The 52,119-nt window shown below is 40.9% G+C and overlaps 1 protein-coding gene and 1 pseudogene across 2 annotated transcripts; both read left to right on the top strand.

Moving 5' to 3' along the window:
- Positions 1–21,418: 21,418 nt before the first annotated feature.
- On the top strand, positions 21,419–23,532 carry LOC308218678 (claudin-8-like; the record flags this gene model as incomplete). Its single annotated transcript, XM_080612972.1, has 1 exon — positions 21,419–23,532. Exon 1 carries the CDS (start codon positions 22,858–22,860, stop codon positions 23,530–23,532), a length of 675 nt encoding a protein of 224 aa, XP_080469098.1. The 5' UTR covers positions 21,419–22,857.
- Positions 23,533–36,277: 12,745 nt separating this feature from the next.
- On the top strand, positions 36,278–36,934 carry LOC308218794 (claudin-8 pseudogene; annotated as a pseudogene). Its single transcript has one exon. The product of its transcript is annotated as a claudin-8 pseudogene (transcript).
- Positions 36,935–52,119: the final 15,185 nt, after the last annotated feature.

The raw sequence follows: 52,119 nt of genomic DNA, 5'->3' as shown, positions 1-52,119 counted from the left end.
TTTAGGGAAGTGGCCACCCAGCCCCTACAAAAGTGGTGCAGATGTATTCCAGGAAATAAACTTATTAAAGCTGGGGTGTAACTTCTCCTGTTTACAGCCATCAGATGTTAATACACTACCCTCCCCCCCAATAAATATTTCAAACCCTAAGTCATTACTAGATAGATATGTAGTTAACAGAAATAGTGTATGGTAGTTGTCTTGTGTGAAATAGCATTTGTACATCAGAAGTGGTTTGTTATGTACATCTAAACTTGATTTAACTGCTTTCCAGTGCAGATACAGTGCAGGAAATCTTTGTGATATGCAGTCCCATCTGAAAACTGCATGGATTTGTAGGTACTTTTCGTATAACTTTTTGTTCTTCTCTGCAAATAGTGCTCAGCAAAAATGTTCAGTATCTGCATCTTTCAGTATCTGGAAGATGTCCCAAAGTTCTTCCAGTTCAGTGAGTTAAAATCTAAACTGTGAAAGTCACAAAGTGAGATTTAGAAAGTCAGCAGTTATAAAAATGCGAAGGGTGCAAATCCTTTGTATGAGTTCTTAGGCAACTTCCTTCTCTAGTCATGTGTCTAGATGCTGTGTTGCTATTTATCCTTTTAGAAGAAACTTTGGAAGATGAGAAAACCTTCGAGAATCAGATTTAAGTATGTTTTAAACAGAAATAAATTAATTCACCAGAAATGATAGAACTACAAAGTTAAAATCTACAAAAGCTGGTATAACTGGGGCATGATAACATTCAGTAGATCATGAAGAATTATGCTTTAGAATATTCTTGTACACACTTTAAGTACGGGGAAAAGCGGATTTTTGCACAGTAAATTCTCTCAAACCTGGGAATGTTATAGCCTTGCAAAGCTAAAGTAGATTTGCCTGCATCACATAAAAACTCTTAAATTAATCCTTAGCCTAAATCTAAGCTTCTCTGTGGATAGCTAATGTAGGTTTTATGTAGTTCGCTCTGTAATCAATACAGCAAACAGTTCATCAAGAAATCTCCAGTTAAGTGTTGTGCTGGACGGTTTCATTAGGATGTAAGTTGTTTTGTGGGACTCATGAGATGCCAAATTTGGTCTGTATAGTACTGCCATTGACTTTTAAGGTATATTCTTAGAAAACAGACATACGGTATATATATGTATGTGTATGTATGTACGTCAATTAAAAATATATTTTCAGAAGTCAGTTTCTTTACTGTTTCTTCATGAAGACCTGTAGACCAGATGACATATTATGAGAATTGCCTCTGTACTCTCTTCGTCTCTCCTATGACACTCCTGGAGCACAGTTCCCAATGGACTTCTGCATAGCTGAGGCCTCAGTAGAGATACCATAGAGATAAATTATCACTTTCTTCTCAGATCTTACAGACAGTAATCTGGTGAATGCACACCAGGACATCTCCTCTTATAGAAACACCACCACATTACTGTCTAGTGAATGGTCTGTGATCTTTTCTGGCTGTGTTTCCCACGTAGCCAGCAACTCCCCATTTTTTACTGGGCGTTTCATTTCTCCTCCAATTCATGCACATGCCAACATGATGGGTTTTAGGCACGCAAACCAGTGCAGATCCTGATGATGCATATGAAGGAAGCACTTTGTTTTGCTTCTGTGATTTTCAAACTCCCTTTATAAAGAGTGTAATTCAAGGGGAAGAATCCCCACAATAACCTGGCAAATCTCCTTATGCATGTAATTTGGCAGGGAGGGTGGAGGGTGGGCTGGGGGTAGGGGGAAAGATCTGATTTCTCTAGAACAGGAACTGAAACTAATACTGATTTCTAATACTAATTAGAAATACTGAAACTAATACTGATTTCTCAACCTTACATATTATCTGTTTTTCAGGGTACATGCACTTTGGGAAGAGTTTTTGGAAAGCCATTAGTTTCATTGTAGCAATAATAGTTCAGTTATCTGTTCATGCTCAATCAGAAAGCTTCAGTTATTTTAGTAAATCTATGGAAATCTGCTTTCTCAACAACATCTGCAGTGCAGTTACATTTTATTAATGCTTTGAGACAGAAGAACTGTACTGCCATATTGAAAGTGAGTTAAATGTTATGTGAGTAATAGGTCTTGTTTTCTATAACTGTAATAGAAATAGAGCTTTTTCATTATTACTGATTAAATATCACAAAGTTGCATAATTATTTTTGTCTCCTCTGGATACTTAAGCATTATGTTAGCTTGGGTGCTGTGGGCAGAAATAAAATAAAGTGTGTTACTATTGGTGAATAATCCCTGGAAACACATTAAATGAATTGAATTTCACATTTAGTAAAACTCTTTGCTTTCTCTTTTGAAGAACTAGAGGCCTTTTGAGAGCCCTGGTGTGCTAAACCATGTGGATTCCAGCTAGGGCTGCATCCAGAGAGTGGCTATGCTGAGTGGGGAGAACAGGCAGCACAGGCAGCACAAGGCTGCTCAAGGAAACCCGCCCTTGCATGAGAGCTGCCCTTTTCCTGCCCATCAGCCCAGATCAGGCCAGCTGTTGGCAGTAAAAATAACCATTTGAACACTACAGATTCTTCTGTATGTCACCATAAACCTCTAGCAGATGCTGTCCCAGGTCTCTCTTCTCACCTTGCAGGACAGAGTTTATGGAGGTGCAGTGAAATTAAATATATAGACCAAACACTATGCTCACCTGTTCTTAATTTTCTGTTTGCTCTCTTTAAGAAGGGCCTGTGTGGATAGGTGCTGTGGTTACTAATGAAAATGCAAGTTTAATCAGAGTTATGACACAGTGGAGATGACACAGTTTTTGTCTAGTCCAAATATCTCTCACACTTTTTTGACTCATTATACTTCCTTATGCTTTCAGAAGAAGAAATAATGTCTATGTCTCAAAGCCCAAAGGCACAGTAAATGTGGGACAGTGTCCAGGGTTGCAATTGCCACATAGGCATTGCCCAAAGTGATCCTCTTTCCTCCGTCTGTGTCACCCAACAAGCAGCCATTGCATTGCTGGGTGCCCCCCGCATCAGCCAAGGGAGTTGTACCTGTCCCTATCAGCTGACCTGGAACCTGTAAGCCCTGCATCTATATCCTAGTGACACTCCCTTCTATGAAGTCTTACTAGTTCGCTCCTGGCTTTGCTACAGAAAGCTAAACTTCTTGTCCAGCTCCTTAGCTCCTTCATTCTCCTTCTTTCTTTCTTTATTTTCATTTATTTTTTCTTTTTTATGCTAACAAATCATCACCAGTTGACTTGCAGTGCGCTCCTGAATTCTGTTAGAATGAAATGACAAACTTTTTCTAAGAAATAACCCCTTTATCATTCTGATTAAAACTTTCACCTAACTGGAAATCACAGGAGCTGCAGAGGAATATGAAGATCTAATCCTTTTTCATTTAAGCTCTCAGGATGAAAGCTCAACAGAATAATAATAATGATGATGAAAACTTCTGAGGTGCTTGGAGTAGCTTATATTTTTCCTCCATCTTCGCACATTCATTGTTTGGTTTGCTTGTTGGCTCCCTCTGGGCCATGTACTTCACATTAAGTGAGCATTATCCTGGACCATGCTTACTTTGGGATTTATGTGAGAGCAAATTGTGCAAAATTATGGTGTTGCATTATCAACAGGCCATATGGGCATCAGGCTTGAGAAAGAGAAGCTTAGCAAGAACACAGGAAAACAATCTTCCAGATCCTTCCTTCCTTCTCCTAATACATAATCCGCAGTGCAGGAAAGAGATAAAATATTTAAATACCATGGTGGAGGACTGTAAGGGATGGCATGCTTTTAAACTTACCTGAGAGTGTGCCGTGTCCAGTCATCACCTCTGCTGGTCTTGCTCAGCACTCGGTTAAAGCAAGAATATTTTTGAAGTGTTTTGAAGTCCCTGAAATAAGCAGTGAAAAGCACTTTTTTGTGTTTTCTGTCAAGTTTACGCACTTTCTCCTACCTCCTACTGCAATGGTTTTATTCCCGTTTCACAGGATGTAATGGGAGCCTTCAACAGCAGAAGTGGTGGAAACAAATGTCCTTTTGATGCATGTGAGCCCTCCAAAGGGCATCTGACAGGTCTTGCTGTGGTGCACCCCTGATCCTCAGCCACACGTGTGTGCTGGCAGCCACTTGATCAGACTTGCTGCCAAGGTGTTTGCATGGAAGGGAGGAGATGCTTTGTTCAACCAAATCATGTTTGCTGTGACACTTCCAACCCTGCAGGAACATCTTACTATATAGTCAGAGATGGCAGTCCTAGGCACACAGAGCTATCACGGCATCAGAGGTGGCTGGTTTTTGACGGATGAATGTAAACAGCTTTTTAAGCTCCTTGGACCTATTTTACTTTGCAAAAAGTCTTCATACACCTGAAATGTTCTCTACACAATTGCAAAGTTTATCCACTCAGCGTGCAATACTGGAGATTTCACAGTAGATGTAATTTGATGTCTACTACAGAAGCTGATTCCTTAAATTCTTTTCTTTAAAACAGAATTTAAAAATCAATGGAAAGATAAAGCTTAAGGAATAGTTTTTAAAGAATTACTCCACAGTGCCAGACTAGATTATCAGGTGATAATATAAAGTAGCACATTTTTGGTGCCAACAGTTTAAACAAAAAGCAGACTGCTGAGCTGGTAGATGGTTACTGACTCACTGTGGTGCCAAATAAATACTGTCAAGAGCAGTCTTTTGTGACAGTAAAGGGATTATTTTTTCATTTTAGTTTATTCAGCTAGTTCAGGTCAGTGCCTGGTTCACTCACAATGGGGCAGCCAGTTGGTACTGGAAGAAGCAGAAAAGCTTGTTTTCCACTGTAAGTAACGGGAAGAATCTGGGCCCTAGAATTTACTGGCTACTGGCTTTAAAATCCTCAGAGTGCTAGGACTACAGATCACAAGTTCAGATATGCTTTTTATGTACTTCAGAAAACTGATGCATTACTTTTACTTGCAATTTGCCCAAAATTGGATAAAAAGAGGTAGTAGATTAAAATACATGAACCCAGACTTTACAATGGTTTTACTGAACTAACACAAGGAAACAGTTAATTCAAATAAGAATGAACCACTCTCAATGGAGTAAGAAGGCTGTGATATATGTATTCAAATATGTATATTTGAATAACTGCAAATATACAATGTTTTGCCAAATGGGAATGCTAAATTCAAATTGAAATGCTAAATATCGACTTTGGCATAAAACTTTGTTTTATTTGCAGATTACAGCACCTTTTCCCAGTTATTTAACATTTTATTCTTGCATTTCTTATGAAAACAGCTCTTTGGAAGTGCCCAGACCAACATAAAGAGTTCTGAAGATCAGGGATTCGTTCTGCAGTTACAGAATTTATTTAGCTGTAAAGCTGCACACATGAGGACAGGGAGAACTTTGCTGTTGAAATTTGATGAATCACTGCTAGAAACATCACTGCCTTGGGATGTGGCTTCACATCCAAGAAGGCTAAAAAACCATATCTACTTACATACTTCCCTTTACAAGCACATACACAAGGGTGATTCCTTTAATTGATAACTCCCGCTAAGGTTGCTTTTACAAGGTCCCTGACCATCACCTGTTGCAGCACTGAACAGCCATGGGTAAGGAGGGAGGTCTGTGCACAGATAATTAAAAGGAAACAGAAGACACATATTAATGGTCAGCTTTCACAGTGGAAGAAAGTCATGAGTGGAGTCCTGTAGGGATTTGTGTGGGGTGCTCATGCTGTTCAATGATCCTAAACAAGAGAAAATGAAGTGACAATATTCCCAGATCATACCAAGTTGCTCAGACCAGTGAATGCAAGACTGATTGTGAGAACTGCAGAAGGATGTTATAAGAGTGAATGATGGGATGACAAAGTGGTCAGTGAAATTCATTGTAGGGAACCATGAAGTGCTGTACATGGGAAAAAGCAATCCTAATTTCGTGTCTAAAATAATGGCCTTTAAGGTGATTGCTACCTCAAGAATGAGCTTTTTTAGGTTCCTAACAGTTTGTTGCATGAAAGCATCATCACAGTTCTTGTTATTGATCACACTAACACATTGGAAGTTAGAGATTATTAGGAAAGGCATAAAAATCAAAACAAAGCAGCATGTCGCCATCACAGAAACTCATGCTGTGCCTGCATCCTAAATGTGTATTCACATCTGGCCCTCTCAGTTTGGAGGGGATGCATCTAACAGAGAGACAATAGCAAGAAGGACAACGAGGATAATCAGATGTATGGAATAGTTTCTGTATGAGCAATGATTCTCCAGGTCAAGAAAGGACAACAGAAGGATATGGGAGAAATGCTCTAGTGACAAGGAGAGGGTGAACAGGAAGGGAATGGCTGTTCACAGACTCTTTCAATAAAAGAGCTAAGAAGGGTCAAATGAGACAGCCATCCCTGGAGCTCACTGCAGAAGACAGTTCTTCACAGAAGGTGCAGTTCAGATGTGGGACTGTGAACTGCACAGCGTTATAGCTGGTTACATTGGCTCAAAATGTTACTGCACAAACGATAGGGAGCAAAATCCATGGAAGGCTATTAAATACAAGAATACTGAAAAAGACTCTATACTGAAAGTTACATGAGGGGACTTTGGGGAATATTCTGGGGAAGGATACCACTTGGCACGTCATTACACAACTACATCACTTGGCCATTAGCTGCTTTGGAAACAGGGAAGTTGACTAGGTGGACCTGTGATCTGATGGATTATGCCTGTTATGATGTATGCAGAAAAATGTATCTGAAGAGGACCTTTCCAAGACAGACAGAAGAGAAATACTTCCCTAACAAGATACTTTCCTTTCTCCATCTTCTCCCGCAGGAACACTGGCATGGAACTGCAGTGAAAATCAGTGTTAAACTTTGAAGTTCACAGCCGACTGTTCTTGTGTGTGGAGCAGCTGGTGGCACGAAAAGAAAATGAAATCAACTCACAATGAAAGCGATGAGATATTAAAAGCACTTGGGCGAAAATTGTGAGTTCCGCTGCTGCCCACGTCTCAGCTGGAAGCTGGGAAGTTGGTCTTCCTCATCAGCAGCTCCCACATAAACAATATTGCAATGGGCCTCAAACCACAAAGATGTCGCTTTACAGTTGAGGGATGGCTCCATACTCCCACTCTCCTTGCGTATGATTGAGGCTGTAATAATCCCATGTCACACACCCCTCGCACTGCATCGGCATTCCCTTCTTCTCTTTGGTACTTCCTTTCAGCCAGATTGATACTTCTTCATTAAGTTTTCTCTTTACCTTTGTATTACAAATACTGATCTCTCCACCTCAGCTATTACTTGCAATTTTGGTCAATATGTTAGTTTATCCTGAAAATGCAGAGGAGAAAGTATGGCTTGCCTGGATGAGTTCACATTGGGGAAAAGGTGCAGAACCATTTAAAACACCACTTGACACCTTGTTTAGACAGTTTAAGACCTTCTGTCTGGTCTCATTTCTCATCTTTCTGCTGTCCTTTTTATAGGGGAGGACAATAACATTACAAATCTACCTGAGAAATCTGGTGTTAGGACTAATGTTTCTGCAGGTGTTTGAAGATGATATATAGCTGGTAGGTATTAAGAGACAGATGGACCAAATCCAAAAATCTCAGGTCAAGACTAATTCATATTGTCAGAATTTTGGAACATTTGAGGGCACCACCCTCCTCCTCCTCCCCCTCTGTGGGACTCTGTTTTTTGCTACTTTCTTCATTATTCTTCTCTTCCCCTGAAAATTAATCCCCCTCCTCCCTTTCTGCAAACCCTTGCCTCCTTCTTGCCTATGTCCTGGCCTCCCCTCACTGCCAAATTTTCTTTGCTCTCCTAAGGAATACCTGCATTTCTAATGTTTCTCAAGTGAAATGGCTTTTCTTTCTTTTTGCTCTTTTCTGGTGCAGATACAGAATCTGCGTTGTACATGGCTCCCCCACCACACTGTGTCCCTGGAGGTCTGGGCAATTTTGGGTGACTTACCATCCTTAGGGAGGACTTCAGGCCTCCCTGTATTTCCAGTATATGGGCAACGCATTTCTTTGCTTTTGACTTCCTGGGTGAGTGGAATGAATAGGTTTTGATTTGGCAGCACCATGCAGTCTGGAGAAATACACAGTGACTAACTCTTACCTGATATTTTGAATGGCTTCATTGTTTCCTTTATTGATATTTTAATATATGTGCTTTATATTCCACCATGCTGACTGGAGCTGACCATGGCCCCTTATATCCCTGGGCTGATTAAATTGCTCTCTATACCTCCGCTACATAGCTCTTTATTCATTGCAAACTCACATTAGCTGCTAAAGTCAGGCCTCTTTGGTAATTGCTATTTGTTATGAAAGAAACTTTCATTTCAATTCTGTGCTAATTACTATGTTTAAGCTGGATCTTTCCATAATTCTGAGAAGCAATTGCCCATCTTTTATGAAAGCAACTGTAATTCCTCCCACCTCCACTGTCATTCTTCCCCTCTCTTGCACAGTAAACTGGGACACAGCGCAATCTCACATCAGCCTTTCCTCTTTTAACCATGGCTTGGCAATAGCCCATAGTTCTGTTATGTCTGCTTACTCTCCAGTGCCAGTTGTCTACACAAAAGCCAAAAAGTAAAAATAAAAAGGGTAAGAAATGGATTGCACTTCCGCAGGGAGATGTGGAGGTTTTATTTTGCTTTTCCTCTCTAATGTTGCTGCTTTGTAACAAATCTGTGGTAAGGAACATCTTGTCTGCAGAACTGTGTTTCAGGTTAGAGAGGAGAGTAACATACTGCTTTGTACCTTTGGTTTCACAGTTCTGGGACATGTTAACAAGCAGTGGAATTATTTGTTTGGCTGATTTGGTCCCTGAGATCGCAGCAGGGTTTACCAATCTTTTTGACTCACTTTATGTTAGACAATGGGTGATAATCAACCAGTGAACACATTCAGCACACTTTTCCTGCTTTCATGTGGACTCCAGGTCACCACTAGAACAGTCATTAGGCTTGGACTTGTTTTAACTTCCCAGTGTACACACACCTTTATTCCATCCTGCAGCGGCTCCTAGCAGGACAGCCTCTCCTGGCAGATTTTCTAAGCAGCATTTGACACATGACGGTCCATGTAGCCTGGGTCTGTGCACTGCCGTGTCTTTCTCTGGAGGAAGGCATTTGTCATAGCATATTGTTGTCTTCTCATGGCTTCAACCTTTATAGCCTAAACCAGAACCTGCTGCCATGTGGAGTGCTGATATTCTGTTTTGCTATGACCTTTGCTGGGTGCTCACTGCCTTTGTCTGGGCTTTGGTTAAAAGCCCTTTGAGGAGAAAGGTTCTCCCGGAAGATGGGGAGGGGAGTCGCTCTGCTGTCTCCAGTGCTGCTGGTCCTGCAGGTATAGGAAGGATGAAGCTGCAGAAGGGGACATCCCACTTCTCCCCCTGCCCCAATGGCCGGTGTGAGCTTCATTCACCAATGACCTTCAGCCTGGTGGTGTCAGGGCAACAGGCAGGGACACAGTTTTCAAAGGGGCTGTTCTTTCCTGCCATCCCACTGTCTAGCTGCAGACTTTTATGCAAAGTGAGTGTGAAATGATGACAGGACAGAACTGACACGTAGTTGGCACAGTTAGCTATGAGTGCTCAAAATGCAAAGCACTGGAAGACAAATCCTGAAATAATGAATAGTTTGTTGCTGGCATCAATTAATAAAAACAGACTTTTATTAAAAGAAATCACAGTGCTGACCAGAACATCAGTGACCATGTACCTAATTTTCCATCATATTGTGCTAACCTCACATCAATAAAAATACAGTAATTTCACTGAAGAAAATCTAGTAATAGCTGGCATCATGCAGTGCCATAGTGACACATCAACCTTCCATGAGGGTATGTGTTAAAAATTGTAACATACATAGATGGGAATTACCCTCAGATTCTTGAGCTACCTTTCACTGAAAGATCGTTCAGTCCTGTTATACCCCAGGGCTGAAATCTAGGGACTCCTCAGTACTCAGTGCTCAGTGCTTTGTGAGTGATCCTGTCCAACCCTTGGCTGGGCTTAAAAGCTTTTCTCAAATCAAGGCTATTTGAACTACAGAGTATAATAAATGATTGTTAAAATGCGTATAGCAAGTACAACAGCCATAAGTGGTGACATTGTAGGTGCTGGCGGCAGAAGTTCCCAGTGCATCTCTTTCATGGCCCAGACGGGAATTTCTCTTTCTGTGTACTGAACCTCTACGCAAAACAAACTAGGGAGAGGGTGATGCTGTTCAAAGCAGCAGAGAGAGGATAAACAGTACGTTGGGAAATTAGGAGGACAGCCAACGTTGTAATCAGGAGACAGCTGGATTCCCAAGAGCTAAGAGCCTATAAGCCAGTTCTCCGAGGAACCAAGCCAGGAGAAGCCAAAACAAATAAACAAAGCAGCATGCCTCTTCTGAGACAGACTTTGTGAGCCTTCTTTTCTTGGGAAGGATGGCTTAGAGAAAGCTTTCCTAAAACAACAGCCTTTACACTCATGGCTTCAGCCTGCTGTGCACTTGGGAGTGACAGGACAACAATGCACCCAGGACTGCAGAGAGCAACACAAAGAAATTTGAGGCCATTTTATAGGGAGTAGAGAGCAAGGTCATCAGCGAGCAAAGAGAAGTACTCCTGGAGGTAGGCTTACCACCAAGGGCTGGCTTCAGGAAGAGCAATGACGTGGGGTTGACTCATTTTGTCTTTTCCCTACTAGGTCGTGGTGCAAGATTTCACCATATTCATGAGGGATTGGGGTTGCACTCCTGCTGTGAACTGATATGTGACTATGTTTTAAGAACAGATCAGTACAAATAGCCATGTTATTAAATCTAAAGAGATATTAAGTCCTACAAAACACATTTGACAAGATTAAGATTGGCTTATTAAAACAGACTATTCATGCAGTTTCACTATTTCTGTAACTTTTATATTCATTTTTCACACAAGAAAGGAAAACCGAGGCAACTGTTAACTGAGCTTGCCAAGACATTACATATGTTTTTAAAAGCAACCGTAAAAGTCTTAAGAATATGACACACTGTCTCACCTTGTGTGTGTTCAATGCTTATGCCTACATTAGCTGTACGTTTGTGCTTCTCTCCAGGAGTGCAACACTTCAGCAGTTCAAAAAGACCCTAGAACAACAATGGCAGTTTTCATAGCACTTAAGAACATTCGGTGATATTATCACCTAAACTCAGGTGTTTCACTTTGATCCAGGACATAATCAGATATCCTATGGCCATTTCTGTCTCCTTTAAAACTTGGGTTATAACTGCAGCACTGCAAACTCAGCAAGGCTCAATTTGTGGAGCTTTCAGCTTATTAAACACTGCAGTCTGCATTGGTTGGAAGCAAACATCCTGTGTGGGTTTGTTTGGGTGTTTGACAAAAGGAAAAATAATAAATATCAGGCTGCATTCATTAGAGCAGATTTATTTTCTCTCTCTGAGCTATGCCTGACCCCAGTGTCTTCATTTGCTGTCTGGGTTTAGAAAACTTAGGCAGTGTGGTGTGAGGGTGGCTGAGTGGGAGGAGGTCTCTGGTATTATGAAATCAGTAAACCTGAGGCCAAATTCCTGGAAACATAAGCCTGAAGACTCACCACTTGCTGTAAATATTTTGAACAGCTTTTTCAGATGATTCTGTACAATAATTGCCATCTCAAATATAAATGTGACTAAAGCACTAGGACACATCCTGTTTTCTTAGCTAACAAAAGTAACAGCAGTGATGGCCTGCCAGTGGCTTGGGCTTCAGCATGAGCTCCCAAACTGAATCTGAGGTCCCTGCTGAGCCTACACATCCCAAACTAAAGTCCGGGCTTGATTTTCTGTGTTTAATGTGCAGCCAGGGTGAACATAGCCTGGCTTTCCCTACGTGCTCTACAATTGCATCTTTGTGGCAGTGGAGCCATACTCTGAGTCCAGCTTTTTTTGTACAGCATGACACAGTCAGAGCAAATATATAGTTGCTAAAGAAAAGGTTTTTTTATTCTTATATTTATTTATCCCACTCCCTCCTCTGAAACACGGAGCTCCTCTTCCACCAGACGAAACTCATGTGGCAACAGAAAATATGAAATCTTGATTGTCTGATGAGGAATTTGTGACTGAGTGCACATTCTGTGGTGTTTCAGGGTAATATAAATAAATATTCATCTACAATCTTAAATGAGAATTTGTAACAAAAGGAAAAAAAAAAGGCATGTTTGAGGTCTGTAATGATAGTGTTCCTTTACAGCTGCTTTTGTGAGGGGGCATAGCTTAGCAACACTAGAGCTGATGTTGACTTTCTAGTTGGTGTTGAAATTATAAAGTAACTGTTTTCTCCAAAGAGCTCCAGAGCTGTTTATGGGAGTTAGAGGCACACTCCTGAGACAGCAGGCTGGAATCTGATGTGTTGCATTATTGCAAATCAGTGTAACTTCACTGCTCCCAGCTTGCCTTCATCCGGTGGAAAATATCATTATAAGGAAAAAATTATGTGACTTGTCTTTAATTTTTAGGAAAATGAATTCCTGCAAAAATGCCCATATCTTCCCTCCCCTCTCACATATAACATTAGATCCTATGTGCTTATTTACCCATAGAAATACTTCAGGGTTTTCCTACTCCTAATGGGAAAATTCTGCAGAAAGATAATCCTTAAATGTGAAAAAGCCAGAGGCTGGTACAAGCTAAATAGAAGATTAAGATCAAATACAAAAACATGGTGCAAAAAGATAAGAGATAACATAGCCTGAGAATAAAATATTTTTATAAGAATTATTTGAGACACTGCAGAGAAGGAATTAAAACTAAAGAAGTGTGATTTTATCACACTGAATTCTTCCCCATATTTCCCATTCCCCTTCATCCATCTATACACATTTGTTTGTTTAGACTCCTTATAGCTACACATGGTGCCCGTCGCTTAGTAAGTACAGTGCTACAGAAGGTGCCATTGCAAAAAATTCTGACCTAGCTTGTTTTTCACAAGAAAAAAAGAGTTAAAAATGTACACTCTTTTCCTATAGGGGGCAAATTCTGATTTAACAACACAGGTTTCATAAATTTATTGTAGAAATACAAACCCAAGAGAAATGAGAATTTGCCATTAGAGCCACTGGGACCAGGCTGCTTTTTAAGATGGTTTTTAACCGTTACGTATTTCAGCTTTAATTTCTGGACAGAAGCCAAGACTATTGATTTTGCCTAAGGTTTTTGGTCAAAAGGGACTTTTTTTATTTTTTTTTAACTGCTCAGAAAAGTGATTTTAAGGGTAGTACTTTTTAGAAATAATTTGAATGGAATTTGTTAGTCAGAGTTGTCAGAAAGAAGTAATCTTACTGTTATTTGATAGTAAATTGCCGCAGGATTTGGGATGTAACATTGCAAGGCATAGGAATTGTTACTTATAAGACACTAATCTGACGGTCCAGTTTAAGAGCAAATCACAATTTTTGCAGCTGAAGTATAACATCTTGCAAGAGCCTAGCAATAGCTCTAATACAAGATTAATTTTGGTCTAATTGGTTGCATATATATTGTACAAACGGGTGTAGTTATTACAGGTTTTAATCCAATCAACTAGAATAAATTCAAAAAACTTGATGCAAAAATCTTGTTTAATGTAGCAGGCATAAATCCAGAGGGTAGTTCAGTGGGTGTAGGTGGGCCTTTGATGTATTTGCTCACATTTTAAGCTAATATTTCCCAAAGACACAGTGTCTGAACATGGTAACTGAGCTCCCAGTGGTTTTTTTTACTGGGTTAATTATTTATGCTGGCAAAGCAGTTCATTGCCATAGCCAGACCTGTTTGCCCTGGAGCACACCTGCATGCCACACACACTGGCACAGGGCAGCTCCTGGCTGTGGGTTAAGGACATCAGTGGGGAAGCCTGCAGGTACTGCCCACAGTGTTTTGCTGCCTGGCTGTGCACGGAAAGAGCACTGGAGACTTTTGTCTGGAGGACATATTTTGGCAGATCTGACAGTGGCCATCAGTGGTATGGTGGGAATGGACAAATCTGTGGTGACTCCAGCAGTGCTGCTGGGCTCCTTGCCCGTACCTGAAGGCAGCAGGAGTAGGCAGCCTCACTATGAAGGGATTTTCTCACAGCTTTGCTCTTTATCTCACCCTGTTCCTTCCTTGGTAGGAGAGTCTCAGCTCTGTCCTCACAGGCTCAAGCGAACCCCTTCTTTCTTGGTATGCAAAGCTGAGACTGCAGCAGGACACCAGGAACTGCTGTAAGTGACTGTGTGAGCTCTTCTAGGCTCTTGTAGAGCACAGGCAAAAAGTTAGCTTAAATCACTGCTGCGGGAATGCTCTTCAATGTGCTATCTTTGGGACTGTAAGAGGATGCTATTCTCTCTTAAACAAAAGTGAAGACTTGCCTGTTCTCAAGGTTGACTTATTTAAATGATCCAACATACAACCTTGCATTGTCTGAAAATGCTGGGTGCAACAGTCAGAATAGAGGAGACAGATATTCCAAATCTGGAGACAGAGCCACCTGATCAGGGAATGGGTGAGATGTGAAGCTCTTCAGTATCGAGCAGTCAGTATACGTACGTGGGATATGAAGGCAACATCTGTTTATTGAAGCACAAGTAAAGTGAAGTTTGGGTATGTACCTGCAGTTTCCTTAGAAAGAGAAAAGGGTTTGGGCAGGTAAGAATGGAAATCCAAGGAGCTGCATCTCCCAAGGAGCGAGGGCTTGTAAGCAGTCCCCAAGAGGGGAACTCCCTGAAAGCCAATGATTTCCCACTGTGGTTCAAGTGAAAAAACCAACAACCCAGCACACCTCAGCCTCCCCAAATTGCTTCTTTTCCTTCTCTTCTCTTAGTTTTCAGGTGTTCTGCTCGCCCTAAACTACTTTTTCTTTCTTTTTTTTTTTTTTTTTTCCTTTTATGCCTTTTGCTGGACGAACAACTTTGTTTTGAGTACAGTGATCACATTGGTTAAAACACCTTTCAGAAAATTTCCTGTATGTTTTGTTAAATACTATGAATAGTATTGAAATGTAAAGACAGTTCTTCCTTTTTCTTGCCTCCATTCATCTGTTTCATCTACAGTTTGTTTCATTTAGTCATGTGGGTGTTCCACGGTAAATTTGTAAAGATTTCTTGTACAGCGCCCTAACTACTTTAATAGCATATTGATCTTTGGCTAACATTGCAGCTGGAACACTTTCCCTTAATCTTGAAAAGTTTTGGCATGGTAAGTGTGCTGGTGTTTCTGTTACTCCATGAATGGATCTCCTACAGGGTTTGGGAGGGGTCCACCATGGAAAAACCTGGTCTGTGAGAATATTGTCTACCCTTGGCCCATGTTACCAATGGAAGCAGCGGTGGAAAGCAACAAACAAGGAGAATTTGAAATAAAGGAAAACATTTTAACCCAGAATTAAACTAGGAGAGATGGATTCCTAATCAGGTTGGCAAAAAAGTAAAGGAGAAAACATTGAAATCCCCCTTTATTTGTTATTTTAATCCTTCCTTCAGTTTTTTAAGGCTTCCTAGTTATATATACCTGCTTTGGATGCCTTTTTCTAGAGCACCACTGACAATTGCAACATTTACAAGGAGAAAGCTTTGTCCCCTTTGAACCATGAAAGTGCCTTTGAGGGGGTTGAATCCACATATAAGGAGTATGAGTCTAAATTTATTCCCCTAGGCCAGCACTCAACCCCAGCTGTGCTCTCACAGAAGTACCTAAACCTGGATTCCTGAGATGGACTGTTTCCTGACCGTGTTGTGTCCATGTAAAAGAAATCAAATAGTTGCTGCCCTTCTATTTTTTCAGGTGATGAGCTCCTGTGTGTGGAAGCAGCAGCTCCTTCCTTCCTGTCTCTGGAACATGAAACCCTGGCCAGGGTAGGCAGTGAGTAAAGAAGTTTACAAGCAGCAGTTGCCTCCACCATCTCTCTCACCCCAGAGTTCAAGGAGATTTATAAGATGTGGCTAGTGAAGGACTGCAGCTAGCACACCCTTCATAGCAGCAGACTCCGTGCTCTGCAATTTTATTGCAGGCTCAAGGGGCTTTCTTTGTAAAACAGCTTGCATTTTTATGTCATCTCTCCTACAGTCAAAAACGCGCTGTGGAGACTGAATAGGGAAGGGAAGGGCTCATTAATACTAGAGCACTGCCTGGCATCTGCATGGGCTTAACACATAGGAAGAGGTAGGCCTGAATACGAGTTGATGCTGCTGCATGTGAGGCCGCAGAGAACTCAGGCATAGCTGTTGTGAGGAGCAGCCATGCCAGCAGTGCCAGGGTGTGCTTAGAAAGATTTATGGGAGCGCTCTGAAAACATGCCAGCTGCTGACTTTTAGCACAAAATGTGTATCGCATTACAGCAATTGCCATGCAAAGAACGAAACTCTAGAGCTTCTTTTGGCCTGCTTGAGGATACTTCTTGTGTTACTGATTTGTCTCTTCTTTTTCCAGAAATTGTGCCAGGTTGTTTTGATCTGTTTTAGAAGATGCTATTTTGCTCATTCACAAAAACCTATCAGTGCTAAAGCCAAGCAAGCTACTGCAGAGGCAAAAGTGTGTTAGAAAACTTTTGGGGTAGAAGCCTGGACTCTTTCTAACAAGAATAAAAGAAGGCAAATCAAGAAAAAAGAGCGGGGAAGCCTATCAAGAAGACAGAAAACCAGAATCAAGAAATACGTGCTGTTTGTATTTGTGTTAAGGTCTTGACACTGCAGCGTTACCTCTAAATCATGTATGTGCCCATTCTGTGGGTTACAGATTAACTGCTGTGCTAAAGAGGCAACAGTCTCCCTTCAGTATTCTGTATTCACACAGCATGTATTCTGAATTTGTGGGTTTGCTTGTCCCCCTTTCTTTCCTTTGCCTTAGGTTACTATGAATGACTGCAAGTTTACTGTTATGGCTCAAAAACGCCTGACTGCTTCTACAATATACACATTATCACCACATGATCTTATTACACCAAAAGATTAATTACTAATTGAATTGGAAATAGTCTTTATCTCCTCTGATCATTTTCTTTGCTAAATTCTTAATATAGATTCTAGGCAAGCAGGTTTTTCTCTCACTTCCACCTGGGAAATCCTGCTGCAGTCACTGAGGCATCTGGGGTATAAAGGAAGACAAGCACTGGCCAGTTGTTTTTATCTTTAATGAACTATCACGTCACACCCACAAAAGTCTTGTGATTTGGGATGGGCAGCCCTTCACAGTAAGAATGTTAGGAATGCTAAAAATAAAAGCCTGGATCCATTTCAGAAAAGCAAATTAAATGTAATATGGTAATGCTTCAACTGGGTTGGAGCAGAAATGCCACAAACGATCGGTTTTGTCCAGAGGTGTAAAACTTTTAATCAAGTCAGCTTAGGCAACATTTAAAGAAGGTCTGGCGTCTGTAGGTTGTAGGCTAACTGCAGGAGATGCTGGAGAATGCTAGTGAGGCAACCACCTCATGGGATAAACTGGGATTTAAACTGTCCTTCAAATTCATCACAGAAATTTATAAAACAATGAGGAAATATATTCATCTCAGGCCTTCATGTTACTGATCATGTCTCTTTCTGCATGGAGAAAAGAGACTTTATACAAAATACTTTGTGTTCCTACTCATGTCACAGCAGAGGGGAAATGGGTGTCAGTGATCATAAGGTAGGTTTCTGAAGTCAGAAGACAGGTTTGACTCTTTCTAGCTCCCAGGGAGAACCCACAAACCAAATTCTAGCCTAGGGTCAGAAATGTCTTATAGCTGCCTCAGGGTGAATTTGTCATGGTGCAGAATTATTCCTTGACATCTGCCTATGAACTTCACCTAGTCTGTTTCTCAAGCCACCAGGTGGATAGCTTTCCATCCCTTCCTTCAGCATAGAATTGTGTGATATTAATTCTGATGAAGATTCAGCAACGTAAGAGGCCAGTTGTTTGTATCCAGCTTTTCATGAAGTTTCAGCTGTCTGTAAAGGTGTACAGAAGAAGACAGCATGGGAAGTTGTGGCCTCTGATGCTCTTTAGCCACTGTGTAACTTCAGAAATCCAGTTTTTGGACTGTGCATCCCTGTTCCAAGTTTTCTGCATTAACACTTCACAAAACAAACAGAACTTAAAAGCAGGGAAATTGAAATTTCCACACTGCATGTTAATCCAAGGGGAACATCATCACATTGTCATGGATTTTATGTGAGATTTAAAGCATGGGGAGGAAAAGAAGCGAATGTGTAGAGCTATTTGGGATACTAGGCAGGAAGATTTTCTGCAATGCTGTTACATTGCTAGCCAAGGATTATTAATTATTTTACTTCTGTCATTGTCCATTTTGCCATCCAGACAATGCTTTCTTGTTAGTGGTAAGTGTTCTGTAGAGAAGGTCCGGGAGTAAAAGCTACCTCAACTGAAAAGAAGTGGCTCTTTGGTAAAGCTGATTATGAATATATGTGACTCCACTTGTATTAGCTATGTTGAACTGGCTTTTCGTGTTCTGCTGCATTAGGTGAAAGTTCTTGGAGAAAAAATAAGTAACAGGTTGCACTATACCTAGGGCTAGCCTTAGAGCAGCACACATCCACTGACACAGTAATAATAACCTTCCAAGAAAGGAAAAGCTGAGCAACTTGTCTGACATCAACACTCCTCTGTTTTCCCATAAGAGCATCAATAATCAGGATTCTTTTCAATGTGCTACTGATGCAGGGTGAGAGTTTTGGAGGTGTTGAGCAACAGCTTCTTCCCTGTCTCTCCACCTCCCCTTCAGCATCAGTGATTGCTCTTGGCACTTCACAGCTCTGGAATTTAAAATGCTATATGCTAAGGAAGAGGAAGGACATAATGTTTAAACCGTATTTTCCTGGTGTATTTTATTAGAAAACACCTTTAGTGGCTGAAAATGAGTTGTGACAGGGACTTGGGGGCTCTGCTACTCTGCTGGGGAGCAGTGAGTTCCCAGGGAAGCTGTGAGAAATGGCACTAAGTGGCAGCTGGACTAATCACAGGGTTATCTCTTCACCTCCTCCTGAAACTGAAAGCAGCATTCAGAAAAAAAGCCATGTAAGAAGAACGAGAAATCCTTTCTTGCTCTCTCATAAGGGTATTCATTGGAGAAAGGTGCTACTGAAGAGTCAAATGTCTTGTTTGAGGCCGACAGACAGACCAACCAAACCCAGTCCTGAAATGTTATGTATTTTCTGCCTAGGTGATGCTATACTTGCTTAAGGTCCACATTATTCACCACGAATATAGAACAATGGGTGCCTGTAGCTTACTCATCTGCTCTGCAGAGGAAAAAAGGAAGGAGCTGGGAACACTGAGCAGGAAAATACTCAGGTCATATAGAAAAGCTTGGCACTGACTTTAAGGAGATTAATTTCTTACCACAGTGAGAAAGTGAAAGAGAAAAGGAGAAGAGGAAAGGAAAGGGTAAAATGGTTAAATTATGTTTATTTATTTTTGTTTTATAACAAAATAATAGGATCCCGTGACCAACAGTGAAATATGATTAGTCACAGGTATTTCTGATATTTACTTGTAATGAAATGCATGTCTGAATACAGAGAAGAACAAATAATGAGATTCTTGACTTGCCCCCTTCCTGTGTTTTAATTGTAAACAAGCAGATGCAACCCATAATGCTAAATAAGATTTCCTCACATTTCCTTCTGAAAATGGTTTTAAGCGAGATAAGGCACTAAAATGTAATCCTTCTAAGAAAGTTCAAATAGTGAATCCTTGACACAGACACGGTCTTACCATGAATTTATATGGGAGCTTTAATGGTTTTGTAAATTAATCAATAACGTGGGTAAATTATATTTGCTCAGCTAATTATTTTTCATGTCCTGTAAATTAGAACTTCAGTAGTCTCCAAGAAAAATCAGTCATGCTGCTTGTATGCTTGTATCACATTTCTGTTTACTTACTGATCTGTTATTAAAATGCTTGTTTATTTGTTCTGCTATAGGCTGGTAGCTTTTTCTTTACTGTTTGAGGGGCAACCATGGGACTGCAAAGCCATGTAACGTTAGTTACATTGTATTTAATATGCCAAATCCATTTTAGCAGAGAAATATTGTGTATTTATAGCTGCTCCTCAAAATCCTCCTTGTCTCACCCTAGAGGGAGCAGGATTTAACCACTCTCGTCCTCCAAGAAATCTTTGGGACATTTTTGATGACTGAAATGGACCTTGATTGAGTTCATAGCCTCGCGACTTTGAAGGGCACAGCTTCAAAAATGGGTTAGGTTAGGTGACATCCAGAGGCTCCTTCTAACCTGAATTATTCCGTGATTCTATGAATCTAGTTATCCAAGAATTTTTCCCAGGTCCTGTACCCTGACCCCCATCATTTACAGGTCTGCATGATGGACTAGTTTGCAGCAGGCAAAACAGCAAATTGTAATTCCAGCTATACAGGTCCAGACTCTCTCATGCTGTAGCAGTCTATACAGTTCTTAGTCAGTATAGTAAGAGTAAGCATGGCCGCTCCAAACTAATGCATTGGGAATGCATTCAGTCAAGTCATCCTTTATCTCTGTCCAGACATCCTTCACAGACGTTGCAGAAGAAGAGCTATTACCCTCAGCACCCTTGCACCTGCAGTGCACCTCCCCTTTGGGAGGACGGCATGGCCAGCAGAGGAAGGGAGCACAGCAGGGCGCCAGGGCATGGGGCCCAGGGGCAGTCAGAAATGAGATTGGCCTTCAGCTCACATAGCAGTTGGGATCCCTAACTCTGGAGACTGTAGGGCCCCTCCCCTGCCCTGCTCACAAACATGGCAAAAGGGGCTTAAACTGCCAAGGAATGGCAAGCATGACGGATGGCAAGCAGGAGCCAAAACTGCAAATACAAATGTGTGGCAGGAGAAATACAGAGCAGCCATTGTAGTTGCAGTGGGATCAGATACAACTGAGCACCCAAAATACCGGACTCCTGCTAGGCCTCTCATCTCTTAAAATGCTTTTGGAGCTGCCATCACACTAACTGCACTTTTTAGGGCAAGGCTTTCAGTACCTTTGGATTAGGAAAGGCATGCAGGTTTGATTTCAGAGGTATAAACACAACCAAAAGGGTATAATGGAAAGTTGCCTGATCACAGGTCAGGGCTCAAGGGACCAGAAACAGAAGAAGAGGTTACCTGCATTCACCATTTTAGCATGCTGCAGAGGTTAGAAAAGCAGGTGGATATGAAAAACAAAATGAGTATGGAAAGATCTGTAGAGTACTTCCGACTTGCCTCCTAACCAAAGTTTTATGCACACACACACAGAAACACACTTAGGGAGCATAAAATATTACATGCAAGTGGGACTTTTATCTTTATCTTTGATATGCCAAAAACCTTGCATATTTAGCACTGCGCTGCTCTATTTTTCTGCATTCACTTTTTGGTTTTGAAGGTATATAAATGGCAAGAAAAAAAATAGAGGCAAAAAAGTTCAAATGACTAGCAGGAGACCAGTATTTCAATATCTAGGTAATTATAATCAAAATTGATCTTTTACAGTATAACAAATTAGTTCTTGTCGTAACATATGGCGTACTACTTTGTAACTAAAAATGCTAGTTTGTACATAATTTTTTATTTTCCATGTTAAGGCATATGCAGAGATCAGGCTGAATATTCCATGCATACATTTGTAGCTATATGTATTTGTAAAAAGAATCCACTGTTACTTGACTGGGTATTTTTCTATGGTATTTGACTGTGGTTTCTGTTGCTCTGACTTCATCATACTTCTTCACCTGACACTTTCCAGGATTGTTTGCTGGTCATACCTAGTATGAGCAGTTCACCTGCTCTCCATAATTATTATGTGGTGGGTTTCAGGTTGGTTTGTTTGGTTTTTTTAATTATTTTTATTTTTTTTATGAATATGATGTTCTAAATCACTTCTAAATTATTCGTTCATACATGGATAGCTCTAACAGGTCGTTACTTGGAGAGCCAGTGTTTCCCATTGAAGTAGAACTCCATTACGGGGTAATTGCTGCGTTCACATTTGCACAGGAAAACAATTTGCTACATAGCTTACATCCCTGTTCTGTAGACCTGATTATGCAAACATTTAAGCATGTGGATATCTCCAGAAGCTTACCTGTTCCCATAACACTTTGTAAAGCAACAGAAATGTATAAAGCTATATATGCATACAGATTTTAGCAGGATTGAGGTCTCTTATTGTTCTTTTCTACCTCTTAAATGGTTTTTCAGAGCTTTCATTATCTTCTGCAGAACTGTTTCAGGTTCAGAGTTACTTTATCCTTTTGATTTGCTTTGTTCCTTGATCCTATCACTGCAGCACTCTCCTTCAGTCCTCAGAACAAAAGTACTTTTGGGAGCAGAGGCCCTGTGGCAGATAGTGCAGCTCTGCTTTCCTTTTGGCAATTTGCCATCGAGCTGAGGTAGAATATTCTTGCCTGTTAAGTGCAACAGCCTCAGTTACTGCACCTCTACTTACCTAAGTCTCCCTGCTGGGACCAGTCCACTTCCTTAGCACAGGCAAACCTGTAGTTAATGGCTAGAGTTAAGGGTAGGGCCTTCTCTATTTTTTATTTTTTTTTTTTTAACTTTTTAAGTAAATGGCTTCAATGCAAAGCATTTTCCTCAGAAGGTATATTTATCCTAAGTGGCTCTTGCTGGTTTACACACACCCTGTCCTTTCTCTTGCTTTGAAAGTTGTTCCACTTGATTGTTCAGTTTGCTTCTTTGAGTCAGTGGTGGCAGGGGAATTATAAAGGAGATGAAGGTGCAGCCAAGTCCCAGGTAATGTGTGCAGATTTAAGCTGATTTAAAGTTGTGCAGATTGACTCTGAAACTTTCTTTGCACAAAGGACAACAGCTTTAGGAAAAAGGTGCTGATTTTTTTGCCAGCAGTGTGTGCCTGGCTTGGGAAACCTGCTGAAGTGTGGCTCACCTTGCAAAGGCAACATGGGCAGAGGTGCTTTGCAGATTGCTGGGCTGCTTTTTGGTGGCATTGGCGTGATCGGGACATTTGCTGTCACAGGCATGCCTCAATGGAGGGTGTCTGCTTTCATTGAGAACAACATCATCGTGTTTGAGACCATTTGGGAAGGTCTGTGGATGCACTGCATCAGGCAAGCCAACATCAGGATGCAGTGCAAGGTCTACGACTCCGTGCTGGCCCTCTCTCCAGACCTGCAGGCATCCAGAGGACTGATGTGTGCTGGATCGGTGCTCTCGTTCCTCGCTTTCATGGTTGCCATTATTGGGACGAAGTGCATGCGGTGCACACAGAGCAGCTGGCAAGCCAATGGCTGTATTAGTCTCGTGGCTGGGTTCCTCTTCATCCTCTCGGGTGTTGTTGAGCTCATTCCAGTATGCTGGGTTGCCCACGCCATCATCAGTGACTTCTATAACCCTATGGTCAACGTTGCACAGAAAAGGGAGCTTGGAGAGGCTCTCTACCTGGGCTGGGCAGCTGCCTTCTGCCTCGTTGCTGCTGGAGCCATATTCTGTTGCTTTTGCGGCTGTTGTGTGAAAACCAGAAGCTACAGGTACTCCACACCAAATCAGTATCCCACTCAGAGCCAGCATTTGCACAGGAAGACCGAAAGCTCATACTCCAAAAGTCAGTATGTTTAGATGCCTCCTGCCTTTTCCTTTTTTGAAGCATTCGATCTGTCTGAATGGAGTTCAGCTTCTGCACAAAAGGGCAGCTAGAAAGCTGCCTTTGCCTTTTGCTTTGTAACTGCTGCTGTTCGTAGCTGCATTACCCCTGGTGGGCTCTGATGTGACTAATGCTGCAGCAGGGGCAATTTTAATACATGGAAAGGTGAATGTTTAATATTATTTTAGTAGTAACTCAGAATAGCTTTTGTGTTTTGTGGCTTTGCTTTGTGTTGCATTTTATGTGTAAAACAGTAATAAAAGGCTTAAAGTTCTACTGTGGTGTGAAATTCTGACCAATTGCAAAAGAAGGGGGGTTAAGCAGCTCTTGGGTTTTATTTATACTTTTTTTACCTGCCTGGGAAAGAGGCGATAGCAGTGAATAAGGACAAGATAATAATGGTTTTAAAGAACAGCATTCACTAAGGGATTGATTTACTGTCGGTTTAATGGAAGGTTGCATGAAGAATTTATTCTGCAGAAGAAGGTAAGCTGAAACATATGAAAAATATCCCTTATTTCAGAGAATAAACATAGCTTTATGTTCATCCTAGACATCATCTTCTTGGTTGAAGTTAATATTTCTTTTGTAATTCATATAGGTCAAACTCATTCACATCCTTCTTTTTAGTAGCAGTGGTATTCCCTTGCAAACTCATTGTGGCTTACAACATTTTTGCAGTATTGTACAGATTGCAAACACCTTGTTGGTTACTTGCTGCAGGACTCTGTGGTATATATTTTTTTAAATAAGGGTCTTTTGTATGATCAGGCCAACAGTTTTACTGAGACCCACTCACACAAGCATAGTTTACAGGCATAATGAACGTAAATCAGTCACAGCATTTTCTCACAGTTCACATCAAAACAAGCTAAACAATATTTTTAATGGCAAGATCATGCACCCCTGATAAGCCACAGTGTAAAGAAATAAATAAATAGTTATATACAAATTCATTTAATAAATTACCTGAACTAATCAATAATAGCAATATTTTAATAGAATTTTGTAACCAACGAATAAGGTGTAACTCCAAACCCAATCAATGGAATTTTGCCTTCGACTGACTGAGAAGACAATTTGTGGTGTTTAAGGGAGGACAACATTCTGGTTCTAGAAGTTGATTGATTGCTTAAAGTATTTTACAGAAAGTTCATTTTGTGTTCTGTAGTTCTCTGGTAAATACCTTGGATTATTATATACTTGAAAGTTTGGAAGCAAATCCTTCACTTCATAAGAAGTGACTAAGCTAGGAGAAATCAAAATCTGCTCTAGATCTCTACTCACAGTGATTGTAAGATACAGTAAGATGTGCTTGATTATGCAACCTTATTTTTCCTCCTTTTTTTAAAGCAAATTATTTCTATATATGTCTATGTGCATGACCTTTCTGTAATACAGCAGTGTATGGCTGTATTTACTTTGTATTCTTTCATTAATGTTTATATGCCAGCCCAGCCTTTTTTGGGGGAGGAAGAGAGTTGAAGACAAAACCTGTTGTTAGAGGCACTATGTGAATATCCTACTCAGAACTCATAGCTAGAACACCCAGATTTATAATGATGTCTATAATAAAGTCACCTGCATAGTTCATCCCTCTAGAAGGTAAGTACAAGATATTGCTCAGGAAAGTTCATGTGTATGTTCTGGTGCACTGTAGTTATCTCTGCTGTCAAAACATGGAGTGATTCGTACAGCATTCATCTACAGGTCTGAGACTTGCCTCAGTGAAAAGTGCGATAAACATGACATCTCTGTAAAAGCCCTCTGTACATTGATCACTGCTGCTGCATCGGATAGTATTATCTGTTCCTGGTAAAGCACACACTGATCTAGTTGTGCAAACAAAAGAAGATACAAGAAGCCTATAAGAAGACTTCCAAAACTATCCACAGGGCTAACAGGAACACAAGTCTAATGGACTGTGAGTGGGAACCCAGAGTCTTTTAAAATCTCTGTTAGAGATCCTATATATACTGCGGACAGTTGACATTACTAGAACATACACATGTTCCCCCTAAGTACCTTGTATGCACACCCAGCCATTTCCTTTAAATTGTATCTTGCCTATACACGATATCTTCAAAAGAACCGAAATGAAAGTCATTTCAAACAGAGCTGGCCTCCCTCAGCTTTCTGTATTAAATAAGCCCTGAGTAGTCTGAGCAGAGGGTCCCATCTAAGGGCATATATCCAAGCACAAAACAACTGCCTGAAGCAATAAAATTTCAAATATTGTATCCTGTAATTTTCATTCTTACAGATGAGAGAAATTATTTAGGAAATAAGTAGTATTGCCTCCATAAATTAAACCAAGGTTGTCCAGCTTGTTCCCCTTTGCCCTGTACTTTAGGCACTTGTATGCATTTCTGCAATGCATACAAGTGCCCAAAAAAATGGATGGGGAACCTTTCCAGGTCCACCTGGTGCCTTCTGTGCTGTGTAAATGAATGTACGACTTACAGGTCAGAGAAGGGTAATTCTCATTTAACTCAGATGAGTGAAGGTTCAAGATTTCAACCACCACTCCCTGATTGAGCAACTGGGCTTTCATTTATAACGAGCCTCATATGAAATTCTCCCACTGTTGCTGCAGCTGCGGTGGAGGTCTCGAGGGTAGATCTGCCACCTGCATTACAAGGCAGCGGTCTCATCAGAGCTATACAGCAAGGCGGTAAATTCATATGTAGCAGCAGAGCTGCAGTTTCAGGAGCTGTTTTGTGCAGGCGAGGCAGAGCCATAACAGAGCCTGAGTGTGCATGAGCTCTCATTTTGCGATTTTATATGAGAATGAATCATCTGACACATGAAGTTATCACACATCTGCAAATCCAGTCAGGTCAGCTGCATATAATGGATTTATCTCTCCTTAAGGTGCAGTCCTGAATAGGTGGTGTACTTCCCTTTGAATATACATGTGCCTATATGTGAGAGTTTATCTGTAGGCTGCTTGCTTTCTGTTCAGCTCTCAAATATGACTAGTAAAGAGTAATAGAAAATGGATCAGGGAGAGTTTGGGAGAGGCCATACCTTGGGCCTCACAGCCAGGAAGGCTCATGACTCACATTATAAGAACAGCCTTACCGTGTCAGCCTGGAGATGTATAGAGATCTGCTGCTGCCACTGTCACGGGCAGGTAGCTACAGAGCAGCAGGAGACCAGGGTCAGAGGACAGCTGTGTTTGGAGGTACGGTCCCCACTTCCAGCCTGCTGTAATCAGGGTATCTTTGTGCTTAATGAAATATCAGGCTTTAAGACCTTCGCCAAGGGTCACACTCTGACCCCACACAGCAGATACAGTGGGCTTTCTGAGCATGTGGCATGATGCACAGCTCTGCTTTCCTGCTGAGATGGAAGAAGGAGAGCACTGAGTAACTCTAGCCCTGTGAAGGTCCTGGTCAGTACTGACAGAGGCACATTCACTACCCCAGTCTTGTCTTGCAGAGCAGGGCTGAGCCTCTGAACTGAGCCTCTCCACCATTACCTGCATTTTGGATGCTTCTAGCCCTTGTACTTTGCCTAAGACTCTACCACACATCAACCCCTAATGAGCAAAGCAAGTTAACCTCTTGCTAACCATGCTGTCCCCCTCACTCACCCACTGCCCATGGAGCTGGTAGTCACAATGCTTTCCTGCAAAGTCTCAACAAGGAACTAAAACCTAACGGATGTAGGCCATTGGCGGTACTAAATATGTGTTGCTTGAGAAATTAGAAGGCTGATGTCAACTAGTTTACCTGGGTACTCTCAAGAATCCCATCAGCACCATCAGGTCCTTTCACTGGCAGGAGGTGGTTCATGTAGGGCCAAAAAAAACAAATAGAAGAAGACGGTATGAGCAGAATTCACTCTGGAAAAGGTGATATCTATTAACTACTCCATTGCTCTTCTCAATGAATAAATACATCAGAATTATTCCTGAAAGACATTTATGAAATAAAAACTTCCAGAGGTGGCTACTCTGCAGTGTCTATCCTGGTACTTAATTATAATTTTCATTAAAAAAGGTTTTTGAGAAGCTTAAACTAAATATCCCCACAGCAGGCTATTATTTCTTGTCCCAGAAGCAGCAGGCATAGAAAATAAACTACTGCTTTTCTTTAAATCAGGCAGCTTTTCCCATATTACAGGGCTGCTGCCATCTGACCTCTTGAACCTGTCTTGCTTAGCTTAATCATCTCTAATTCTTTTCTCACTGGATGCTCATTAAATTCCTTTCCATACTTGTTTACCTCCTCTGTTTGTTTTTGGTTGCTCTACTTCTCTAAGTTTGATGCCCAAAACCAAAGAATCCCAGAGGAAGCCTTACCACTGCGGAGCATACTGGATATACTTATTGCAGGTTATCATAGCATGGGGTGAATGATTCACAAAACAAAGAAAATACATTCCCTGAATATGTTAAATGCATTGCACTGCTATTATTCTAGGCCTCAAGATCGCCAGCTTTCCTGCACTGTGGGACATAACTATTGACCAGCTGGGTGTCTAATGCAAATTTCCTTGCTGCAGTTCCTCCTTTATTGCTAGATCCCTGAGGGTAATAAGATGATACCCTAGAGAAACCCTTTGCTCCAACAGTAGCAGAAATCAGTGTTTGGAAATAGGAGTATAAGAGTTGTCCGTCCAGTACATCTTTTTGTTTTTTACTCACTCACGGATTCTGCATCCATATTACATTATTTTTACTCTTCTCCATCCCTTCAGTGTCTCTGTTAATTTTTTACTGCCGTGTTAGATGCTTTAATAAGGTCCAACTGGATTAGATTTTCTCAACTTTTATTTTCTAGAAATGTTACCAAACAAAAACTGTATCTATTCTTGCTAAGCCTGTGCTGCTTTTAATTTAACTTTCCATTTATTTACTTTGTAATGGATTTAAAATCATCTCATACTATTAGATTCTGACTAATGAGTTTCTAGTTGTGCACAGGATTTTCCACCTCTCCACTCATTCCCCTAGTTTCGCTGCTCTCCAGACACATGGGTTTGACACATACCCTAACAGTCTTTGCTACCAGATTTGAAATTGTTCATGCTGAATTTCCTTCAGCAGAAATTACTCTCTTTCTTCAGGTTGCTCTCATCAAGACTCAGGAGGTTTTTTACCTGCCTTGGATACAGTATTGTAATTCTCTCATGCCCTCCTTCTTCTATAGCCTTGTTACTTAAATTTAAGGGAGAGGAGGGCTAACTACCTTTTTTAGACTCATACTGGCAACCTACCTTGCCTCTTCCCTTGCCATTCTGTATAATTTGTATGCCTATTTTTAGTTCTTTTTAATTCTTTTTAATTCTATTTTTTGAAAAGCCTAATTCAGATTGACTTTTATGGAGTCTTATTTTCCCCTTACGTTTTCGGATCTCTTAGATATGTTTCACTGGTTGGTTACCTTTTCTATCCTTCTACTAAATACCTTCCTTGTTAAGTTGTTTATCCAGTTGAGTAACAACCTTATTCCTACAAGTCTTTCTTTTCCTTCTTTGTGGACTCACATTCCAGACACTTCCTAAGGAACTTTTAAGCCTCATACACATTCACAGCCCTAAATTGTTCACTCTAATTAATAAAGAACACTGTGACCAGAATTCTGGCACTTTCACCTCACTGGCAATGGTCTTCTGCAGAGATACATATCCTCTTATTTTAATGATCCTTCATAGACGATTTTCTGCCTCACAATGTGAGCCCTGTTCCATTGTAGTAAACTGGAATACTGCGTACGTTTCTGGTGTTGCCATCATAAGAAGGACATGGAACTGCTGGAACAAGTCCAGAGGAGGGCCATGAGGATGATCAGGGGACTTTAGCACCTCCCATATGAAGACAGGCTGAGAAAATTGGGGCTGTTAAGCCTAGAGAAGAGAAGGCTGCGTGGAGACCTCATAGCAGACTTCCAGCATCTGAAGGGGGCCTACAAGGATGCTGGAGAGGGAGAAGTATTTAACTGCACTTGAATCACTGCGATCGTACACGTATTTTCTGGTTGCCCCAGCAGGAAAAATGAACTCCCTGAAGTAAATGTAATAAGTTATTTTGACATTAAACTTATAACTCTCCGCCGAGGTTTCTTTTGGCACAAAAATAGCCCGACCCAGACCGTAATGCTTGAGAGTGTCTATATTGCAGTTAATCCAAGGCTGATTCCTGTTAGAATTTGGCATAATGAACAAATTCTGCAGATCAAGATCTTCATCAGGGACTGTAGCAATAGGATAAGGGGTAATGGGTTCAAACTTAAACAAGGGAGATTTAGGTTAGATATAATAATAAGTTCTTCACTGTGCGAGTAGTGAGGCACTGGAATAGGTTGTCCAAGGAAGTTGTGAATGCGCCATCCCTGGAAGTGTTCAAGGCCAGATTGGACAGAGCCTTGAGTAACCTGGTCTAGTGTGAGGTGGCCCTGCCCATGGCAGGGTGATTGGAACTACAAGACCTTAAGGTCCTTTCCAACCTTAACCATTCTATGAATCCAGCGTGAAAGCATCAGATTTGGTGAGGCCTTTCCCTCTGTCCATTTTATACTTGTTTACAAGTCAGTCTGCACATATCAGGCAGTTTTCTAGCTTTTTCCTTTTCCTTCCTTAACTTCCAACCCCTTAACTCCCAACACATGGTTGGTAAAACAGCTATTAGATACCCCTTCTTCTTCTGAAGTATTGTACTCAGTGGTAAACTACACGTTTCAGATCTGGAATGTAAGCAGTTACTGCGTGATAATGGAGAAAGAAGTTACTATATTGACTGGCTACATAGTATACTGCAATTAGGAAGAGCCTTGGATTGTCCCTGGGGAAAACAACGTGTCCACACTGGTGAATCATCCTTGCAGGCCGTAGGCTGTCACTGTGCAGAGACACATCAGCCCCAGGAAGATGCATCAGCATGCAAATTACAGTGACAGTGGTGCATCCTTGGAGCTGCTGTGATTTCACTGTGCTAGAGAGGGTGTTCTGAGAGCAAGTGACAGAAATTAATTGTTTCCTGTGGAGTACTCCTACTTTAGTCTCTGTGCCAGCACAAATCCAAAGTGATTTATGACTTCCATGAAGAGATTCTTCTGTGTGGGTGCAGGGAGCAGTTGGTTGGCTGGACAGGACTTCCCCTTTCCTCTGCATCCTCTCCTCTCCCTCTGTTTGAAGGGGAACTGAGGTAAGCTGGGTGATGAATTCTGCCAGCTATGCAGACCCAATGGGCAGGGGTTATTCTGATACTTCCTAGGGGTCCCCCAGCTTAGCAGCCAGGGAAAGTCAGTAAAGGTGTCCCAGGGAAGAACTGAACCACAGTTGCAGAGCAAGAGGAGCAATGGAACATCCTGGCCAGAAGCACAGAGGTTCGAAAGGACTCTGGATTTGAGTAGATAGAGAAACAGGAGAGGATAGGGTTAAAGGGTGACCCTGCCATGTGCATAGATGACAGGTTTGGGGGTGTCTTGGGTGTGCAAGGTTGAGTCTAATGGTGGTGGAGCTCTTGCTGCTACAGTTTATTTTGCAGGAGGAAATTAAGTGTAGCTAGCTAGTTACATTCAGGATGTGGGGTTTGGGAGAGGACAAAAAGTGAATGGAACAGGACTGGACAAGGAAGAGTCCAAATTTTGACTGAGAAAGATGTAAAAACCCCCTGTTCTTCAAAGTTTGAGACTCACCTGTTTATCTACCTGCTGTGCTTGGTTATTGGAAGCTAGCCCAAGGGTGCATTATTGTGCTATGCTCCAAAAGCAATCTTTCTTGGGATTCTGAGCCTAAGAGCTTGTTTCTGACAGTATCAGGTAGTTTAATAAAAGCTATTACCTCTTTCTAAAAACCTTGCCTCTCATCTATCTTTAGGCCATCAGTGCCACAGTATACCCTCTTCTCCTCTTCTATCCCATCACAGTAAATCATGTAAATAAAGAAATTCCTGTGTGCTTCATCCAGTAACAGCCTAACTGTATACCATGCTGCTAACCCTTATGAAAGCAATCAATACTACCTTGGGAATTTGCCACTGTTTTATTTCCAACAGCTTAAAGTGAACTGTGCAATCAAGTGCACTCCCACAAATATCCTTTGAGGTCCTGTCATTAAACGGCAAAGTAAGATAGCATAATTTCTGGCAGGCTCTATTTCTATCAGGATGGCTGCTCCCTGTATGCAAGCGTTGAGGTGACAAATACCTTGTAAAAGCCTGAAGCAGTTTAGATGGATGAAATACTCAAAGGAGTATTTAATATTTTATTACTATAGGGTTTTATTAGACTGAACTTGAGTTCATTCTTTGTGTTCAGGAGACAGGCTTCCTCAGACATGGAATATCATTAAGAGTTTGGCAGTTTTGTCAGGCTGTGAATTTCAGGCATTCTGAGGAACATGATGGAAAATAAATATTAGTTCTTTTCAATCCAGCTGTCAGTCACGAATTGCCTCAAAGCTAGAGTTAGAGGTCAATGTCCAAGTACAATGCCTGTTATGTGTCTAGGGGTAGTCCCTGTCTAAGTTACACTGAGCAGATGTTCTTCTCACTCTGAAATGTGCCATGCTTGAAGAGAGGGGGCAGACGTGTCTTCATCTTTTAACATATGTGCAGGCAGCAATATTAAAATTAGCACAAATAAAAAGGCCTTTTTTGGCTTTGGTCCATTTTCTCCTGAACTAAAATAGAATCAAAATAACTTTTCAATTCACCAGTAGGTACAAAATGCAGTAGTCAATCAAAATATGATAGAAAGTATTGGAACCATTAACTTGACTATAATTTCATTGACTAGCCTTTGCAAATATTTGAAGAGGTTAACCCAGCACATAATGAATGGAATGGTGGAAGCCCCATGCAAGGTGGAACTGGTGCTATTCACGTGTTCCCAAAACAAATGATCTGCAGACAATTGCAGCCCTATTTGTTGTAAGCTTAAAACTGATTTTACATGCAGAGGATGATCTAGGTCTTATGGCAGCACCTCTGCCCAAGGAGACAGGGTGCAGAGTGACTGCAGATCCATAGCCTGCTGGACTCCCTATTGCCAGACTCTGCAGGTGCTTAGGCAGCTTTCAACCTTACTGGATATCTGCAGCCTTGGGAAGCAAAGAGGCTTCACTGTAGCTATAAGTGATCACTAATTTGAAGCGTGTTTTTGATAAATCTGCATATTCAAACAATGTTCCAGAACCTCACATTTAGCTCATTAGCCTGTAGCGTAACGAACTTGCCTATTCTTGATGAGTGCTCATAATGAACTGTGTACACTATAGCTATGCATTTGTACAACTGTAGATTACAACAAGAATACAACAAGATTAAAGTCTATTTGTGTATATATAGGTGCATGTGTATGCATGAGCACTCTAAAATTCAATGTACATAGAAGATATACAAAGAGGAATGATATCTGCTTTCTGGGGGTCAATTAAATGTTTGCATTATTGACACCTATAATTAATTAATCATTGGGGATCATTGACAGGTTCTGTTAATTGTGTGGACTGGAGTTGCTCTACTTCCTCCTCTTCAAAGGGCACTAGCATTTTAAAAACTAGAGAGGGACCAAAAGATACTGCCCCAGGAAAGGATTCAAATGAAGATCCTGATTTTAAGGGAAGAGAAAATGTAAATGTGAACAGAGATGCATGGAAAGATTAGGTGTAAAGGGTACGTGCTTCCTCCGTTGCTTGTTTTCCTCTTTGAAGGCAAATTTTGGAGTGGACATGTTTGCATAAGAACTGGTATTCTTGTCTTGAGGCAGTTAAGCATCCTAATAGCGTAATATATGGATGATATACAGAATGAGGGAACTTCTAAAGTCTAGTCAGGTGTAAGTGAAGTTTTCCTTTTATTTCTTTTTACCTGACACCAAAGCCATTGCATCTGGTATGCCCACCATGTAAGCATGTATTTAATTTTTTCTTTAAGAGCTGTCTACTGTTCAGAGTGATTTTGAAGTAACTCAGTCAACTAAGCACTTCTTTCTGAGAGGTGAGGTAAGCCTTAAAATGGAGGTACAGTTGTCCAAGGTAGACAAGGGTGTAAGAGCTTCGTTCAAGCTGATTCACGCACAGGACTTTTCCACAAAAGATAATTCTTCCAGAAATTAGCAAAGCCGGGGACTCACTGGCATTTAAGAGGCTGACGAGATTTTCCAGCCCTCATGAGTTTCCAAGGCATTAGTAGGGTTTCTTGATTTCTTTAATAAACTCATCTCCTGTAACTCATTTTCATTTCTGAAATTTATGTTTAGGTTTCAAATCTGCCATTTACTGGTTTTCTTTTCCTGCTTCCTTCTCACCAGGCTTCAAAAACAAGAACATCCTGCCACTGGGCCATACATGCTGCAGTATAGCCTGGGTGTTCCTCTCTTAGGCCTACATGTACACTGGATGTCACTCACCATAGATACTACTTCAGATTAAAGATCAAAAAATCACTCAACCATTTAGTACTGTCTGGAAATACTATTACACAATCAGCATATGATGCATTTTAATAGTATTTCTGTGAGCAGTTTATCTTCTATAAAAACTATGCCCTGACTGTCACAAAGTGTAATTTTATGCATGACCTCAATGGCTGAACCTCCCAGAGTCATGTAAGAAAAAATTACTTCAGAGCAATCCTACTAGATAAGGTAGTCAGATAACCAGATTCAGGGCATTAGGCATGATCTGTTCTCCAGCTGTGTATACCTTCAAGAGCCGGCTGCCTTAAAATGTTGCACAGATTTTTTCTGTTGAAAAAACAACTTTCAAATGCTAGTTTTGAGAGGGCTTTTCCATAAGAAGTTGATTTATTTTTTTCAAGTTAAAATAACAAATCAAAAAACACTTTTGAGAAGTCGGAGGTAAAAATGCCCTATAGGATGAATGGAGACTGTGCTCAGTTTAAATAGCACAGGTCTTGTACGCAGTCATCTTATAAAGGAGCAGTCTCCTGCCAGAGAAAGTTTCTTTTAGACAGGTAACCATCTGTGAGTTCTAATTTCATCTCTACCACCTCCTTCTTCATGGTATCAAGTAAAGTGCCTCCACTTTTCTGCATCATGGGATTCTTTTTATGTCTGCAGAAGAGTGATGCAATATTCATCTCCCTATAAGAACAAACCTGATAATGTATTTAGTTTCTAAAGGTTACATTTTACATCTTAGCTGAAGACAGTTTTATTCTCCAGATTCCTGCTAGAAGACTTGAAGGCAAAAATGACTTGCCCAGATGCCTTGGGAGTATTTTCCACATGGGCATTTAACATTATACCATATAACTTTCATTATCTGGCATGCCTTCCTTAGAGGAAGAAAGGAGGAGATTTTGTGGGCTGTGAGTGGTTTAGGCGGGCAATGCATTTTTCATGGGCTTTAGCTTTTGTCTTGAATATGTTGTGTAGCCACCTAAGGCTGTAACTAAATTAATACCATCAAAGGCAATGTCTGATATTTGCGAACACACAAAGCCCACAACATTACAACCCACAAGCTATTGAAGAATATGTCTTTCTTCAACAGCACTTCTACAGGTCTTTGCGGCCTTTGGGTGCCAAAGCTTTTTTATTTTACTAACCCGGATTGGTTCAAAGAGCTGGAGTAACCAGAAACACATCCATTCCAACAACACCCAGGAGTTGTCATCATACAGTGATGTCTCAAAGTAGGGAGAAGGAAGTACAAAACGCATAATGCAGCAGTTATTCCTAACTTGCCCAAGGTGAATCAGTCTTTTGCATGCACTTTTGTCCAGGCTTGTAGTGATCTGTGCAGTCTGAGAGACATGCCTGTGGGAGGGATCTCTGACTTCTTTCAAGCTGCATTGTACACTGAAAGAAAAAGTCATCTTTTTCATATTAGACAATTGCCCCCAACCCTTTCTAATATTACCTGGAGAAGACTATTAGTATGGAACATAATGAGAACACTATCCTTCTAATCGGGAGAGAGCCTCATAGAGGATTATTTCTTAACAGCGACCTTACTTGTGGATTCAAAAGCAGAAGCTGTGAAACTCTGCCAGCCATTTTCTTTGTCGTCCTTGTGAATTATGCAGCTGGTAAAGCTTTGATGTTGATTGGAATACTTGACTTTCCTGTACCTGTCTAATATCATGATTATACTTTTGTATTTGATCAAAATGAGGAATCTACATTAAAGAGCTACACCAAGTACCTCCTAGCTTGATTTAAAAAAATAAAATCAGATGTTTCTGCAGGGCTGTAGCACTTAAAAAGTAAGTCCCACTCCATGTTCAAGTTTAGCTTGTGTCATAAGAACAACTGTAATGGCCTATTTTACATAGTATTGTAACAGTTGGAAGTTCAGTCTTTCATTCTAAATTTCACCATAGCTGCAAACTTGCAGTTAAGAAATTATTGTCACAACAATTAGGTACTTTTAATTGAATCTCTGACACTTAATTATAGCAGCAGTACAGACACACTATGAGAAGCAGTAAAATCAACCATGACACACCCCTCCTAGTTTCCCATTGGATGGAAACTTGCTAGGCTTGATGGGTAGGCGCTGTAGTCAGAGGGGATTTAAAAGCAAATAAATATCAGGTCCTTCTAGCCAGTCAGAAATGGATTTCTACCTGTTTGAACCGCAGGCTGGAGCAAGCTGCTTTTAAAAAAACCTAAGGACCTGCCTTATGAGGAAACTACTGGAGAAAATATTCTCTTTCATACTTCATATTTCTTCTATGAAAAACTGATTTTGGAGGACCTCCTAGGTCACCTTGCTTGAGGTGTCTTTTTCAGAAGAAGCATGGCTTACTTTGTGTTACAAATCACTGGTCTAATACTTGGAGGTATCGGCATGGTTGGGACTTTGGCAGCCACATTTATGCCACAGTGGAGAGTTTCTGCCCACATTGATGGAAATATTGTGGTGTTTGAGACCATCTGGGAAGGACTGTGGATGGCCTGCGCCAGTCAGCTGGGCATCAGGCTGCAGTGCAAATTCTATGACTCTATCCTGGCTCTTTCCCCACCCTTGGAGGCATTCAGAGCCCTCATGTGCACTGCAGTGGTCCTGTCAATCATTTCCTTTTTGTTGGCCATTGTTGGTGTGAAGTACACTCGCAGGAACAAGAGCATCAGTATCTTCATATTGGCAGCTGGACTTTCCTTCCTACTGACGGGTATCCTTGTTCTGATCCCTGTGTCCTGGAGTGCAGGTAGCATCATTCGTGACTTCTATGATCCAAATGTCCCTACGCCGCTGAAACGAGAGCTAGGAGCTGCTCTATTTGTGGGGTGGGTGAGCAGTGCACTTCTCATCATTGCAGGAGCAATGTACTCTATCTTCTGGTGCTGGGCAGATACATCCTTAAAATCCAATTATCCATCGCTTTCCTGTCACAATCTGCGCAAACCTAAAGTTTCAGGAGGGCCATGCCCAAGTATGCATGCCTATGTGTAGTTGCTACATGTGATCTTTCTGCTTAGTATGTCAATATGTACTGGTTGACTTCAGTGTCTAGTTAAACTGTGAATCTGTAATGGAGGGGCAATTTAGTTCATTTGTTGTTTACTATTGCCATACACATCTGCTCTCTGCCATGAATACAGGGCATGTTATTACATGGACATTATGTTAGAGCACAGTCAGAAGAAAAATCTAACCACTTTATGAGAATGAAGAATGGCATGGGAACAGCAGCAGCCAGCAGTCTCTCAGAGAAGACAAACAACATATGGTTGGACTGGAAGGCAGGCAGCTGCTGTGCGGTAGCACCATTGCCCTCCCCTAAACCCATGATGTGTAAAGAGAGAGTGCATTTTACTCTAAGGTAAAGTCTTCGTAAGGACTGCTTTAGGACAGTAGTGAGCAGAATGGAGTTGGCCGCATGGCTGAAACAGCTGCCAAATGAATGGAGAAGCTGCCAGCAATCTAACTTCCAATATCGGCACACAAATGATCATGCTTTCCCATGAGAAGCCTCTGTGATTGACTATGGATTTCATTGATGCTTTTGGAGTTGATGTATCCTTGTTATTTCTTCTGCAGGGCACAGAATCTAGCTCATGAAATAATAAAAGTTTTAATCACTTCACCAGATTTTGCCATGAATGTGTTATCTTCCCGTTGCTTGCACTGTCTCGTTTTTTATGGCTTCTCCTGTTCTATAGGTAGCATCTACTCTTCTATAAAATTCAGAATAGACCATCTGTCTTTATGCACTTTAAAGCACTGTGCTAATGTAAAGTATAATTAAACAAGCCAGGCAATGTGATTGCGTAATCCCCACTTGCCCATTGGAGGATCAAGTGTTCCTGTTTATATCTTCCATCACACCCACAAAAGCCAAGCCCTGATATTGTTCTGGCTGCTTCATGTTCGCAAGACTTATTTGAACATGTACACTGAGCAGCCTGATGCCTGTCTATTCACTGTGCAGAATTCAATAGTGTTTGCAGCCATGCATTTATTTTTCACAGCTGAAGACTTGGAACCTGCTTTTAACAGTGTGCATGTCACAACACTGATAAGTGACCAAAGAGCTAATTCAGAACACTTTTTTTTCTGTTTCTTTACACAGTAGTAATGGATAGTATCATTTCACTGATAATTTCATGACATAGATACTCAGTTTGATTATTTTTTGTGTCTGTGACTAGTATCTGTAAAAAAAGGGGTGTAATGACTTGTTGAGCAGAACCTTTGACTGGTCAATTGGAAGCAGAACATGGGAAGGTGCATTTAGTTAAATAAACCTTTTATTAACTTGACTTCAGATGAACTTAAATGAAACAGTGCTGTTGAACACAGATATTCATTACGTATATTAACTAATGTACATTTCCATGTAAGACAACCAGCTTAGATTTTTCAATGGGAATTTTCTAGTCACCATAAAACAGGTTTAATGTATTCTGCTCATCACTTAAGCAGTCAAATCAGCACTTACTAATTCCAGGTAAGCCTTTAAGAGAACATTTTTAAATAGGATTTCTAGTACTAAAACATGTATTTTTGAAGTCTGTCACAGCAGCTGTCCGCTGGTCAGACAGCTCATTTCAGTGGAGTCATTCTGTTGACTTTGGCAATAACTTATACTTCTCTGAGGACCTCCTCCTCCTATTTTATTATGTCTAATAATATATATTTTGTTTAATAAGGAACTATTTGGCAAGTAAGTCAGAATTGCACTGTTTGGATTCATTTAGCTACGACATTTGTGATTAACAAAGCAGACGATGAAGACATTTGCAATGCAAATTTGATACATATTTATATGTAGGTAATGGATTTAAATGCTGACATATTCAGTATAATGCAACTTTATGCAGATTTAAGTGCTTAAGAAGTAATTAAGTACAGTTTTCTATAAAAATAATTAAAGGATCTGGAATGCCTTCACTATCAATGGGTTCATCTAGGAATCAGATTTGAACTGGGAGTGCCCTTTACACTAGTAACTTTATTTTCAAAGAGTTGGAAGATAAAGCTGCTTTATTTGAACATTTAACATGAATTTCAAAGAAAACCTAAGCTTTTTACATCTAACATGGACACCTGATGTCTGCATATTGTTCCATTTCTCTCTTTAGCAGTTGATCAAAAGATGAGTTCAAACAAAATCTCTAAGCCCAGTCAACTTTGTGCTTGCATGTGGGTTTGGAGTCTGTCCGTGATTCCAAGTGTAAATAATCAGAATCATAGAATGGTTTGGGTTGGGAGAGACCTTCAAAGGTTTAGTCTAACAGCCCTGCAATGAGCAGGGACATCATCTAGACCAGGGTGCTCAGAACCACACCCATCCTGGTCTTGAATGTCTCCAGGGATGGCACATCCACCACCTCTCTGGGCAACCTGTTCCAGTATTTTACCATGTTTATTGTAAAAGATTTCTTCCTCATGTCCAGCCTGAATCTCTGCTCCTTTAGATTAAAACCATCACTGCTCATCCTATCGTGACAGGTGCTGGTGAAAAGTCTTTCCCCATCTTTCTGATATGCTCCTTTTCAGTACTGAAATGCCTCAATAAGGTCTCCCTGGATTCTTCTCTTCTCCAGGCCGAACAATCCCAATTCTCTCAGCCTTTCCTCATAGGAGAGGTATAGCTAGGTTGAGGTGCTCTTGGGATGTCTGGGATTTTACTGGCACAAACGTCAATTTCTGGTGATGTGATTTAGCACTTCAGACTCACCCAAATATGTTCGAATCTGTGACACTAAAATTTGTGAATTAGATGCAGGAATAAATTTCTCATAAGGAGATAATCTGCAAGAGTGTGGTTAACCTTCTCTCTTTAAGCAGAACAGAACAATCATTCCTTTGTTGTGGATTCTGGTGGAGAAAACCCCTTAAGATGACTACTAGATATTTTACCTGGGTATGTGAGGAATGCATTTGGCTGAGTAACTGTATGGGTGCATTTGTGTCTGCTAAGGGAGATAGAGTTTTTTCTTCTTTTTCCGCTATTCAAAACCTGTGATGCTCAGAACTGACTAGTTGGAAAGTGCAGTTTGGAGGTTTAAGTAAAAAAAAAAATTGAAGTTTTAAGGGCTTTAATGAAAAACTGCAGTTGAACTTTGAAAATAAACTTCTGTTCATGAGTTTTCTGTGGGTAACAGGAAGAACTCATCTCGAGGGGAGTGATGGAGGAGCTTACACAGATCTCTACTGCCCAAGGCTGCACCCCCAGTATGCTGCTGCAGGAAAGTCTCTGTCCCATTTGGATTATATGCACATAGACCTGTCTCAGGTTACCCCAACTGTCTAAGGCGACTCTTGGAACTTAATTAGGTGGTTTGACACGACCTGCCTGAGTGAGATGGGTGAGGAGAGGATGCTAAGAAACATGTAATGCAGCAAATACACTTGGGGAAAGGAAACCTCTACACACACTGTGTGATGGATGACCAAGAGGAAGCAGGGTGTACATAATTGCTACTGACTGTACTTTTCTCTCAGAAGAAAAGGCCTGATGTGGGTGTCATCTGATGTGGGTGAGGCAGGGATTACTAAAACATTGTGTCGGGTCTTCGTGTGCTGAAGCTCTGTTTTTATTGAGGAGTGGAGGCTGTAAGCTTGCTTTAGTGATGCTATGTTCACATTCATTGAGGTACAACTGCCAGGAAATTCAGTCCTGCTGTATTTGTTAACAACAACTGATTAAATATTGTGGTTAAATACCTAGTTTAATATCCTGATGCTATCATATACTTTAATATTTTGTGCTTGCAGGACAAAATGACTTTGGAAATAAATGTGAATAGCTGAGAATCTGCAATGGATGTGAAATAAATGTTCAAACTCTTCAGTTCGTTTTGGTTTTTTTTTTTTTTTTTTTTAATGATTGTATCACTGTTCCTTTTTCATATTAAAGTGAACGAATGCATTTCCCTATTGCCAGGGAAAAGCAGCTTCAGTATTTTTATAATGTTCTTTTCTGATTCAGTCTTTGTTTTTACATTATACTTTGGGCTTTGTTAGATAATAAACAAAGTAGGTCTGATTCCTTGGGAAATAAAATACACAAAACTGATTCAGTGCTGACTTCCAAGATTTGCACATAAGAAGTTTCCTGAAGCAAATCAATATTTCAAAAGCTGGTCCCAAAATGTATGTTCATCTCTGAGATGAAAAGAAAAGATCCCATAGCAAATGATCCACCTCTAAGATGCAGCCAAGAGAATATATTTATGGCAAAAATTATAGTTTAGGAAAACATTTCATTATAACAGAAAGAGGAATCAGACGGATTTTGAGACAAAAAAATGCATTCAATCATCAGTCTTGATATGCAGACACAAAAATCTGTGTAAGGGACATTAAGACTAAATGAATTTATGGTAAAAATGTTACGTTTTCTGCAAATCGGTGTGAGGACTCATAAAGTCAGAAATGGGAGCTTGATTGTGTCCTTCTGACTGTAATCACCCTTTTGAAAAAGGCAAAAGAGGTCTTTTCAGGGGAGTTCTACATTATCTTTGAAAACTGAGGCAGAGCTGACCCACCAAATAAACTATTCCTTTCCTTTATGTGTGCTATGGAAATGCTCTCTGACTTACACAATTTGCTTTCCCAGTTGAGTCTCAGAGTCTGAGACTAACTTGACATTTTTTGATTACTTTAGAAAACAAAGAGCAAAAGAAAACAAGAAATGCCCCAATAAGGGTAGGACATTTTCAGCTGAAAAGGTCTGTGTCAGTGCTTCTTGCGTTCAGGTGCCACTCATAGAAAATGTTCCAGCTGTCAGTGAGGACAAACAAAAAATATTCAAACGCACAAAGATTTCATTTTTAGCAACAAGGAACAGAACTGGCTAGGGAAGGGGTTGTGACGGCAGTATTAACAAACCATGTACACCTGCAGAGTCTGCATCAGAGTTTGCTCAATCCCAGAGATCAGAATGGACTGAAACCACTGTGTCCTCAGTTAAAACAGTTAAAGGAAAAAGAGAAAACACTACATGGAACTCAGCTGTCTGTTCCAGAAGAAAAGCAGAAAACGAAAGGTTACTTGAGATTCCCATCCCTGCACTTCCAGCCCTTTAAAATGAGTTAATTTTACCATTAAGCTTTTATTCTTTTATCTAGTCATTTGCTTGTGCCTCCAAAAAGGCTTTTCACTTTAATGTGTCATCACCTCAGGAGTGTGAAATTCTGAGGCATTATAGAGCTTTACCGTGCTTTTACTTTCTGTTACCAGCCAGTTCAAGTAGTGAGCCCAGCAGTGTGTGTGTGTGCTGGTACAGAGAATCTGTATCAAAGTGATGCTGCTCTTCAAAGCACCTCCTTCAAGTGGGCCCTGCATACCAGGACAAATCTTGCTGGTAAGATGAATTTTAAGAAGTGTAATTTTAATCAAGGATTCTGGATCTGTGTGTTATCCAGGAATGTTCTCTGCTTGAGTTTTAGTGATTGCTGCAGTGACAAAAGAAGTAAAACTAGAGAATCTGGATGCAGCTCTCTGCTCTGAAGAGGGAACTTGGCAGAATTACCCCAAGGTGTTTGAACTATAACTATATTGGTCATCTTAATGCATGTGCAGTTCCCTTGCCCCAGTAATTTCCAGACAAACACTACATGTGTATCAATCACTAGAGATGAATTTTGCAGGCAGGTCCCTTCAGCATTCCTGGTTGGGTTTTTTTGTTTGGCTTGGTTTTTTTTTTTAAACAGCTCTTCATTTAAACACCACCAGAAAGAGCTCAAAGCAGTGAAACTGACAAACCCGACACCTTTGTGTAAAAAAGCACTGCAAAAATAGAAACCACAAACCCATCAAGTTCTGTTCCAGCACCAGCATCAGTCAAACTGAATAATACATTAGGCTTGTTAAGTCTCTGCTGCCCACTTCTGCTATGGACCTTAATCTGTGGTCTTTGTCTCAGTTACCGACAAGTAGTCCCTGATTGCCAAATAACAAAGATGATGAGTACATTAGGGTTTCAGCTTCCATATGATGGACGGGTAACTGACAGAATTATAAGCAATGTCTATTCATTCAGAGTTTCCACTGTAATGCCAGATGGTGCTGGGAGATCGAAAATAATCTCTAGACCCCAACAAACATTGCCTTGCATACAGTCACATTCATTCTGAATTTAGCAAAAATTGTCAACATAATCTCCACATATTGAATAAAAGTGTATTGTTAACCAAGTACTTTTGGCGAGGCCAAGTTTCACAGGTTAGCCTGAGACCTGGTCTCTGACTGGCACATTGAGGACACCAAGTACAAGCTCTTCTTACACCAACCTGCTGGCTTCTGCAGCCATGCAAGGGGAAATGTGAGGAAGACCAATGTTGGTGCTAGTGTTCATGCCTGCAGCCTCAGAACTGAGGACACCGGATTGCAGGCTGCCTTTCCCATGTTCTGAAGGAAGAGCATGCTCCTTCCCTCATCTGAATCTGTCCTCGAGGCCTTGGTTGATCTTGGTTGGCTGCCAGATGGCTACCCCTCCTCATACTCTCCCTCCTCACACTCTTCCCACACGCCAACATGGTCTCTCCAGAGGCTGCAAGGAATCTGTGCTGGAATGCCTAGAGCACCTTCTCTCCTTCTCCTCTTCCCTTGCAGCTCCTAGGGCTCTTTATCACACATTTCCCCTCACCTCTCACTGCCAGGCAGAATTTTGCCCTCTCTTACCATGACTTTCCCCAGATGCCACAATTGTGTCTGTGAGGCTCAGCCATGCCCTGCAGTAGGTCTGTTGGGGACAAAGCTGCAGCTGGGTTATGTGGCAGCACCAAGTCAGATCCAGCCTTGGGCACTGGCAGCCAGACCCTATGGGGAGTGAAAGAGGTTGCAGAGCCTCTTAGTGCACTGCTCTGACATTTCCTGTTCATAACAGTCTAACCCAGGTGCCTTGTGTTTGGACCTGAAGATTTGTTGGTGTCCTCCTGCACTCTGGCTCAGCCACAGCCAGCCACGATGGGACCATTGAGGGGTGCTGCACCTGGTGGAAGGCTTTGATGAGAGGATTAGCTTACACCGTGGATGCACACATCCACTTTTCACACTCTGTCCCATCTACTGTGCTGGTTTCCAGACATCTGTGCTGCTGTGTTGGGACATGCCTTCTCTCCAACAGAATTTGACCCCACTTTCCAAGTCTACTTTTGTACAAGCTTCTTCAAGCAGGAAAATGCAGTGGTTATCAAAGTAATTATCAAAAACTGGAGTTTGCGAAGTAAGCAACTCAATTTGCCAAGGGATGTATACCAGGCAACGAAAGTTAACAGAGGCAATAAAAAAGCACTGACCTATCTTGGAGCAGAGCAGCAGTGACTTCCTCTCCCTGGGCTCACCTCACCCATTACCTGGTTTTTGTGCCACCCAAAGAGCTGTTTGACACCCTGCAGTTTGGGAACAGTTCCCTGCCAAGAGCTAATTGCATGCTAATCTTTCTTTGAGTGGTGCCTGTGACAAATTATCTTTCAAGAGAGACTGAGCATTCCTATGTAATGCACTGTTTGTAAACCCCTGGTTCACCAGGCCTTATGGTGCCAGCACATCCTTTCATACCAATACCATTCTACATGGAGAGCCAAAATACTCTTAAAACCTTTCAGGGTGAAGTAAATATATACTGATGCGAGACTTCAGAGATAAATGTTCAAGCTGTTTTAGTAGACTCATGAGTTAGGAGTAACGAGGGTAATGTTCAAAGTTCATTGAAACCAATGGAAAGCTTCCTGTTATGACCAATAAGTCTTTTAACCATCAGACATGTCAGCATCAGTTATAGTTATTCAAGATCAGCTGTCAGTGGTCCTGGAGATGCTTGTTCAGTTGCTCAGAGTTTCAAATAGGGATGGGTAACACCCTGCAACTACCTGCTGAAATTCAGTGTGGGGTGTTCTTTCTCCTTGGGCATTTCTGGAACAACCCTCCCAACTCCTCCTGCATGCACATGTGCTTGCGTAAAGTAGTAGAGACATGATGGCCAAGTACACTGAAACTATTTCCCGTAATTTAAAAAGTGTTTTCAGGTTACACAATCTGTTAGATCATTGGCAGACAACGTTGCTAAACATGGAGATTTTCTGAAGACTAGATGGACATAATCAAGCACACTTTACTCACTCTGTACTTACTTCCCTAATTAGCAGTTAAAAATCCACCCTCCCTTTAAGATACATTGTGGGATTTTTTTAAACTAAGTTGTCCTGTCAGCAGGGGAGTTAATAAACCCAAGGTTCATCCAGGTTGGCTTACTGATCCCCTTCCGGCATCTTGCACTGCGGGGCAGCTGGACATAGGCAGTTCAAGCTGCCAGACATCTTCTCCAGTGCATAGGAGACATGGAAGCAGGGCTGGGAACAGCCATCCCCCAGCAGAGATCTGCTGCACCTGCTTCTTCCTCCATAGCAACTGTCTTTTGATTTTTTTTTTTACTGTTTTTAAACATTTCCTCTGAAATCTGTAGTAACTGGTTTATCTTTGAGGCTTTGACTCTGTGTCAAATAGGATCGAAATTGGCTGACAGGTACTGGAGTTACCGTGGGAGCTGGACAGACAGACAGAATAACTGCAGAAGATTAATTTTCATGAGAAGGAGAGCTGAAAATGATTTTTAAATGAGGTTTGACACTACTGTATTTTCCTATGTTATATTTATGTGGTAAAATATGTAGTTTCTCGCACTTCTATAAGAATAGTCTTAGTCAGTTAATTTAAACCTCCAAACCAGAAGACATTAAAAAATAATGTTTTTCACAGGATCTAGATTAGTAATGGTTATTGGTGTGTTCTTTTCCTTTTCCAAATGATTTAACAAGAACAAATTCTTTTTTAATGCCAGAGTATTGTGGAAATCTTTCCCACAGCATGAGGTAAAACTCTCACATATAGAGTGAGATTCATCTTCCCATCACATTTTAAGTAATATGTCAGTGTATTTATTATTAAACTTTCATTTTACATTGTATATCTGTGAGTGTACGCAGTGGGTTGCATAAAAAATCACCAGTTGTCATCAGCAGAACAAAATAGTGGTATCCACATGTTGGAATAATGTCATGGTTTTGATTATGCAGATTGCTTTACCAGCAGAGCATTGCTGCCCCAGAAAATCAATAAAAGCACTTTAAAATGCGATTATTAATATTCTATATGAAGAGAAGTATAGACAGAAATAGAAATGGACAGGCCTTTGATCATTTGGCATGATCTCTTCAGGAAAAGAAAGAATAAAAAAATCATGCCTTAATGAAAGCCATAAGGCTGATGATTTATGTTAGACTTGATGACCTAACGGTACGATCAAAGAAAAAAGAAAATAGAAAGATTGAATTATTAGCTGTGTTAATAACTAAAAATTCAGTTGGGCTAAAGACTTTAATAAAGTGATTCTACAAGAGCTGGAATACTGGGTTTATAATGCTCTAGAATGTTTACTTTTTTCCTCAGTTCTGTATAAATTTATTAACAGATCTTTAATTAAAGAAGAAAGTTAGCTGACCTTGGGGAAGGGCAGAAAAGCCAATCTCTTTTAAATGTTCGTAACATTCTACATAATGGTTTATCTAGGAAAAGCTCTTACCCTTTATAACAGATAAATATCAAATTTTACTGCGACCTAATTGTTTTATTTTTCCAGCTAATTACAGGAACGGGGAATCTGTGTGTAGTTGTATGTATTCAAATTGCTTTTTATTTTTTCAGAAGCCTGCTTAGCATTAGCAATAATGAAATAATGCAATTTCTAGCCACTAGAAGTTTACTGAGATCTAAATCAATCAATCTTAACAATGACTGAAAACGAACTTCAACTTCCAGCATTCAACTTGAGTTCTTGTTAAGAAAAGATTAATTTCCTGTTACTTTTTTAGCTAAAAGCCCACACCCATTTTTATTTAAACATTTAAATATTATTTTTTTATATTTACTGTTTGCATTAAGGTTTAATACACCTTGTCTCCCTGTTGTCAAATCATAAATCTTAGTCCGGCAAATTCCCAGAGCAACTATTTATTTAGGAAAACCAAGTATTCCTAGATTACTCTGCACTTTTATTTGTGACAGTCTGGGTGATCAGATTAGTTGCACAGAGCAGTTTATTTCTGCACAGCATCTTCTAACAGAATATTGGAGGATGCTTTAGACTTTACTGAAATCCATACATAAAAATAACAGCAGAGTTTGAAGGCTGGATATGTGATACAAATAGAAGCAATCATCATGACTGGGTAAGGACAGAGAAAGGCAAAAACCTATTCTGAAAGGATCAGAGGGAAGCTGGAAGGTTTTGAGAGCACAGAAAAACAATACTGGTAGCATTTGGAATACTGTAATAGGAATTACAGTACTTGCACTTGAAATGTCAACACATACATGTTGTTTTCTAGCAAACAGCAGCCAGGTTCAGAAGCACTGCAAGAACCTCTATGAGAAGAGTCTGTGTTTGGAAACGTGACCATCCAGGCCACACCAGGAGTAAGACTACTAGAAATTAGTGCTTAGTCATTGACTTGTGTCTTTCAGTCACTCTCAGTGTATTACGTAATTTCTGTGAGACAAAGAAGATACATGATTCCAGTTTTGTAGATGGAGGAATTTTAAGGCCCTGGTTACACAATGCACACAAGCACATGCATGCCTTTGCTGACTTCTTGCGTGCCTGACTAAACTGATGCTCCGGTGATTTTTTAGGTTTCAGCAGCTAGGAAGCATAACAGTGTTAGCACTTCCAGGGCCAGATTCCTCACATGCACCCTGTCAGCTCCATCATCCCAATGAAGCCTGAACATTGTGTACCATGCAGAGGAAGAAGCTAAGAAATACCTAATTCTCAGCTAGAATATCAAATCACTTGGCTATGATCATAACAGGTAACTAGGAAGAATAAACAGTGCGAAAAGCAAAAGTGTGAGAAGAGAACTGTTTTCAACAATGAGATAAGCTAATAGGATCTAAGAAAAATCTCCAGGGAAAAGAAAACCCAGCTTTTTAGACTAATTTTGAATAGCAGACCAGTCAGTCTCACCTCTGTGCCTGGCAAAATCTTGGAGCAGATTCTCCTGGAGGCATGCTAAGGCACATGAAAAACAAGGAGGTGGTTGGTGACAGCCAGCACGGCTTCACTGAGGGGAAATCCTGCCTGACCAATTTGGTGGCCTTCTATGATGGGGCTACGGAACTGATGGACAGGAGCAGAGCAGTTGATGTCATCTACCTGGATTTGTGCAAAGCGTTCAACACTGTCCCACATGACATCCTTGTCTCTAAATTGGAGAGACATCAACTTGATGGGTGGACCATGCAAAGAGTTGTGGTCAATGGCTCGATGTCCGGCTGGAGACCAGTAACGAGTGGTGTCCCTCAGGGATCGGTGTTGGGACCGGTCTTGTTCAACGTCTTTGTCAGTGACATGGACAGTGGGATTGAGTGCGCCCTCAGCAAGTTTGCCGATGACACCAAGCTGTGTGGTTCGGTTGATACGCCGGAGGGAAGCGATGCCATCCAGAGGGACCTCGACATGCTTGTGAGGTGGGCTGATGCCAACCTGATGAAGTTTAACTATGCCAAGTGAAAGGTCCTACAGCTGGGTTGGAGCAATCCCAGGTACAGCTACAGGCTGGGCAGAGAAGAGATTCAGAGCAGCCCTGCAGAGAAGGACTTGGGGGTGTTGGTCGATGAGAAAATGAATGTGAGCCGGCTTCAGTGTGTGCTTGCAGCCCAGAAAGGCAACCGTATCCTGGGCTGCATCAAGAGGAGCGTGACCAGCAGGTCGAAGGAGGTGATCCTGCCCCTCTACTCTGCTCTTGTGAGACCTCACTTGGAGTATTGTGTGCAGTTCTTGTGTCCTCAACATAAAAAGGACATGGAACTGTTGGAACAAGTCCAGAGGAGGGCCACGAGGATGATCAGGGAACTGGAGCACCTCCCGTATGAAGATAGGCTGAGAAGGTTGGGGCTGTTGAGACTGGAGAAGAGAAGGCTGCGTGGAGACCTCATAGCAGCCTTCCAGTATCTGAAGGGGGCCTACAAGGATGCTGGGGATGGACTCTTCATCAGGGACTGTAGTGACAGGACAAGGGGTAACGGGTTCAAACTTAAAGAGGGGAAGTTTAGATTGGATATAAGGAAGAAATTCTTTACTGTGAGGGTGGTGAGGCACTGGAATGGGTTGCCCAGGGAGGTGAAGGCCAGGTTGGATGAGGCCTTGGGTGGCATGGTTTAGTGTGAGGTGTCCCTGCCCATGGCAGGGGGGTTGGAACTAGATGATCTTCAGGTCCTTTCCAACCCTAACTATTCGTTAATTCTATGATTTATTTGCCAGAACTGAGATCTTTTACACATTTTCAACTTCTGAGGTGGTTAAAGAACTCAACATGGTAGTTTTAGCGGCCTTCTGTGTATCCATTTTATCTTTTATATCTGCTCTGGCGGTGTCTCAAATGGGAGGCACATACTAAATGCCTACCAAGTTTCTCTTTCTGTAAAACACTGTAACAGACCCAAAACAATTCACTCTTCCTGTACTATTATGCTATACACTGAAACTTGACTGACAATAATATTCTTTCAGAATATTCAGAGCTTACTTTGTATATTTCATAGGATCCTTTTTCTTGCTGTAATTAATTCTCTGCATCTGGCCAAAGATTGCATTTGTTATCTTCCCGAGCATAAAAGGTCTATTAATATGTAAATTAGCAAGTTTTAGCTTTCTTGGAGCAGAAGAACTTTTTAACATTTTAATGGTAAGCTCACAATAATAGTCCCTTTCTATGCTTCAAAAGTATAAATTTTGCTTATACTTCACTACAGAATGACAAAGTAAAAATCAGATTTGGGGAAATTAACATTAGACAGCCTAGTTCTCTGCCAGTGGCTGTGAAGAGTTAGGAACAGAAGCAGGCATAAATGTATTGTTAATGAATGGATTTACGGTGTTAAATCCTGACCTCTACAAAAAACCAGCAACTTGTGTTGTAGAAGTCAGAATGATATAAGAGGACAGAGTCACCTGCTTTGTTTATATATTGTACAGAAGCTGGCTTTACATATTCATTTTTATCGGTTGTGAGTATCTTGCACACACCACTCCCTGCCCCAAATTACTGGCAGCTGGTGTATGACCCACAGACTGAAACAGAAAAACACAGGCTTCATCTATACCAGGCACTTAGGAGGTGTCTGTTGTTAGCAGGGACATAAGTCAATGTAGCTTTATGAAAGTTGGTGGAGTTTAGCATATACCAACAAAATGTCTGTCTTTTGGAGGAAATGCTTTCATGAGATGTGAAAGGATACTTTACGGATAAAAGGAGGTCCTCTCTTCGACTGCTCTCAATACAATGGAAATTTTCAGGCTTATTATATAAGAAAAAAAAAGCTGAAAATTCAAACAGATAGCAATGCTCAGCCCCGAGTACTCTTTCCTGGGAATCTTTATGATTTCTAAAAGCATGTATTTCACTCTGCTGCATGGACCTCCAAATATGTGTGTGGCTATGGGACACTGTCTTCTCTACTAGCACATGATGAATTGGGAAGTTAGGTTTCTACCTGAGTACACTTTGTGAGGTTTCTTCTCTGGTAATATTTCTATAACTATGTAAATCCTACACTAATGGCATGTGGTTTGCCCTGGTACTACCTGTTTTAGTTAGGAACTGGCAACACACATGGAGGCACTGGCCAACTAGCAGAAAGATTAAACTGGTACAAGGATGCACATGAAACACATCCATTAACTCAGCAAAGGACGAAGGGCAACGCCAGGGGCTGAAACGATGCTCCCATTACCAGTGTCAATTAGAGAGGCTGTCAGTGAGACAACTTGCTAGCTAGCTCTGTTGCCACCTGTCTGGTGAGGAATGAACAAAGACTGAGAGAAATTTCTGTAAAGACAAAGTAAGCCAATGTGATTATAATTGCAGAAGATGCATTTTTTAACCTAAATTTGATACATGCCTATTTAGGTAACTGCGCTACTTGCATTCTAGGAAAATCAAAGGGTAGATGCTTTTGTGTGTAAAGCAGTTCTCAGAATCATTTTCTCACATTTTAAAATTTAGACAAACTCATTCTCATGACTTCAGGATCTTGTGAAGACAGAAGAATTTGGCCCACCAGGAAAGTTATGATTTAGCAAGTTTAATCTAGGTCACAGACATATCCAGCTTTGTTCAGTCTTCATCATTTACCTGGGAAGATGACTGGTGTAGACTAACATAAATACTGCAGTTATTACAAACACTGTCAAGCAAAGACACAGATTCCAGTCATGGATTAATAAACATTTTTTCTGAGTATTGCAGTGTGATTAAATACCCTTGTGTCTGTTTTTTGCACAGACATATTGTATATTGCACAAAGACATGTTCCAGACAATCTTTTCCTTAGGTTATTTTCTTCCTCAAAATAATTTTTTCTGATCTTTAACAAATATTTTGTTCCACCTGTAATTGAAGCCCCACTGACACCATTGAGAATTAACTATTTCTCTGAGTCTTCTCTGTCCCTGCATGTTGAAGAATCCATGGTGGCAACACTGCTGGGAGAAATAAAATTGAACACCATAATTCACAATTCTCCCTCATGTGGAACAAAAGTCTCTAGACGTAGTATCTTGTCAATGAACAGATCGTGCTCAACAGGTCCTGCTATTCACTTTCTTTAACTTGAGATCTGCGACTAGCAGTGAATGTCATGACCCCAGGCAGCCACACTAAACCAAATACTGAATAACCTTAGTAGTGGGAATGCATCCTACTATGATGAAAGAATTTTTAGGGCAAAGTTTGTGCCCTATGGCTGTACACTAAATAGCTCTATAAAGCAAAAGCACAAGGCTTGTGCTAGACATCTCTCATCCAAAGATTCAGAAAAACTGTGATATTCTGTACACTTTGATGAATGGAGTCTTGTTACTAGAATTTTCCCTAGACATCTTTCCCTTTATTTCCCTCTTGCAATCCAATTTCCTCTCCAGAATATCTCTGCCTTTCAGCCCTTCCTCAAATTTTGTTTTCCCATGATCAGAGATGGTATGTCCCCCCTACAGCTCCCCAGAGAACACTTGCTTTCTGTCTATTGCCACATAGTCTCTAAAGCCCCAGCACTTAAGCATGCTCCTTTATGTCTGTGTTGCATGCCTAGAAGTTACTGCTGGCTACCGAAAGATGATTCTGATTTTC

This window comes from Psittacula echo, assembly GCF_963264785.1.
Source record: "Psittacula echo genome assembly, chromosome: 3".
In the NCBI taxonomy this organism is placed as follows: Eukaryota; Metazoa; Chordata; class Aves; order Psittaciformes; family Psittacidae; genus Psittacula; species Psittacula echo.
The sequence above is the reverse complement of the archived record's forward strand: the minus strand, read 5'-3'. Positions and strand labels throughout refer to the sequence as shown.